Source organism: Acomys minous (assembly GCF_964271855.1).
Source record: "Acomys minous genome assembly, chromosome: 3".
Taxonomy (NCBI): domain Eukaryota; kingdom Metazoa; phylum Chordata; class Mammalia; order Rodentia; family Muridae; genus Acomys; species Acomys minous.
The window spans coordinates 102047160-102119248 of NC_140485.1; the positions used below are offsets into that span (position 1 = coordinate 102047160).

At 38.9% G+C, this 72089-nt stretch overlaps 3 protein-coding genes and 1 long non-coding RNA gene across 6 annotated transcripts in view; all 4 read left to right on the plus strand.

The window, feature by feature from the left end:
* The first annotated feature begins 5303 nt into the window (after positions 1-5303).
* Positions 5304-23940, plus strand: LOC311593970 (amine sulfotransferase-like). The gene is made up of 7 exons (XM_084775394.1): positions 5304-5483; positions 9926-10077; positions 11705-11913; positions 13537-13663; positions 15274-15368; positions 19100-19286; positions 23216-23940. The coding sequence occupies exons 2-7, from the start codon at positions 9936-9938 to the stop codon at positions 23335-23337; spliced, it is 882 nt and encodes a 293-aa protein (XP_084631520.1). The 5' UTR covers positions 5304-5483; positions 9926-9935; the 3' UTR covers positions 23338-23940.
* Positions 23941-31462: 7522 nt separating this feature from the next.
* Positions 31463-55579, plus strand: LOC311593974. The gene is made up of 2 exons (XR_014777887.1): positions 31463-31697; positions 55002-55579. It is a non-coding gene; the product is annotated as an uncharacterized lncRNA (long non-coding RNA).
* On the plus strand, positions 44397-55579 carry LOC311593967 (amine sulfotransferase-like). The gene is made up of 7 exons (XM_084775391.1): positions 44397-44551; positions 46633-46784; positions 48404-48612; positions 50225-50351; positions 51389-51483; positions 53034-53220; positions 54762-55579. The coding sequence occupies exons 2-7, from the start codon at positions 46643-46645 to the stop codon at positions 54881-54883; spliced, it is 882 nt and encodes a 293-aa protein (XP_084631517.1). The 5' UTR covers positions 44397-44551; positions 46633-46642; the 3' UTR covers positions 54884-55579.
* A 14212-nt stretch (positions 55580-69791) lies between these two features.
* The window catches only part of LOC311593966 (amine sulfotransferase-like), a 12772-nt gene continuing 10474 nt past the window's right edge, over positions 69792-72089 (plus strand). For all 3 annotated transcript variants that reach the window (XM_084775388.1, XM_084775387.1, XM_084775390.1), the window contains exon 1: positions 69792-69916. The gene's annotated coding sequence lies outside the window, so the exon portion shown is untranslated. The remainder of the gene's footprint in view (positions 69917-72089) is intronic.

The window sequence follows — 72089 nt, forward strand, 5'->3', positions numbered from 1 at the left end:
GGGAAGCTGAGCTAGGTCTTTCTCAAGCATTGGTATCCATGGTGCTGCATGGATATGGAGTAAGGGGAACACTCATCCACTGCTGGTAGGAGTGTAAACTTGTACAACCACCTGGAAATCAATCTAGTACTTTCTCAGAAAATAGGGAATAGCTCTTCCTCCACACTTAGCTCTACCACTCCTGGACATATACGCAATATGTGCTCCACTGTACAACAAGGAAATTTGCTCAACTATGTTCATGGTAAGTTTATTTGTAATAGCCAGAGTCTAGAAAAAATCTAGATGTCCATCAACCAAAGAATGGATAAAGTAGCCCAGCTACTAAAAGCAAGGAAATATTGAAATTTGCAAGTCAATGAATGGAACTAGAAAAAATCATCCTGAATGAGTTAACACAAGATCAGAAAGAGACATATGGTATGTACTCACTTATAAGTGGATTTGAACCATATAATAGAGGATAAATACACTACAATCATACACCCTAAGAAGATAAGTAACAAGGAGGACCCAAGGGAGAATGCCTAAATCTCACTCAGAAGAGGAAATGGAATAGACGGTGGGCGTGGCTAAGAGAGTGAAGAAAGTGGGAGAGGGAGCATAGAGAGAAATGAGGTAGAGATGAGACATGAGGAGAGTGTGTTTGGGAGGACAAAAGGCTTGCAAAGAAAATTGAAACTGCCAGTGGGGGCACCTCTGAAACAGGGTGGAGACCTAAGTCTGCAAGGCTTCTGGGAGGATATGAGGGGGACTCTATCTGAGACTCTTAGTAGTATGGGCCATGGAGACTGAATGGGGACACCTTTGAACTAGACAAGACTCTTATTTAGAGGGAGGGGACACCAACACACTCACAAAAATGTTGACCTAAAAATTACCCTACCTATAAGATGTGCAGGGATAAAGTTTACAGAGCAGAGATTGGGGAAAATCCAACCAATGCCTGGCCCAACCCAAGACCCATCCTATGAAAGAGCCAACCCCTGACACAATTAATGATATTTTTCTTCCCTTGCAGACATAAGCCTAGCAGGATTGTCCTCTGAGAGGCTCCACCAAGCAATAGTTCAAAACAGATGCTGAGACTCACAGCCAAACATTGGGTGAAAAATAGGGAGTGTTGTGGAAAAGTGAGGGAGCCAGGAACAGAAGGACCTGAAGGTAACAGGAGTTCTACAAAAAGACCAACAGACCCGGTGAACAAGGGCCAGGGGGCTTACGAAGACTATAGCAACAACAAAGGACCATGCCTGGACTAGACCTAGGCCTTACAGTTGTAGGTCATGAGCATCCCAGGCTTCATGTGGGTCCTCTAGTAAGGGGAGCAGGTGTTGTCCCAGACAGGGACTCTGGCAAACCACATGGCAAAGCACACGCCCAGTCCTGATGTGAGCTGGGGTGGTATTGGTGGGAGGGGCTCCCGTTTTTTGTGGAATACTAGAGGGAGGAAGTGGAGAGGGGAAAGGAAGGACAGTGGGACTGAGAGGTGAGGAGCGTGAGGTTCTACAACCAGGATGTAAAATGAATAAATGAATACATTAATAATTAAAAAGAAAAATTGTTGAAATGAAGTTATTTATTACAGGGACTTCCCCCCCTCCCCCTGGCAGGAGCAGATACTTTTTTGCGTCTACTTTTGTGAAGCAGCAAAACAAATTTGAACTTTCTTTCAGATCTGACACTTGGGAAGTCTCTGTTCAGTTCCCAATAGGCTGTGCCAACCTGTTTGCCTTTGGACTCTTTGGAGCAATAGGATATTTGGAACTATATGTGAGGTGACTAACTTTGCATTTCAGTGTTCCTCTGTTGAAGAATATTGAGGTATTACAATTTAATTGAGGAAAAACAGAATGTGCTAGTGAGCAGAGAGTTTGCAAGGCATTGGCAATCTTCCTGACCCTAACTCAAGGTTAAGGACCTCAGAAACTGGAAGACACTGCTCTGTCACTCGACATTCAGAGGATTGAGGAAGCCATGAGCATTTCTTCTCATATTGTTCTGAGTGGCCTGAACTGCCATCTGAGGCCATATTGACACCTGGGCCTATACTAAGTGCCAGAGGCCATGTCTGGTTCTGTGTTCATATCACAGCCAGAGTCTGTTTTGATGTCTGAGGCTTGAGTTACCATCAATAGCCTTGGTCATATTTTTGATCTAGGCTGCTATGAGGCCATGTGGATAACCAAGTGCTGTGCTGAGCTTTCCCTGCTGCTCTATGGCCAACACTCAGAGGAGAGTTGTCCATGCCCCTCAGAGAGGTGGCTCAGGTAGCATGGGCGTGGGAGAGCTCGTGGTCAAAGACCAGCTTCGACAGCAAGTTCAGTCATTTAATTAAGGGATGTGGGTTCATCTACAATATAAAGCAGGCACATACATACACTTAGTGGATCAAGCAATCTCCTATGAGCAAGCTTCAACAACTTCATACATACACACGCACACACATAGAGACACACATACATACATACACACATAGAGACACACATACATACATACACATGCACACACATAGAGACACACATACATACATTCATACACATTTGGTTGATGGTACAAAGCTGTAAATATTTTATACATGTACATGTATGTATAGATGTATATGTACACATATATTCATATGTATGTACATATGATGTATATAAGTACATACAAATTGATACATAGGACAGATAGAGCACAGCTTTAACACCTTTATTTTTTTACCTTAGCCTTTTTATACCAACTAAGAAAAATTTCCTATATTAGAAAAAGATGGAGCCAAGTGCGATGGGACACGCCTTAGATCCCAGCACTTGTAGAAGCAGAGGCAGGCAGATTTCTGTGAGTTCAAGACCACCCTGGTCTACAAAATCGAGTCCATGACAGCCAGGTATGCACACAGAAACCCTGTCTGAATAAACAAAAAGCAAAAAACAAATGCAAAACAAAAAAGGAAGGAAGAAAGAATGAAAACAAAAAAGATGAGTTCACAGCTTCAAGTTATCTATTCTTTCACAGCAAACACAACAGAAACATATCTTTAAAAACAGATGAAAATAAATATACAAAAGGAAATTACAATCATATTATTGATTATATTGTCTTATTTTGAAACTCACAGCTAAATAAACATGTCTCATCAATATTCCTCTTGACAAGTTTATTGTAATTCCAGAGCAATAGTTCTCTGGCCATTGATTAACAAACTTTAACCAAGATCAGTGTTTAGTAACAAGATTGTCCCTGCCCCTCACAGATGTGGCACTCTGGAGGCCTGACCCTGTACCTCACCAGCTGCAGCACATAGGGGAACAGGCCTTGCACCTCACCTGGGGAGCATAGTAGAGCTGACCTTGGTGGTGGAGATGCAGGTGAACAGGCCCCAAAGTTGTGAGATTAGGAGAGCAGGCACTGCCCCTTGTCTGCCTGTGGTGGTTAGGTTATGGGAGAGATGCCCCACTTGCCCATGTCACTGTAGCAAGTGGGTGAGCTGGCCACAAAGGCATGAAGGAATGAAACCTGGCACCACCCGTCACAGGCTGCAGCACACAGGAGAATGAACTGCACACCTTGTCTGCACAATATAGTAGTCCTGAACCTGGTGGCACGGATGCAGGAGAGCTGGCCTTACCATTGCTGGGGAAGGCAGGCGTTCTGGTCCTAGTGGCACAGTCATGAAAGATGACCTGGTTGGCTGAACAACTCAGCTTCCACCCAGGCCCAGATTCAAGGCTCTAAGGTGTCCTACCTCATGATCCATCCTTCTTTGAACTGCCGGATCACAAAAAAGGTCATTCATGCTAATCCAAAGCTTGAGATCTCTATGGCACAGGGCAACACCTGGGAGTCTGAGAGGAGTCCTGTGGAGGATCTAGTGTTGATAGTGTGGCAGAAGCCACAGTCCTCAAACCACACAAAAGACTCATTCCATTGAACATTTACAACTAAAGCAGTGTAGATAGAAGGGTTTGTATGTGGAATAGCACAACACACTGCAGCTTCCATGGCAAGATTTTTGTTTGTTTTCTTTTGAAGGAAAGTTGTACAGGTAATGGGGAGACTTAAGGGGGTGAAGGTATACATGAGATTGAGGTGAATAATGTGAAATTTTAAAAGGAACACAATGTTTTAATCTAAAAGTGGGGAACATTGGATATAGATGTTGGCTCTGTTTCCTAACAATTAAGCTTTATTATTCAACCCAACTAGCTTACACAAGAGGGAACAAAGTTTAAAGGGAAAAAAAAGAGTGAACCTTTCAGCATCCATTGCATGGGATGGGTCCCTAGGCGTCTCTGGTCTGCGCGCTGGTCCGGCCTGTTCGCTGATCCTTTTCCTGATCCACATGCTCTCAAGCCTGGTCTGAACCTGTTGCTCCTCTCTCCTTTCCACCTGCCTATCTCTCACATGCAAGGGGCAGTCTCTGCCTCCCATTGAGGGTCGATTAGAAACACAATAGTCCAGGTGGAGTCCCTTGGTCCCCTTCCTGAATTCCATGCCCAGGATGGCTCCACCCAGTCTATCTCAAGGTTAATCTCAGGGAGTATCTGTGGTGTGTCCAAGGGCAAAGCCCACCAAGACTGCTTTCACCTCTGACAAAGCTTATAATCCTTCCCACATATAGAAGATGCCATCTGCAGGTAAGTTCCTCTTGAGGGGGTTTTCAAGAGGTTGTTGGGCTGACAGGAATTTAGTACCCCAAATCTAATGTGTCAGCTCCTTTTTTCTGGCAAGCACTGGCAGCTAGGGCCTATAATCATGGTGGCCAGCTGGCTTTGACCAGGTCAAGTGTATTGGATAGATGTGACTTGAGTCTTTCCTAGGGTCCAAGAGTTTGCATAAGCCTTTTTTCAAGCTGGGCAGTGGCAACTATGGGCCACATTCATAGTGAGCAGCTGGCCTTGACCAAGACAAGTGTATTGGTTAGATATGCCATGAGTCTTTTCCACAGTCCCAATGTTTTTATAAGGACCCGAAACAAGTTAAATGGCCAAGTAATGTACAGCAGGGCCAGGGCCAGGGCCAAGGCCAGGGCCAGGGCCAGGTCAGATATCAGGGTCCATTTCTAGGATTTGAAGGCCCTCTGTTCAGTCTCAGTCCATCCCACAAGCTGTGTGTATACCCTGGGTGCTGGTATACAGGTTCTTGGCTGTATGAGCAACTCTCATTAACCATGGCCAGCCATAGTCAACTGCCCCCAGGTCAATGTGAAAGTGGGGATTTGTTGGATGATTGAAATACACTCATGGCAATCATTCACTCTCCTTCCTCTATGTTGTAGCCAAGAAATGTGACCTGAAGGACACATAGCTGAGGCTTCTTGGCTGAGACTTTGTACTCCAGGGCTTTGAGAGTAACTAAGGCCTTCTTTTTAGCTTCTACACTCCTTCTTGGTAGTTGGAGATACGAGCAGGCAATCTACACACTGAAGCCTAGTGCTCTCTGGATCTTTCTGTTTAAACGCCAACAGATCTGCACTCACGACCCATCAAACAATTCTGGTGAGTTCTTTATCCTTCTTCTCCTGCTCTGTTTCCCCCATTTAGTTCTACTGCACTGCGTCTCATGAGGAAAACTCCAAGTGCTTGCGAGCATACTCCTAGAAAACAAGAGTCTTGTGACCTCATTTCTTCAATACTCAGAATTGTTCTTGGAATGTTTTTTCATGATTCCCCTAGGCGTGGGAAAGGGGAATGAGTTTATGTCAGACTACTCACTATTGCTTGCTATTGGTATTCAATTAAATGTCTAAACTATCCTTTATCCTCCTCTTGCAAAAACATTATTTGCTATGTGTGCCTTGTTCTTATGCTTGTATACAACCTGAAATCATGAGAACTCTTCATATGAAAATTTTAACCTCCAGAGTATAAAGTGTTTGTCATTATGAATAAAGTTTGATGTTGCATTCATTTCCTTTAGTTTAGTTTAGTCAGCCTCATTTATTGGCTTCATGCCCCACCTCCTCCAGAGCAGGAAAACAGCCCAATTTGATAAACTGGATAGCTTTTCTCTAGTGTATGTTTTTGATATCTTAACACTTTTCCACTTATGAAGATGTGTCTTTGAGACCTGGGATTTAGTATCTTAAAAATGAGGCCGAATATAGTTTAATCCTGCAGACCTCCCCCACCTTTTTTTTTTTTTTTTAAAAAGCTAGAACATAGCAAATTCAGACAATGGGTCAAGACATGGTCAAGTTTAGGTTTTCCTTATTTTGGTCTAAGAAAAAGAAGTTGCCTTCTAATTGTAAGATGAAGTTAGGCTGGTCCATTGTTTGACTAACTGGAAGATTCCACTAACAATAGAGCTCACTCTTGACAGGCACACATGGTGAAGGAGTCACCACACACTCATGTTTCCTTCCATTCTATCTCTCTGATTGCCCTATGTCTGTTTCTCTGGTGGGCTCATAGGTCTTCAACAAAACAGCATGCCATGCTCCCACAGGAATTTGCTCTTGTTCTTGCTCTTTCCTACTATTTCCAGCCTTTTTCTTCCCTTCCTTTTTCTTTTACCCTTATTACAACCCTACTCTTACTATTGTCTTCCTCAGTTTACACACATTTATTGTTTCTTTTTGTTATATTCCGTGACACTATCCAAATTAATGCTAGTGACTTTATAGATAAAATCATTTTCCTGAGCTTTAGATTTATACTTTTCATTTATTATTCAATGTGTCCAAAGGAGTAATTCCGAATCAACCTTAGTTCTATCAATCAAACACAATCATAGTTGATAGTTTTGTAATTTGGCTCTGTTTCAGGATCCCCAAACACTCAACAATGAATTATCTACAGAGATTCTTGAACTACAGTATTGACAACAACCTTAACACCTCTGTATTTTTTTCTTATCTCCTACAGAGTGACTAAAACTCTATATTCTCTCACTAACCAGTGATCCCTCTTTAGTCCAAGATATTGTTACCATCCAGTGGCTTAATACACTGCATCTTAAGGTTATTATAAGGAGATACCATGACCAAAAGCAACTTGCAAAGGACAGGGTTTATTTGACTTGCTCTTCCATATCACTGTTTGTCATCAAGGGAAGTATCATGAGAGAAACTCGAGGAAGGAACCTGGATGTTGAAGATGAAGTGTAGGCTATTGAGGAACGCAGCTTTTTGGTTTTCTCTACATGGTTTGTTTACTGTGTAATTTTTTTATACAACCCAGTACTATCCACCATTAGGAGACACCATCCATAGTAGAATCAGCTCTTTACTTCTATCATTACTTGAGAAATTGCCCCATTGATTCCACAGAGGCCAAATTAACAAAGCTTCAATTCCTCAATTTCCACCTCTCATATTGCTTAGCTTCTATCAACTGGACAAATCTATGAGCCAACCAACCAACCAACCACCAACAAACAAACAATAACAATGAACAAAAACCCAACCCAAAACCCAAACAGACAATCAAAAAGAAAACCAAAAAAAATCTGACCAGCAAAAATTGAGATGAAAAATTAGTAATAAAGTCTTAAATCATTGGAATGAGCCACTCAATATTCTTAAAAGGACTTTATGACTATCATGTGATGGCAGTTCCAAATCAAGCCCTGAAACACCTTGCAGATTGCTTAATAAATCTCCTAGTCAAGTAAAAGTGAATTTTGCCCTCCAGTTCTCTATAATGTTTAACTGTAATCTCCTAATGTTTAACTTCTTTAATGCGCATAAGGAAAACATCATGTAGATTTTTCTACAACTAACAAAATCTTACCCAATGTATCTCCCATCTGAGTTCAATTTATTTTATGTAACACATGCCATTTTCCAGTAAATACATGGAAGGGATTATTGAGACTCCAGCATCCTATTGATTCCTGCTTTTCTTAATGCTTCATCAGAAATGAGTTTTCTTCTCTGTTGATCTGTAAACCATGGGTACAAAATGATGGATTCAAACATTACCAAGGCTCTCCCTTGCTTCCTAAGAACATGTGTACAATTATCTCTTCATAGTCAGTGAAAAAATATAAGCAGGCTACTTGCATTTGCTTTCTCTGCAAACAACCACATTCCATACTTAAAACATCTCATGTCCATTTGTAAAATGAATCTTCTTCATTGCCTGTTACTTCCCTTGTTTTAGAGAATGAATATCTCTTTCCTCTCTATCCTCTCTTACTCCCTTTTATTCTTTCTCTCCCTCAATCTTTTCTCTCTATGTTCTCTTTTTCTCAGTTCTGCCTTATTCCTGTGTCCTTCTCTCCTTCTCAATCTTATAAAATGCAGCCTAGCTGGGTAACCAAACACAATAAATAACAAGTGAAAATTTCCTTCAGTGTGCTTAAAAAGGTTTTTTGACACTCCTAACCAGGAAGGAGAAGTGGAATACATAATGGCTGTTTAGAGAGTGTGTTATCGTTATTGTGGGTGATATGTGAGATGGGACAGTGACTCACTTCTATTTCCTCTTTGCTTTCAGCAATATTCTCTCTGAATAGATTCACCCTTGATCAGTGTTATGACTTCAGCAATTTTTGGCACTCTTCAAAGGTTAAATTGAAATTTTCTTTTTCAATACCAATGACATCTACCTCCACTGAAATAAGTGTGTGTGTGTGTGTGTGTGTGTGTGTGTGTGTGTGCGCGCGCGCGGTGCGTGCACACACACGCATGCACCTGTGCTTGTGTTTCCTCAGCCCTGCCTTTCTATTTCCGTCACTTAATAGTCAGAGTGCTTTGACTTCACCTGCCTAGGAGGGAACCTGCAATGCATGAGGGCCTCATTAGACATCTTTTCTTGTGGTCTACACCCCACAGAGGGTCTCCCAGCAGAATCTAATGTAAATGTTTGTCTACCTGATGGATGTCTGTAAAGACAATAGTCAGACATGTTGTTATGACTGTAATCGCCATACAGGCAAGAGCATCAATGCACATTGAGGCTACCTGGGACTACATATTAAGTTGTAGGACGTACTACACTAAATGGAGAATGCTTGTCTCATGAAATTATCCACACACACCGAATTAAATGCTGTTTATTGACATACAATTTAGTCAACAATATATTTTCAGATTTTATCTAATTGAATTTCTTGGGTACATTTTTTTAAAATAAACAACTAAACAGAAGCACACTAGAGCTAAGGTAAAATTGGAGTGGTGAGTATTATCTCACCACATTAACTAACTGCTGGTAGAGAATTCTTTGGCAGATCCAGTAGAGATATTTGGCAAACTTTGACAAGATCAGGTATGTCTTGAGATTGTTTGCTTTACACTTTTAATTCATTTAATACTTAGATGTAAAATGCATTCTGATGTTAGAGTCTTTTGTTGAAATTTAAATTATGACAAATTTCATAATAGACCTTGTAACTGTAAATAGATAGCATTTCAGAAGCAAATATGCTAGTGCTACTAATTTCAAATAGCCACTCAGTAGTTGAGTGTCAGAAGCTTCATTCAATGAGAGCAGGTTATGCAAACTCTACACCAGATACAGAATGAACAGTTTAAAGAATCTCTTATTTTTGTAAAAATGGAGGCATGAAGGTAATACAAATACAAAATATTCTATATTATATTCATGGACCTTGTGCCCAAATTTTTGGCATGTAATCTTCTGAGGTGGCTAACTAGGCAACCTTGAAGAATTTAGTTGATATCTCTGTGGCCACATTTTCTCATCTATATGCTTAGAACTGTGGAAATCAATCCCACATGGAATTATAGGAAAATGTACTTAACATTTTACTCTCTGTTTCCTCCTATTTAACAGGGTGGTTTTCGGAATATATCACCATACTTTATTGTGAAATTTAGGTCACATATCCTATATGTTTTGTTTTTGAGAGTAGATATTTATACACTTAAGATAGTTAAATGGTCGTTGGCACATATAGCCCTCTCAGCTATTATTATTCACTATTATATGAAAATTGACACACAAAATAATGTCTATGCTTTTACTTCCAGGTGAATTATTATGGACAATACAAATAGATATTTGCTTAACTTTAAAGGATATAATTTTGTAAAACCCAATGTGGACATTGAGGAGTTAGAAAAGATGGAAGATTTTGAGATTAGAGATGACGATGTCTTCATTGTCACATATCCAAAATCTGGTAAGTACCAGGAGTGGTCACTAATGTCTCTTTTTCTTTAGTGTTATGTGTGTCCAACTTGCTCCTGTCCACTCACCAAGAGCAGCAAACCTTCTTTTGCATAACAATCAATGACCACACAAAATGTAACCGAAACCACAATCTGTAGGAGGGAAGGCCACCATCAGTACATATATTGTGCACGCTGATGGTGAGGAGAAGTGTTATGGGAATGAGATGTGCAATCTAGAGCCAGGAGCAGACACTAGGTCAGCACTGACCTGTCAATGTGGTAGACAAGAATGACAGTCTGAAATAGTTTCTTCCTAATCCAAATGCATCATCACTTAGGATGAATTTTCTATCACATATCATTTACTTAAAAGATTTCCACAGGAACTAAGGTCCACTTCACACACACACACACACACACACACACACACACACACACGAGAGAGAGAGAGAGAGAGAGAGAGAGAGAGAGAGAGAGAGAGAGAGAGAGAGATTGTACTGTGGTGCAAAGTCCATCGGTACAGACTAATGGTGGAGAGGTGGTGGTGTTGTGCAGGAAAATTCTTTTATAATGGTCACTTCTGATTAGGCAGGGGCCACATTTGGATGTCTTTGTTCTTGCTTTTAATGTAGTTGAAGGTAAATCTTTAAATTTATTAATTATGTAAAATTATTAATCTGTACTTTGTAATCTATAAGTTTATAAATATAAACTCTTAAAATTTTGCATACTTCTAAAAACTTACTTCCTTTATGACTGTTGCTGAATCCTACAGACTGTGGAATTGTACACTGTTTTGCCATAGAAGTCTTTTGAAAGCTCAGAGGATGGCCCAGTGAGCATAGTGAATGAATGTCTTGGCCTTGCAAGCATAAAGTCCTGAGTGGGAGTCATTTAAACACCTGTAGGCCAGATGTGGTTATGTGTTTCTCTAATTGTGTGCTTCCTGTGGTGAGATCCTAGGCAGAGACATGAGAATTCCCAGAATTTCATGAGCCATTTGGACTACATACTCAGAAAACAACCAAAACACCCTATCGCAAGCAAGGCTAAAAGCCACTGTACTCACACACATGCATGCACTCACATATGCACATGTGTAAGCAAAATTCTCTCTCACACACTATGCATAACCCCCTAACACACACGCACACACACACTCACACACACACACATACACACACACACAGTCAAGAAGAACTGAGCAATAAGATCACAAACAAACAAACACGAAATGTAGTAAAAAGTTTATGCTGCTAACCCTGATGTGATTTTAGCACAGTGTGTACATGTGGGCTGTAATATGACCATACTCATTAACAGCTACAAATAGTACCTGTCAATTAGAAATTTAAAATACTTTCCGTGGAACATAGAGTACAGAGAATCTATAGGAATAATTTAAATGATCATCACCAAGAAATCAGTATAAAACAACTATAAAACTGAAATGATGAAAGCAGATTTTTTCATTCTAATCTTACACCTAAGTACAGATAAATCAAATAAAAACTATGCTTGCTCATTGGCATACAGGAAATATTTTTTAAGAGCATCAATGGCTTTAAATAGAATGTATTACCACAGGTATTTCTTGCTTAATCTTACACTACGAATGTTATATATATTTTACAGGTACCATCTGGGCTCAGCAGATCTTCAGCTCCATTTACTTTGAGGGTCACCGGAACAGCACTGAAAACACCCTAACATATGATAGAATACTATTCTTTGAGTACAAGAATCCTAAATTAGACTATGTCAAAATGCCATCACCTCGCATCTTCTCTTCCCACCTTCCATATTACTTAGTACCAAAAGGTCTGAAGAACAAAAAAGCTAAAGTACGTCATAGAGATTTGGCTTCCTATAGAGACAAAATGTTTTGCTTTGTGAATAATATTATTACTTCAGTGTTTGTGCTATGATGGTGCATGCAAACATTCTTTAGTTTGTACCTGCATTCTTCCACCAGCTTTCTGAGAGTCTACACCTATGAATTGTACTACAGAACCCCAAGTGTGAGAGTATTCTACTTACAGAGGTGGCACTGCATTTCTGAAAAGTGGGGATAATCAGTTATTCTGAAGCCAGCAAAGGATGAATACTTATTTTTCCTCCAGTAACTTGACATGGCTGAATTAAGTGTTTGTCAATGTGGCAGTTATTGGATTGTGTCTCACAATGGTCTTCATTTGCATATCTGAACTCAATAACGATGTTGGTGGCTACTAGTAATTAATATTCAGTCTTATATTTATTCATTAATCAATAATTTCCACAAATAACCACACATTGAGACTATGATTCATTCAGAATTAAGCATAGAAGTGGACATAATAATTACTCTGTTATCACACTATCAGTTGAGTTTCTTCCCATCCAATGTTCCAGGTACTCACATGAGTGTCTTCTCTGGAATCCATCCATTCTCTTCTCCTTTACCTCCTTCTGCGCCCTCTTTGGGGACCTCCAGCCTCATAACGACAAAATTGCACCCTTCTTTTCTGCCAAAACCCATGCTTCAGCATATTTTATGAACCAATCCACTTTAAATTAGGTGGAGCAAGGTTTACACAACAAGGACAGTATACCTGAGAATGTGCTTATCTGAGCAGGGGCTTGATCTTGGGGTGCAGTAATTAGCATTAAAATACGTTGCACCTTTAATCCTACTGCTTGGGAGGCAGAGGTAGGCAAACCTCTGTGATTTGGAGGCCAGCCTGGTCTACAGAATGAGTCCAGGCCAGCCAAGGGTACACAGAGAAACTGTCTTGAAAACAAAACAAAAACAAACCAAAAAAAACAAAACAAAAACAAAAACAAACAAACAAACAAAAAACCCAAAGAACAATCCCCAACAAATGAGACTAAACAAGTTTCATATTTACCACCTATGATCAGTTACACTTCTGTGAAAGGGCTAAAACATTGGTCTAGCTTTTCATTATTATTACTTTAGATTAATTTTCCTACTGCTTTGAATCCTGTCATTCGTGTATACTAATGTACTTAAACTTGTGGCTGTTTTTCTGCTTTATACACTTGTGGTTTAATTGGATTAATAACATTCTCAACTTTAGTATCATCAAACATTGACCATTTATAACATAAATTCATTATTTTTCTTCTTAATTATATTTTCATTATTAAAACAATTTAATTAAATATGTTTTAGCAGTATTCTTTCCCTCCCCCAAGCCCTTCCAGATCCCCTCTCCTTCTCTACCTACCCAACATTACAAAAATATAATTTCTAGAAAGTTGACCTGTGCTTTTGTGCATGTGTGAGACACTATGTAAATGATGGTATTCATTCACTGTTGATAACTAACTACATTTTAATAAATATTACCTGGGTGAAAATAAATATTTCTATGTATAATGAACTATTATATAATTGTTCAGAACTTTTCAGGATAACAATGAATGACTAAAGCAACTTGGTGGTTTTCTTTTCCCTGCAGATTCTTTATCTTTACAGAAATCCCAAAGACGTTTTGATCTCATATTTTCATTTTTCAAAGTTGATAAATTTCATAGATGCTACGTATGCCATAGAACATTATCTGGACAGTTTTCTAGATGGAAAAGGTAACCACATTTATCACTCTTACTTGTTTACAAAGTACAGATGATATTTAAGCCATCTCAACGTAGGGAAGACATCCAAGAGATCGAGGGGACAGTGGGAAGTTAATAAAGAGCTATGATTTTGAACCAATGTACCTGAAAAAACCAAAACAACAGTTTTCTGCCATTGTTGGTACAAAAGGTTGTCAAATTGGCAACACTGTATTATTAATGTAATTTGGAAAGACCATATGATATTTAAAATATTTTATGTATTTTCCCCTAGATAATGACAAAGGAAGTATCATAAAGCTCAAGTTGAGATTGAAGTTGAGCTCCTCATGGCACACATTTATAAGGAAATTGATGAATTTTTCATTCCATTATTGATGAAAATTGATGAATGAAAAAGCCATATGCACTAAACTCGAGCCCCTACCCAGATCTAGCCAATGGACAAGACATTCTCCACAGTTGAGTGGAGAGTGGGGACCAACTTTCACACAAACTTTGGTGCCCAATATTTGACCACGCCCCCTGGATGGGGAGGCCTGGTGGCACTCCAAGGAAGGATAGCAGGCTACCAAGAAGAGATTGATCCCCTATTTGCATATACAGGTGGAGGAGGTCCCCCTCAGTCAAAGTCATAGGGAGAAGGAGTGAGGAAAAAGTGGGAGGGAAGGAGGAATGGGAGGATACAAGGGATGGGATAATAATTGAGATGTAATATGAATAAATTAATAAAATATATTATAAAAAAGAAAAAGCAATTTGGAGTGTGGAATCAGGATCTCACACATTAAAAAAAATTTTTTATTATTAATTTATTCTTGTTACATCTCAATGGTTATCCTGTCCCTTGTAACCTTCCATTCTTCCCTCCTTCCCATTTTCCCCTTACTCCCTCCCCTATGACTGTGCCTGAGGGGGACTTCCCCCCCCTTTTATATGCTCATAGGGTATCAAGTCTCTTCTTGGAAGCCTGCTATCCTTCCTCTGAGTGCCACCAGTTCTCCACACATTTCTATTGTTAGCATTCAGGTCTGTCTCACTCCGGCAAGGAAATACTGCTGCCTAGAGATCTTATAGAATAGGAGAAGTGGAGACATATGCCTTCAGGCAGAGGAGAAATAAGAAGTTCTCCTAAAGGTATCTTTAAAATCAGACCCTTGGACTTCTTTATTTAGAAGATTTTAGATTGATTTATTTTATGAATATTTTGCCTGCATGTATGTCTGTGCACACACGTGTGCAGGGAATTCAGTGGTCAGAAGAGGGCATCAGATTCCCTGGAATTGGAGTTATAGCTGGTTTGGGAGCCACCATGTGAGTGCAGAGAACAACACTCAGGTCCTGTGCAAGAGCAGCCAGTTCCTTAGTCACTGAGTGGTGTCTCCAGCTCCTGACCCTTGACTTTCTCAGTGTCTGCATTCTGTGTCCCTATGTAGGTAAGTTGCTCTGAGCCTAGTGTAATTGTTACACAAACACAACTCTTTTGAAGTAATCATATGACGATCCATGAGTAGGGGTTTCATTTTTGTTTCTGAATAGTGTGAACCAGAAAAGAAAGGGTCCAGTTTGATCTCAGTAGTATGATGCCTTGACTTGTTACTGAGTAAATTTCCTTTCAGTTTTTGGAAGCCGTTGGTTTGATCACATTAAAGGCTGGTATGAACACAGACATGACTTCAACATAATGTTCCTGAGCTATGAAGAAATGAAGAAGGTAAGACATGAGTGTTCCCATCTCTGAATTTAAACTACACACTCCCAGGTTCCCTCATTCCTCATTGCCCCTTGGGCATTTTGTGGGAGTGGGTTTCTGGCATCCAACTCCTCCTTTATTGACTTAAATGCCTTGGGGATCTTTCTCCCTGGAGATGTCTTTTGCAATTCCTTTTTGTGTATCCACCTGTGTCAATAAAGACAATTTCCGGTATCTAGTATCTAGAGGATACTTATCTTTTGAAGAGTTTATCAACCTTCAACTATTTGTATTAGTAGATTCACTGTGGTGTTACCACCTATGAACAAAGCATGCTTTGGTCTTATCCACTGTCTTACACTCTCAGCCTTTCTTTGCTCAGGACTCTTCCCAATTTTTAGTATTCATACTTTAACTTTCAGAATGACAGGCATTCAATCCCCCACTCCCTCCTTCATGGGAACCAGATGTGATTACCATTTCTGTGTATTGTCAAATCTCTCTTAATCTGTGTTGTAAAGTTCATCCATTTCCAACAAGTGGTGTTTACCTCTCATTGTGTCTAAATAATACTCTTTTATGTTTGTATTGCACTTTCATTTGTCTTTATAGTAATGAGCCTCTAAGGACATCGCATGACTTTACTGTAGGGAAGTGTGCATCAACATTGGATTGATTCCAATAAGAGTCTAGAATGGTGTCATTATTTTCATTGGCTATATAATGAGGAATGAGGTTATTGGATTATATGGTGGCCCTATTTTTTTGTGTGTAAGACCTACACTGTTTTCCATGGTGAATGCTCTTAATCCACTCAGTGTAATCTGATATGTCATCATGGCCATCTAATTTTGATTGTTTATTTGCCTTTTTTTATGCCACTGACTAAAACCAGTGTCTCATACATGCCATACAAATATTCTCCTGACCTACATTCTCGGCCAGAATCTAGATTTTTGGACATTTTTTTTTGTTTTGGTATTTTATTTCTTTGAAGATAATAAACTAACTTATGTTGAAAATGTTCAGGTAATTTCAGTATTTGTAACCTTAGTTATTCTATTTCTGTCACTGTGCTTTCATTTCTTCTTGGCCATATTGCCTTGCTTTCCATTTCCATTCATGATGTCCACACAACATAGTTATTTGTAACAGTAAGTTAATGACTATGAAATAGTTATTGTGTCAGCGACATAAATGTCTTTCACATGATCACTTAAAAAGAAATTAAGGCAGTAGCAAGCTTAGAAAGCCCTTCCTTCACTCCAACACTGCTCAGCTACATGCTCTTGTGATTCTCTTATGGATCAAGCTCTCTAAAACTTATTAGTTCTTCACATTTGGGAAGCATTTCCAGTTCACTGAACTGGAAATTAATGTATTCTCAAAAAAGAAATCCATGTATTTCCATTTTTTTAAATCTTTTCTCATCATCTTCTTTAAGGTAGGCTAGGTGTTGCTGGGAGTTAATCTGTCTTGTTTTCAAAGAATCTTTAAAATAATGAAACCATCTTTAAATTAAGATGGCTATTTTTACTATGCTAATCCTATGGATCCATGAGCACAGGAGACCTTTCCATCTTCTGATATCTTCAATCTCTGTCTTTAGAGATTGAAGTTCTTGTCATACAGGCCTTTGCCAAGTTAGAGTTACACCAAAATATTTTATTTTGTCTTCTTTGGATTCTCTGTTTCATTCCTTGTCCCATTTTTCAACTAGGTTGTTTGTTTTTCTTATTGATGTTGAGTTTAAGTTTGTCTTGATTTTTATTTAAATTCATTCTGTATCGAGATACTAACACTATGTCAAGTGTATAGGTGATAACTACTTCCTATGCATTAGACTACCTCTTCATTCAAATGATAGTTTCCTTTGCTGTACAGAGCTTATTCATGAGTTCCCTGTTGGCTTTAATTCCTTGTGTTGTTGGCCTCTTTGCCATAAATCAGATGAATACCAGACTGAGTGCTTATCTGTAGGTGTTCAACTCTATTCCATTGACTACTATGTCTGTTTTCATGCCAGCACCATGATGTTTCTATCTAGCTGTGTAGTATGATTTCACCTGTTCTGGGAATATTTGTGATATTTTGTTTTGTTATTTCAGCTTGATACACACTAGAGTTATATTGGTAGAGGAACTTCAATTGAGAAAATGCCTTAATCAGATTGGCTATACAAAAGTCTGAGTCAATTTCTTACTCAATGATTGAAGAAGGAGGGCCCAGCCCAGTAGTGTGGGCAGGTGGTCCTGGTTTGTCTAAGAAAGCAGGGTGAACAAGCCATGAGCAGCAAGTTAGTAAGCAGAATTCCTCCATTTGTCTCCTCATTTCCTGCCTTCAGTTCCTCATTTCACATGATGATGGAGTATCCTCTGTGACACAAAAAACAAACAAACAAACATACAAAAACAAAACAAAAGCAAAAAACAAAACACAAAACAAAACAAAACCAAAACATTCCTCCCAAATTGTTTTTGGTCAGTGTTTTATCACAAAGTAATGACACAAATACAGATACAAAAATTTTGTAGATGATTGTCGTAGCTTTCTAATCTATAATTATTCTATATAATCTGTATAATAACTCTGATTATTCTAGGTTGACTTTTAATTATGATTGCCTTTCTAAAGTCAAAAGTGAACTATTGGTATTGTCAACCAATATTTTCTCAGACTCTCTCTGAATTTTTATGTTTGTTGATATTTAGTTCACAAAAATGGAAGTCATAATTTCACAGTCACAATTTTACTATAGGAATTTGTATCCAATACTTGGTTACAAGTCACTGTAGTATAAAGCTGAGCCATTTATACAAGTTTTAATAGTACATTAAAATGATACATTAAGCTCCAGATAAGGAATTTCATTCACATGCTCTGTTTATGTAATTACTATATCATACTGAGTCCAATAATTTTTTATTAACTTTTGAAATGTGAAAGTATGAATACATAAAATTTAACCTCTCCTTGAAGGTTATTTACATATTTAATGTCTTTTCCAATAAATTTTGCAATATTTTGTTCTATTATTTTTCATTATATTTTAAGAAGAACTGTACTGAATGTAGATTATTTGTTTGGCTTTTTCTGTTTGTTTGTGTTCTTTCAATAATATTTGTATAATTTTTGACTGCCATTGTTAACTTTAATGCTAAGTTTATTGCTGTTATTATGTACTGTTGAAGAAGTTTTTATATCAATACCTACACATTCATGGAGTATTTGTATGGTTTAGATTTTGTTCTATATGTCATTGTTATATTGTGAACACTTTCTACAATGAAAACCACGTGACCTGCTTAGTAGTGACGGACTTAGCGTGCTTTACCTTCTGCTTATCTTGCTGTTGACCAACTTTTCTGTTCTTTCTTATCCCCAACACAGTAGCGGCAGAGCCTGAGAAGTCTGAGTTAATCCCAACATCACTTAGAAAGGTTTATATATTTATATATATATATGATTTCATGTGTAGGTATTTTATAGGTAGCATTCTGTGTTTGAAGGAAATTCTTTCTAATATTGTTTACAGTATTACTGGAAAAAATTTCCAGTTATCAATGACAGTAACCATATTAGTTTCTTTCCTGAACCTGCTATATTCCCCATTCACTAATTTGCTTATGTTGATCCATCTTTGCCATCCAGAAAGGAATTCTTCAATTACATATATGATCATGTCTCATGGTTGGCAGTAGTGCATACTTCTATTACAATGTCAGTAATTTCTCAACCCATGACTATTTCAGGACCTCAGAAGCTCAGTGCTTAAAATCTGCAGTTTTCTGGAGAAAGAACTGAGTGAAGAAGTTGTGGATACTGTTGTGAGACAAGCTACATTTCAGACCATGAAATCTGACCCACGAGCTAATTACGAACAGGTTATAAATTATAAACTTGGGGTGAACAAGAAGGAAGGCACTTTCATGCGCAAAGGTTAGACTCAACGGTCTTTTGTAATCAGATTACTGAGAGTCTCTAGACAGATTACCAAAAGTAGCACTGGGATTCCTATTTGTTTCCCTAGGACATAAAGACACGGGGATACCAGAAAACAAACAAACAAACAAAAATAATGCACAGATAACTAAGCATTTCACCATAATTTTAATAGTATTTTAGAAAATATTTAGAAATATTTATATGTTTAGTTATTTAATAAGTATGGATTTCCTTCTGTATAGCTCATATGACTCAACTATTTTATGGTATATCAACCTAGGCAATGGATACTTTAGAAGAGGCAATTGTAAATTTTGCTACTTTATTTTATTTTGAAAGAAAGTCATCCTTTTTGGTCCAAGCTGGCATCTCAGACACTATGAAGCTCAGACTGGCCTAGACCTTGATTTCCTCCTGCCTCTAGACTTGAGGCAATTTTCATAGTTTAATTGTTTTTCTTTAGGATATCATTTTTTAAAAATTCCCATACTATATAATGTGTATATTTGAAGTTCAGGAGGCTAAATTGCTCTTTCCTTATGTGTTATTTTTTCTTCATAATTACACAACATTTACATAACTTCACACAATAATTAGAGAGGTGTCTGACCCTATCACCTGAAACAAAATTATATATCAATATTTTATTTTATTTTTCCATTTTAAAGACATGGTCTTATTCAAGAGACTCAGGCTGGGTTTGAACTTGCTTAATGTAACTGAGGATGCCCTCCCACTTTGTCCTGCCTCTCTCTCCCAAGTCTTGAGAATGCAGTAAGATCAACCATATCCAGTCACTATGTCCTTACTATGTGTCAGAAGTTGTTAAGAAAGAATGATTCTTATATTTATGGTTGTGAGCCTAGCCTTTAACGGCTGAGCCATCTCAGGACAGCAGGTTACCAAGAGGAGACTTGATACCCTATGAACATATAGAGGGGGAGGTAATCCCCCTCAGGAACAGTCATAGGGGAGGGGAATAAGGGGAAAATGGGAGGGAGGGAAGAATGGGAGGATACAAGGGAGGGGATAACCATTGAGATGTAACAAGAATAAATTAATAATAAAAAAAAAAGAAAGAATGATTCTTCCCTAAGTCTTTATTCTCAGAACACAGAATTTTAATTCAGTAAATGATTTCATGCAGCATATTAAGGCACAACTAGACATGTATTTTGATTACTTTAAGTAATTCATTACTTACCTTTATGGGGATGGACACTGGCTTTGTACGTAATTTTTAAGTGTTTTATTGAAATATCTCTAGATTTTGGTAATGTACGAGAATGTGCTTTTTTTCTCTTCTCCCATTTAACTTCCCTTTAGTTCTTATTCTCTACCTAGACTACTGCTCATCAATTCTCATACCAATATGAGTTTTCTGTCCATTAAAAATGTAAGGAATGTTGTTTGTGCAATCACATGCGATAGCAGGAAATATCGTGCTATTGTTTCCATTTTAAAGGGCTAGTTACGGTGACTTCAAAAATGTATCCTATATTATCACAGTAGTGGCAGCTGTGGTGCCCTCTCTGACTTTGACAATATTCTCTGAAAGTCTGGGTCTCATTTACTCTGAAAATGGAGGAATTCACAATGTCAAATTATATATCATATATATCATTCATTAATATGGGGGTGAAAACAATTTAAATATTAAAAGTCCCCAATGATGGCATTCTGCAATCTAATTTTGTTTCTGGCACTTACATTGCTCTTTGATTTTTTTTATTACAAATTTTAGTTAAAATATTACATAATTTCCTTCATTTCTTGTGTTACAGTTAACCCCAGCTGTGCTCCCTTCAAGCCAGCCTTCTTCAGCCATGTGCTTTCCTCACAGCCTCTCAAACTGATGGCCTTCTTTTGATTCTTATTATGACATATTCAAATGCATAAATATTTATATACAACCTGTTGATTCCTTTTTACATAGGCTGTATTATTTTCAGGACTACCTACTTTGTATTTGTTAACCAATTCAGGAGCTTATTCCTAGGAGACATTAATTCTTCTTCTCTCAGCAGTCATTAGTTGCCAGGTGTTCTGTCTTTTTATTTTTTATTAATTTTTTTTTTCTGTTCTTTTTTTTTTTTTACTTTTTTTTCTCCTTTATTAATTTATTCTTGTTACATCTCAATGGATATCCCATCCCTTGTGTCCTCCCATTCTTCCCTCCCTCCCATATTTCTCCTTATTTTCTTCCCCTATGACTGTTCCTGAGAGGGATTACCTCCCCCTGTATATGCTCATAGGGTTTCAAGTCTCTTCTTGGTAACAAATTTCCCACCATCCAACCCAATCCCATTCATTAACCCATTTCATTACATCTGACCTCTGTCTTTTTCTATCAGTTTGGAGAAGTGGAAGCAAAAAAAAAACCCATAAACTAAAAAGAAAAATTAATTAACTAATACTTAAAAAGAAAATCATCTCTCGATGGAAGATATAGTGCATCATGGTATGCCACACATCATACACTTTTGTCCAAAAAGATTTACTTACACATGTTCATTGCAATGAGTCATCAGTCTGGTTAAAGGACTCTGTTATCAGCTCTACTATCAATATTAGATCCTTACTGGGACTCCTGTTGGATATCCTGTTTTTGCAGCAGGCTAGAAGCAGGGACAGCCCTCCTGCCCTCACACCCTAGGGCCAGCTCAATGAGACCATTGCCACCAGGGCCAGCTCTACTAGGCTGCCCAGACTATGCAAGCCTGATATGCTGAGTGCTGCAGGGGTGGGGTCAGCTCTCCAGTCCTCATGTTCTAGAGGTCATCTCACAAGACTGACACAGGTATTAGCTGACAGTGCACATATCTTGGAACATATCTCCCATTCCCACACTAGCAGGGCAGACTGGGATGACTCATCAGCATCCTCCCCCATAGAGACTTTTCTGCTGTCTTGCCTATGAGAGGTATGGGGCCTGTGCTCCTGAGGGCTGCACCTATCAAGAGATGGTACCAGCACTCTTACACTCAGGCCACCAGAGCCAGCTTTCCCATGCTGACCAGGCAAAGTATGGAGCCAGGTGTCCTGCAGCAGGTGAAGGGTCCTGTAGTTCTTGTCCAGGTGATTAGAACCTTGAAACTTCTTCCTTCCTTGCTATTATGGCAGTTGATATTTACCCTGATTGGATAGTGAGATGTAAAGTGAATGAATTAATAAAATAAAAATGATTTTAAAAAAAAGGAAAGTTTAAGCCTGTGGAGAGTTTAAGGAAGACATTAGAAATAAAAAGATCTCCCATGTTCATGGATTGGAATATAGAGAAAATGACAATCTTGCCAAAAGCAATTTATAGATTCAATGCAATGCCAATCAAAATGTCAACAATATTCTTAGACATACAAAAATGTCATTGTAAAATTAATACTAAAAAGCCACTAAGTCTAAGCAATCGTAACAAAAAAACCCACTGGTGGGATTCTCATTCCAGGTTGCAAAACATATTATAGAGATATAACAATAAAAACAATGTGGTCCAGTCACAGAATAGATATAAAGTCCAAGGGGGCAGGATAACTCAAACATGACAATGTATAATAGAGCCATGTGATATATGTTACATTTTATTGGTTAATATAGTTGATTACTATGATACATGACACAGACTAAAATACATTTCAAAGACTCTCATGTATTTGTCTTTGCTAAGGCTTTTCTTTCTTTGTAAAAATTGGTTATGATTGGTTGGCTGATCCATGGGCAGTGACATGTTAGTGTCTTAAATGTGTTATTGCATACATTTCTTTCAATGTTCATTATCCCATAAAGGAGGGTGAGGTACCAATCTCAGCACAAAACACAAAGTAGTTTGCATGAGTGACCGAACATACTGAAGTTAATCAGAGTGACCTTTGCTTTGGGAGGTCCACTAACTTGCCTTTCTGCTGTCCCTGTGCTTTTGCCATTAGGTACCATCGGAGACTGGAAGCATCATTTGACTGTGGAGCAAAATGAAAGATTTGACATGATATTCAAGAGGAACATGAACAATTTTCCCTTGAAGTTTACCTGGGATATAAATGAAGACTAGAATTCCATCTTATATTTGCATAACATAAACATACAAGTCCATTCATCAGAAGCCATATTGTAATAGCAATATTGATATGTTACCATATTTCAATCATTAAATATCAAGCCATATAAAGGTACAAAATGAGTAAACTATGCATTAATTAAGCATAATGAGACTAAAAAATTATTTCAAATCATAGCGTTAAATTAGTTTATTTCTGACTTAGCATGGTCACTATGCACTAATGACATAAATCATGATGTTTTGTGGCGTAGGAAATGCTGCAAATACTATTTTGCAGTACACCTTTTAACTTCATCCTCTGCAATTAAGTTTTGGATCAAGAAATATTAAACACCTTCCCATTCACACAATAAAAATTTAACTTTGGCTGAGTCAAGAATATGTAATTTTTAAATTTGGAAAAGTAGCCAAGCATTGAAGGCAACCAGAATTGACAATTTAAGAGGTATAAAGGAGGGAAGATGTACTCATTTACTTAAAAAGGCTAATATTTTTTGATGAATTTGGTTGTTTAATTATTTTTGTATTATTACACAATGGATTTCTATTACTATTTTCAACATTTGTGAATAATAAACTTAAGATTTTCTTTTACTCATATATATAATTTTATTGATACTGTGAACTAAATTTGAAGATAGTGACAGGAAAATATCTAGAAGTCAACTTAAATGTCTCAAAAGCCTTTCCTCATGATTTAAATGTGTGTGTGTGTGTGTGTGTGTGTGTGTGTGTGTGTGTGTGTGTGTGTGAATTTATTGTCAGTTTTAATATAGTAACATTAACAGAATCTGAGCCTAGAAAACCTGAGGATCCAGGAGTTAGGTCCTTGCTATGGGTACATGAGCACTGAGGGCAGTCAGACAATTGCTGTCTCAGCTGGCAAGGGAGTGTGGCTATAACCCAGAGTTGTCCAGTCCTCAAGGCTGGGCGGCTAAGCTGTACTGATGTGGTAGTAGAAGGCTGGAAGGTCCTAGAGCATTGTTGCTCCCTATTCCACATTGAAATCTTGGAAACCCTGCTTCTGATATCAGGGATAGATTCAGCACCATCAGCAAGTGGGCAAATTACCTGGGTGATGAGAGGGAAGGCCAAATGCACACATGGAGGAACTATCTTCCTTTGGCCATACCAATTTTTATCTAAATTACTACAGAAAGTTGACACAATTGGGGAGCGTCTTTCCAAATCAGCCAAGGCAGGATACTTATTCAGGGAGGCTCTCTGCTCAGATATTTTGATTTATGGCAAGTTGATGTTATAACCAACTACAATTATACTTACTCTTAATTCCAGGTAGTGTTGGGTTTCTTTTGTTTTTGTTTTTTGTTTTGTTTGTTTGTTTGTTTTGTTTTTGTTTTTTAGCCTCAGCATGTTGAATCTAGAGATAGCTGTGTTCCATGCACACTTGTGATGAAGGCCGGTGGGGGCGGGGGCAAAATTGAAGGGAATGAGATGTAGAGAGGTCTAGGGAAGAGGAGAGAGATGAGTTGGTTTGAGGGGACATTTGTAGATGTTAAAGACTGTTTGGTAGTGTCATTGAGTGAAGGAGCTCTATGACTGAATAACAAGAAAGAAAGAAAGAAAGAAAGAAAGAAAGAAAGAAAGAAAGAAAGAAAGAGAAAGAAGAAAAGAAATTTAAGAAGCTAGAGGAAACACCACAAATTAGAGACAGATGTCATAGGAGTGGAAATAACAGTTTTAATTCACAAAGTAAAAGAAGCAAGCTCAGGGCAAATTAAAGAAATGATAGCATCTGTTAAAAACCTTGATTAATTTATGAATATGAACTCAAATGCAGCTAATTGTAGGTGATGTTCTGCTGCCTTGGCTGTAAAGCTTTTCCTTCATATCCAAGATCAGGTTAAGTAGGAAATTTTTCATTTTTTTCCTACAAAACTTGTTTAACTACTCAACAAACAGCCCTGCTGTGCTGTTTTCAGTTGCTAATCATGTCACAACCAACTAATCAGTGTCAGTGTAAGCATCAAGTGTCACTGTGTTTTACAAGTTGTTTTTCTCAAATATTTTAATATAGAATATTCAAATATTTTATGTTGTTGGGAGCCTTCATTTCACCCCTTATCTGCCACTTGAAGAAATTAGGAGGCCTGTGTGGTGGTGCATGTTTGTCTTTAATCCTGGCAGAGGCAGAGGCAGATTCAGTGGCAGAGGCAGAGAAAGAGGACAGACAGGGATACATAGAAAGACTTGTCCAAAATCCCTTTGAGGTAGTCATTGGGTCAAGTTTGCAGTGTTTAGCATTCTCTCTCTATGCCTCTGTCTCTCTCTGTCTCTGTCTCTCTCTCTTTCTCTGCCATGTTTACTATGAGCTAATGTGAGTGATCATCAAAGTAGAGGATAGCAGCTGGTGTCTCCTCTATTAAGCTATATCAGATTGCACTTGTAAAATATGGTCATAACTTTATTCATCATTTCCAAAGCTGTGAAATTCCTTAACTTCTGGTATAGTGTTCTATAGCTTCTGCCAGTCTTTCAGCCTTGTTGAGTCCCACCATTAACTCTTCTCTGGGCTGTCATGGACCTTCTCGCAATCTGAAAAAGTAGTCCTGGAAGCCTCTACAGGCATTTTGGTGATGAGCAGGGGATGAGAATACTAGGATACTCACTATCAGAGCAGAAGCAATCTGGTTGGTCCCTTATGTGACTGATGCAGCCTGCCAGCACAAGGCAGCACATCACCATGACAGTGGTACCGATCCGAAGATGAAAGGTGATACAGATGATGGCCTCCTCACAAGTCTGTTTGCATTTCTCCTTTGCTATGAATGAGCTATCCTTACATATTTATGAGTTGTATTTATTTTTAACTTTTGTCTATTTTCTTTTATTGAAAATAGGCTGCCTCTCCCAAACTCCTCTGGTCTTCCCAACCTCCCCACTCGTTGTCATCCATAAACTCTCTCTCTCTACCTAGAAATTAAACAGCATCTACCAAAATAATAAAGTGAAAAAATAATAAAGTGAAAAGAATAAGACAAAAGAACTGCAATCAAATCAGAAGAGGACAAAACAAACATAAGAACAAGAGTAAAAAATAAACACCCACAGGAAACACATATTGATGAATAAAACACATCTTTATATTCACACAGCAATCCCATAAACACACAAGATTTGAAGCCATAATATGTAAAGAAAGAACTTGAAAAGTTAAAAATCAATAAGGAAAGTGAAAAAGAAAAAATCATGACAATACATTATGTTACAAAGAACCTCCAAAGATGCCCTGTGTTCATTTGGTTTGGTCATCTACCGCTAGGAACACCACCTTCCATTAAGAGTAGTTTGTATCCCCAGTGACACACCTATGGAGAAAACTAATTATTCACTTGTGAGTTATCCTTGTTTGGAGAAAGCATCTGAATAAGAGATGGGGGTTTGTATCCACTCTGCTCTCAGTGCACTCATGCAGGCTCTGTACATGCGGCAATCTCTGTGAGTTCATGTGTGTGCCAGTCCTACTGTGCACATAGACCTTGCTAACATGCTGTCCTTTATCTGCTCTGACTCTGACACTTTTATTCTCCCTTTTCCTCAGGATGCCCTGTTCCCTGAGAGGAGAGATTTAATAGAGAATCCCCCTTTAAGACGGAATGTTCTGGTCCTATGTACACTGATTTCTGAGTCCAGTACCCACGCCTGGGAAGACAGATGGCATCTCCAGGTGCCTGCCCCCTACCTTACCAGGCCACTGGGAAAAACTGCAGCAGTTACCTACACAGAGCTCCCTGCACTCTCAATCTCCTGGATCTCACAACGACCTGCGTTCCCAGTGTCTAGAGTGCCCAGGGGAGTACCAGCCAATACCAGAGGCATTGAGCTGGTTAAAGGCCAGAGAAAGGACACAAAAATAAGATGCTGGGCAACTTTTCAACATTAAATAGGTATCATTCTACAGCCAGGCAAGAATATCATAACACATCTGTGGAATAGGAAACTAACCTTAAATCTGCTCTCATAGGACAATAGAGGTCTTTAAATAAGAAATGAATAAATCCCTTAAAGAAATGCAGGAAAACACAATTGAATAGGTGGAGGAAATGAATAAAAGTGTCTATGACCTGAAAATCACGTAGAAGCAATAAAAGAGCACAATCTATAGGGACCCTGTAGATGAAGAACATAGGAAAGAGAACAGAAATCACAGATGTAAGCATCTCCAACAAAATCCAAGTGATGGAAGAGAGAATCACAGGGATAGAAGAGACAATAGAAGAAAATGGTACAACAGTCAAAAAAAAATGTTAAATCTAAAAAATTCCTGGCATAAATCATCCTGGAAATCCAGGATACTATGAAAAGTCCTAAGCTATGAATAATAGGAATAGAAGAAAGAGAAAATTCCCATCTGCGTGGCCCAAAATATATTTTCAACAAAATCATAGAAGAAAAATTTCCCAACCTAAAAGAAGATGCCTATAAACATGCAGGAAGCAGATGGAACACCAACCAATAAGACTGGACCATAAAAGAAAATCCTCCTGTCACTTAATAGTCAAAACACTAAATCTACAGAAGAAAGAAAGAAGACAAACCAACAGGCCAGAGGCTCAATCAGGAATGTATTAGAGCACCTCTAGACCTGCTGTAATGAGACTGAAATGTTTTAAAATCAGGTTCCTTTTGGATCTACCCCGAGAGGAACACAGGAATGCATACCTCAAAACCATCAAACTCTGACTCAAATGCTGCCACCACTGTAATAAAGCCCCGTCTTGAAAAACCAAAATTAAACAACCAACCAACCAAATAAATAGATAAGCTTACTTAGAAAACTCATGGAACTTAGTGCTTTTGGAAGATGTTTTGGTTGTCCTTGATGCCTGGTGGCAGCACTAGCTTTCAGCACGTCTATGCATAAATAGCCAAAAGTTCCTGTTCTGTGAGCTTTTCCTTTCCTTAGAGGAGACTTGTAGAACCACATCAGAGGATACATAAGAACCTTGAGAAATTGTTCAATTAGGGTTAACAGAGCAATGAGGAACGGCATGCTAAGGCTAGGTTCCTGCCCTGGATGTGCCAAGGAGTCGTTCTGTCTTCACGTGACTCACAAGATTTGGCACTGAAATGGGTTTCCACCTTGGTCGTTCCAGACTGCTGGGAAGAGCAAGTGATAAAAGGAAGACCTGGCTCGTTCTGACGACACCTCAAGAGTTTTCATAAGAATATACATCCCAGCTGGATTCCCAGTCTGGGAAGGAGCCCACAGCTCCACTTGTGGAGCAAGCATTTGTCAGTGGACTTGGAAGCAGTGTGTGATCACTTGGATGTGAGAATATGAATGGTTTTTTCTTTTTTTCCTTTTTTTTCTAGTTGTGGTAAAGTGATGAAAAAATATTAGTAGAATAAAAAGGCAACTACATGTCATCATGCTGGACTCTTGTGGCAAGATGAGCCCTAGGTAGGGAGTGGGTGAATTACGGGAAGAGTGAGAATGCTCTTAAGAGTTCAAATCTGTGAGAATGACTGGGTTGTCACCCAGTTCTCATCCTTGAGCCAACCTGATGTGCAGTGTAAAAGCACACAGACTTACTTTCCAGTTGTTTACTGGGGACCATCACTTAAACGTTCCATTTAGTAAACCAATAGCACTGCACAGCTGCGATGTGTCATGTGCCCTTGGTGGCAGTGTTAGTGTTCTCCCTCCTCTTCACGATCAGAAACCATGTAGCTCAGTCAGGAATTTTACTATTGTGACTAGAACAGTAGAATTTATCCACTTTCAGCCATCACAACAAATGTAGTTAATAATGTAACAAATTTTCAGTTGTCCCAGTTCAGGCCAACACAGTGGCACTATCCACAGTCCTGAATCATAATGTTAAAGTGTGCTCTTTCCTTTAAGTGTGTGATCCGGGTAAATATTTCGGGAATACCGAACCAAAGGAGAAGAAAGTACACAGAGGGTGGACAAGAAAGCAGACTACTCAGATAGACAGCCGGAAAAGCATGGCCTTGCCAAGACAGCGTGAGCAGAAGGAGGTAGTGCTTCCTAGGGAAGGCAGCCAGAGCCGGGTAGGGAGGGTCTTCGTGCTACTGTTCTTGACTGTTGTCTCGTTACAGATGGGAGCGTTTGCCTTGGAAAGCCTCTGTGTTAGCACCTGGGTCAGACACTTACACAGCAAGCAGTGCACAGTAGGATTCTCTGCAGCCAGAACATAGTTCACATTTTACAGGTTTTTTTTCTCTTAAGAAGTTTAAGGGTTAATCTGGGAGCGGTGATGCATGCCCTTATTCCCAGTCCTAGGAGTCTGAGGTTGGTGGATCTCTGTGAGTTTGAGGTCAGCATGGTCTACTAGGGCTTCCAGGATAGTCAAGGCTACAGAGAGAAACTCTGTCTAAGGGCGGGGGTGGGGGGTGGGGGGTGGGGGGCAGAGGGTGGGGAGGAGGAGCGTGGTTATGGTGAAGTTAAGAATCAATACTGAACAACCACAACAAAAAAAGAGCTTCAAAACCACTTCATGATACACCATGATACACTGACACTCTAGACTTAGCAGCAACAACAGAATCAGCGACTGCAAAATGGGACATGATCAGTGATCGCTGCATGGTTTTTGCATTTCAGTCAAAGTCACTTGCTTTTATCAACTGATCTTTATTGAATACAAGCCTCTGAACATTTGTTTTTTATGGGAAGATTGGGGCTTTAATCTTCTTGACATTGATCCTCAATTGATAATGCACATGGACTTTGCACATGGACTTGAAGCTAAGCACAAAGGGAAAACAAGGTAGTGAAGATTTGATTCTTAATATTTTAATTTTCCAGTCATGTCTTGACACATTTCCTCTCACAAATATACACGATGAGGTTGTCAAGACTGGGGAGATATCAACAGTGAGTAAAAGACCTTGCCTTGCAAGCATGAAGACTGAGTTGGATCTTCAGATCCCTGGTAAAGCCAGATGTGGTAGTCCGTGTATTTAACCCCAGTGTTCCTAGAGAGAGAGCGGGAGGTAGAGAAAGGAGACTCCCTGAAGCCCCAGGGGCAGCTAGCCTGGTGTATGCAGTGTCAGACAAGAGACTGTCTGTGTAGATGGTGATGGCGAACATCTGCAGCTGTCCTCTGAGTGCCACACATGTGCTGTGCCATGCAGATGCCCAATGAACACACACACACACACACACACACACACACACACACACACACATTATACACATGTGAAGATTTTTGTAGTTTGTTTGTTTTGAGATAGGATGTCTCCATGTAGCTCTGGCTGTACAGGAACTTGCTCTGAAGACCTGTCTGGCCTTGAATTCAGCGATCTGCCCTACCTCTGCCTCCCAAGTCCTGGGATTAAAGGTGTGTGTCACCACCGCCCAGCTATGCACACATTTTTGAAAGGGAAGTATATGATTGTCTCAAATGTTGGAAGTGGTGAGACCAAGAGCCATGGGAGCATGGTGAAGTTTCTGAGTGTGTGACCCTTAGTTCCCTCCTCTGTAGGGGAGGTAATACAGAATTTATTTCAAAAAATGAAGCTGAAGGCTATAAGAATGCTCATCAATCAATACCCCTTGTTTGAACTTCTAGGGGACCTGAGTTCAGTTCCCAGAACCCACTTGCATCAACTAGCCTGTAACTCCAGCTCCAGGGAGTCTGACACCTCCTCTGCCCTCTCTAGGCCCTGCACACAACCCTGCCCCCTACACCCGACATAGTTACAGAATTCAAAGGAAATAGAAAGTGGCCAACTGCTCTAAGATGGGTGCTTATCAGTGAAAGTTTTCACAGGTCTTTGCCTATAAATCCTTCCCGTCCACCATATTAGATTACAGCAAAGGGGGAAGTGTAGCCATCTCCTTTTTCCATTACTACATCAAACCAAGCAAAACTGAGAGGCTGCTGAGCATAGCGTCTGCTCTGTTCCATGGGCCAGTGACATGTTAGTGTATTAATTGTGTTATTGCATACATTTCTTTCAGTGCTTATCCTTCTTTAAAGAAGGGTGAGGTACCAAACTCAGCAGAAAACTCAGTTATTTTGCATGGGTGGCAGAAGATACTGAACATGATTAGAGTGACCTTTGCTTTAGTAGTTCCACTAACTTGCCTTTATGCTGTCCCTGTGCTTATCCCATTAGGTACCATCGGAGTCTGGAAGCATTATTTGACTGTGCAGCAGAACGAAAGATTTGACATGATATTCAAGAGGAACATAAAAAATTTCCCTTGAACTTTATCTGGGATACAAATGAAGACTAGAATTCTATCTAATATTTGCATAAAATAAACATAAAAATCCATTCATCAGAAGTCATACTGTAATCACAATATTGATATGTTACCATATTTTAATCATTAAATATCAAGCTATATAAAGGTACAAAAATGCATTAATTAAGCACAATGAGACTAATAAGCTATTTCAAATCATAATATCAAATTAATTTGATTCTGGCTTAGTGTGGGCGCTATGCACTACTGACATAAATCATGATTCTTTGTGGTGTAGAAAATGCTGCAAATAGTATTTTGCAGTACACATCTTATCCTCATCATTTAAATTAAGCATCTTCCCATTCATACAAAAAAACTTTAACTTTTGCTCAGTCAAGAATGTGTGAGGAATATTAAATTTTCTAAATTTAGAAAACTGAAGCCAAGCATTGAAGACAACTAGAATTGACAACTAAGATAAGAGGTATAAAAGAGGGAAGATGGACTCATCTGCTTAAAAAGGATAAATTTTGTTGATGAGTTTTATTGTTTAATTATTTTTTATTAATGCACAATGGATTGCTATTATTATTTTCAAAGTTTGGTAATAATGGTCTTAAGATTTTCTTTTACTCATATTATATTTAATGTTATTGATACTGTGAGCTAAATTTTAAGATAGTGACTAGGGAAATATCTAGAACTCATTTAAATGTCTCCAAAGCTTTTCCACATAAATTAAATGTGTGTGTGTGTGTGTGTGTGTGTGTGTGTGTGTGTGTGTGTGTGTGTGAATTTATTGTCAGTTTTAATATAGTAACATTAACAGAATCTCCTCTGATAAAACCTGAGAGCCCAGGAGTTAGGTCCTTGCTATGGGTACATGAGCACTGAGGGAAGTCAGACAATTGCTGTCTCAGCTGGCAAGGGAGAGTGGCTATAACCCTGAGTTGTCCAATCCATCAGCCTGGGTGGCTAAGCTGTACTGATCTGGAAGTAGAAGCCCGCAAGGTCCTAGAGAGTTGTTGCTCCCTATTCCACAATGAAGTCTTAGAAACCCTGCTTCTGACAGCAGGGACAGAGTCAGCAGCAGCACCAGCAAGTGGCCAAATTACCTGGGTTACAAGAAAGAAGGCCAAAGGTACAAATGGAGGAACTATCTTCCCTAGCCATACCATTTTTTATCTATATTACTACAGAAAGTTGACACAATTGGAGTGGGTCTTTCCAAGTCAGCCAAGACAGGATACTTATTCAGGGAAGGTCTCTACTCAGATATTTTGATTTCTGGAAAGTTGATGTTATAACCAACCATAGTAATATTTATTCTTAATTGCTGGTACTGTTGGTTTTTTCTTTCTTTCTTAGCTTTAGCTTGTTGAATCTAGAGATAGCTGTGTTCCATGCACACCTGTGATGGAGGTAAGGGCGCGGGGGGGGGGGGCAAAATTCAAGGGACTGAGGTACTAGAGAGGCCTAGGGAAGGGAGAAAGGGAGATGAATAAGTTTGAAGAGGACATGTGTAGGTGTTGAACACTGCCTGGGAGTGTCATTGAGTGAAGGAGTTCTTTGACTCAATAACAAGAAAGAAAGAAAGAAAGAAAGAAAGAAAGAAAGAAAGAAAGGAGAAAAAAGAGAAAGAAAGAAAATAAAAGAAATTTAAGAAGCTAAAAGAAACAGAGCTAATTAAAGGCAGATATAGTAGGAATGGAAATAACAGATTTAATTCACAAAATAAAAGATGCAAGCTCAGGGAAAATTAAAGAAATGATAGCACAATTAAAAACCTTGATTAATTTATGTATGTGAATTCCAATGCCGGTAATCTGTTTGAATTTTGCCTTTGCTATGTATGAGGTACCCCTACATATTTATGCATTGTTTTTATTTTTGACTTTTGTCTATTTTCTTTTATTGAAAATAGGCTGCCTCTCTAAATCTCCTCAGAAGTCTTCCCTATCTCGTCTCTCGTTGTCATGCATACACTTACTATCTCTTATAGAAAATGAACAGCATCTACCAAAATAATAATATACTGAAAAGAAATAAGACAAAACAAAACCAACCAAATCAGAAAAGGACAAAACAAACATAAGAAAAAGATTAAAAAATAAAAACCTACAGGAAACACATATACATGAATAAAACACATGTTCATACTCACACAGCAATCCCATAAACACACAAGATTTGAAGCCATAAAGCATAAAGAAAGAACTTGAAAAGTTAAAAATCAATAAAGAAAATGAAAAAGAAGAAACATGACAATACATTATGTTTCAAAGCACCTCCAAAGATGCCCTGTGTTCATTTGGTTTGGTCATCTATTGCTAGGAACAGCACCTTCAATTAAGAGTAGTTTGTGTCCCCAGTGACACACCATTGGAGAAAACTAATTTTTCACTTGTGAGTTATCATTGATTGGAGAAAGCATCTGAATAAGAGATGGGGGTTTGTATCCACTCTGCTCTCAGTGCACTCATGCAGGCTCTGTACATGTTGCAATCTCTGTGAGATCATGTGTGTGCCAGTCCTACTGTGCACATAGACCTTGTTAACATGCTTTCATCTATCTGCTCTGACTCTTACACTTTTACTCTCCCTTTTCTTCAGGATGCCCTGATCCCTAAGATGAGAGATTTAATGGAGAAATCCCCTTTAAGACTGAATGTTCTGGTCCAATGTACACTGAATCTTGAGCCCAGTACCCACACCTGGGGAAGACAGATGACATCTCCAGGTGCGAGCCCCCTACTTTCACCTGGCAACTAGGAAAAAACTGCAGTAGTGAGCTACACTGGGTCCCTGCACCCTCCATCTCCTGAACCTCACCACTATCTGCATTCCCAGTGGCTGGAGCGCCACAGGGACGACTAGCCAACACCAGAGGCAATAACATGGTTGAAGGCCAGAGGAACAACACAAAAATAAGATCCTGGACAGTATGTCAACAGTAAAAATGTATCATTCTACAGCAAGCCAAGAATATAATAGCACAGATGTGGAATAAGAAAATAACCTTAAATCCAATCTTGTAAGATAATAGAGGTCTTTAAAGAGGAAAGGAAGAATGCCTTAAATAAATACAGGAGAATCCATATAAACAGGTATAAGAAATGAATAAAATTGTATAAGACCTGAAAATAGACATAGAAGCAATAAAAAAAGCACAATCTATAGGGACCCTGGAGATGAAGACATAGGACAGAGAACAGAAATCATAGATGCAAGCATCTCCAGCAAAATCCAAGAGATGGAAGAGAGAATCTCAGGAATAGAAGATATAACGGAATAAATTGATACATCAGGCAAAGAAAATGTTAAATCTAAAAAAATTTCTGGCATAAATCATCCAGGAAATCTGGGATACTATGAAAAGACCTAACCTATGAATAATAGGAATAGAAGAAAGAGATGATTCCCAGCTGAAAGACCCAAAATATATTTTCAACAAAAGCATAGAAGAAAAATTTCCCAATCTAAAGAAAGATGTGTATAAAAATACAAGAAGCATGTGTTACACCAATTAGACAGAACCTGAAAAGGAAATCCTCCTGCCACATAACAATCAACAAACTAAATCTACAGAACAAAGAAAGAGGAGTAAAAGCTGCAAGGAAGAAAGTCAAGTAAATATATAAAGGCAGACCTATCAGAATTATAATTGTTTTCTCATCAGAGACTCTAAAATGAAGAGCCTTGGTGTATTGCAAACCCAAGATACATTTTTCAGCCTGCTGCTGGCTCCTGTCATTCAACCTCTGTTGACTTTGAACAGGGTTTCAACAGACAACTGGCTTGGACCAGACTGCTACAAGTGTTCAAGAATTTGCCCACCACATTTTATGAAAATTTCCATGAAGACTTGGGTGAGTATAAGCGTGTCTCTTATAGTATGTGGATGATCTCTTAGTGTCCACTTCAGATTTGAATGCCTGTTCTCAAGCTACCAAAGGCCTGCTATGAGAACTGGCCAGACTGGGTTATCAAGTGTCAGCCAAGAAAGCCAAACTCTGCAGTGGGGAGATAACCTATCTCGGGTACATTCTTAAAGGAGGAAGGCAAATGTTGTCTGAAGCTTAGAGAGAGACCATGCTGAACATACTTACACCTCCACGACAAGACAGGTGCATGAGTTCTTGGGGTTAGCAGACTTCTGTAGACTCCGGGTCATCAGAACAGAAATTCCACCCATAGCTCAAAATTCACTCATAGCTCAAGGAAATCAGCAGGCTGATCAGGCATTCAGGGAGGCCGAGCTAGGCCTTTCACAAGCCTTGGTAACCATGGTGCTGCCTGGATACAGAGTAAGGGAAACACTCCTCCTTTGCTGGTGGGAGTGCAAACTTGTACAACCACTTGGAGATCAATCTGGCACTTTCTCAGAAAATTGGGAATAGCTCTTCCCCAACACCCAGATATACCACTCCTGGACATATACCCAAAGGATGCTCCACTATTCAACAAGTATATTTGCTCCACTCTGTTCATAGAGCTTTATTAATAATAGCCAGAATCTGGAAACAACCCATAGGTCCATCAACCAAAGAATAGATAAGATAACTTAGCTACTAAAAGCAAGGAAATAATGAAATTTGCAGGCAACTTGATGGAACTAGAAAAAAAATCACCCTGAGTGAAGTAACCGAAGCCCAGAAAGATCCAGATGGGATGTGTACTCACTTATAAGTGGATTTGAGCCATATAGTATAGGATAAACGTACTGCAATGCACACATCCTAAGTAGATAAGTAACAAGGAAGGCCCAAGGGAATGCCTAAATCTCACTCAGAAGGGGAAATGGAATAGACAGTGGGAGTGGATAAGAGAGTGAGCAAAGTAGGAGAGGGAGCATAGAGAGAAATGAGGTAGAAGTCAGACCTGGGGAGAGAGGGGTTGGGAGGACAAAAGGCTTGCAAAGAAAATTGAAACTGCCGGTGGGGGCACCTTGTAACAAGGTGGAGACCTAAGTCTGCATAGGCTTCTGGAAGGATATTAGGGGGACTCTATCTGAGACTCTCAGTAGCATGGGCCATGGAGACTGAAGAGGACACCTTCTAACTAGACAAGATTCCTATTAGAGGGAGGGGACACCAACCCACTCACAAAAACTTGAACCCAGAAATTACCCTACCTATAAGATGTGCAGGCATAAAGATTGCCTACATAGAGCAGAGATTGAGGAAAAGGCCATCCAATGCCTGGCCCAACCCAAGACTCATCCTATGAAAGAGAGCAAACCCCTGACACCATTAATGATACTTTTCTGTTCTTGCAGACAGAAGCCTAGAAGGATTGTCCTCTGAGAGGCTCCACTAAGCCTCTCAAAACACATGCTGAGACTCACAATCAAACATTGGGCCAAGCATAGGGAGTATTGTAAAAATGTGGGCTGGGGGTGGGGATGGGGTGGGAAAAGGACCCGAAGGAGACAAGAGCTGTACAAGAAGACCAACAGACCCAGCTAACCAGGGCCCAGGGGCCTTGTGGAGACCAAAGCACCAACAAAGGACCAGGGCTGGATAGGAACTAGGCCCCTGACACAGATATAGCTAATGAGCACCTCAGGCTACATGTGGTTCCTATACTAAAGGGAGCACCTGTCATCCCAGACAGGGACTCTCTTATCTTCTTGATCACTTCCCCTCTGGGGAGATGGCCTTGCCAGGACACAAGGGAAAAGGACATTCTCAGTCCTGCTGTGTGTTCTGGCGGGGTTGATGGGAGGGGCTCCCTTTTTTTGAGGAATATGGGGGCAGGGAGAAAAGGAAGGGACAGTTGGACTGAGAGGAGAGGAAGGAGAGGGTCTACAACCAGGATATAAAGTGAATAAATGCATATGTTAATAATTAAAGAGAAAAAATGTTGAAACATTTAAAAATGTTAAATAAGTAACATTCACTGAAGTTATTTATTGCAGGGACATTTCCCTTTGGACCTCTCGCAGCAGCATATACTTTTCATTTCTACTTTTGTGCAGCAGCAAAACAAATTTGAACTTTGTTTGTGATCTGACACTTGGGAAGTCTCTGTCCAGTTCCCAATAGGCTGTGCCAACCTGTTTGCCTTTGGACTCTTTTGAGCAATAGGATATTTTCAACTATTTGTGCAGTGACTAGCTTTGTTTTTCAGTGTTCCTCTGTTGATGAGTATTGAGATACTACTTTCAAATAGAGAAACACAGAGAATGTGCCAGTAAGCAGAGAGTTTGCAAGGCATTGGCAATCTTCCTGACCCTAACTCAAGGTCAAGGGCTTCAGAAATTGGAAGACACTCCTCTGTCACCCCCACATTCAGAGGATTCAGGAAAGACATTAGCATAAATTCTTCATATTGTTCTGAGTGGCCTGAAATGTCACCTGAGTCTATAGTGACATCTGGGCCCCTGATGCTATCCGCAGCCATGTCTGGTTCAGTGTTCATATTATAGCCAGGGTCTGTGTTGATGTCTGAGGCTTGTGTTACCATCAAAGGCCTTGATGATATTTTTGATCTAGGCTGCCATCTGAGGCCATGTTGATAGCCAAGTGCTGTGCTGAGCTGGCCCTGGTCCTATATGGCCAACACTCAGAGGAGAGTTATACCTACCCCTCAGAGAGGTGGCTCTGGTAAAATGTGTGTAGGGGAGCTCGCTGTCAAAGACCAGCTACAGCAGTGAGTTCAGTCATTCAATTAAGGGATGTGGGGTCATCTACAATATAAAGGGCACACACTTACATACACTTGGTGGATGAAGTAAGCTCCTATGAGCAAGCTCCAACAATTTCATACATACACACATACGCATACAGAGACACACATACGTACATTCAAATTTGGTTAATGGTGCAAAGCTCCAAATATTTTACACACACATATATATGTGTATGTATATATGCATACATTCATGTGTATGTATAGATGATGTACATAAGTATATATACATTAATAAAAAGGGGGATGGAGCAAAGTGCTAACACTTTCATTTTTTTAATCTTAGCCTTTTTATACCAACTAAGAACATTTCCTACATTAGTAAAAGATGGAGCCAAGTGTGGTGGGACAGGCCTTTAATCTTAGCACTTAAGGAAGCAGAGGTCAGAATATCTCTGTGAGTTGGAGGCTATCCTCTTCTACAAATTTGAGTGCAGGATAGGCATGGATGCACACAGAAACCCTGTCTAATAAACCAAAAACAAAAGAAGAAAGAAAAAAAGAAAATGATGACTTCACAGCTTCAAGTTATATATTCTTCAAAAACGGTTTAAAATATTTATACAAAAGGAAATTACAATCATATTATTGATTATATAGTCTTCTTTGAAACTCACACCTAAATAAACATGTCCCATCAATATTTCTTCTACAAGTTTATTGTAATTCCAAAGCAATAATTCTTTGGCCATTGATGAACAAACTTTGACCAAGCTAAGTCTTTAGTAACAAGATTATCCCTATGCTTAGCTGACAACAATTTGTATTTACTAAAAACCAGATAACCTATCTTACATCTTATTTTTGAAGTCTTGTTCAGCTAAACTGGCTAATCATCTAGTCTCTGTTTTTACACTCCCTATAGAATTACTTACTTTTTGTTCATAACCATGCCTTTTCATGCCACACGCTGAAATCTGTGATGACGTCCCTAGATCACAAGATCAAGGCACGCTGACCCAAACCAGGTTGAAATGCTTTCTTTGACCATTAACTTATCCAAGCCCATTATCTTCCTAGTACAATTAAGAGCTTATAATACACAGACATTCATTGTACTATGCAACCTTCACTATTCTCTAAATTAGGGGCATATTCTCTTAATTCTAACTTCATTATAACTTTCTGGCAAAACAACATAAACCATCCCCTTGAAAATTCTGTCAATCATCGTAACTTCCATAGACTAAATTAAGTCAGTAATCCTGTAAAGTCATTATTTTATCTAGGAAATATTATTTTACAAAAATTCATATTCACATTGGTCTGCAGGAAAATTGTGGAATAAAGATGGGCTGTCTCCCAAGAGGCAATCATCCCGGACTGTAGGCAGTAAAGGTCGCATCATGCCCAACCATGTCATTCTAGATATATGAGAACTAAAGCAATGACAAACATGAGAAGGCACAGCTGCCAAAAGGACCAACCCAGAGATGAAGCATCCAGGGCTGTACTTATCTAAGGTACATCCTTCAAAGCTGTGCACAATGGCAGTCCATTCCTAAGAAGCTCACTTTCAGAATGCAGTCCAAACTGCATGGCATTCACCACCTGGCCCTGAGAGCTGTCCCTGCCCCTCACTAGATGTGGCACTCTGGAAGTCTGACCTCACAACTCATCAGCTGCAGCACCCGAGAGATCAGGCCCTACACTTCACCTGGGTACCGTAGTAGAGTTGGCCTTGGTGGTAGAGACTTAGGTGAACAGGCCCCAAAGTTGTGAGATTAGAAGAGCAGGTATTGCCTCTTGTCTGTCCTGTGGACGTGAGGGCATGGGAGAGATGCCCCACTTGCCCCTTTCACCTGTAGCAAGTGGTCACAAGGACATGAAAGAATGAAAGCGAGCACCACCCATCACCGTTTGCAGGATACAGGAGAATGGACCGCACACCTTGTCTGCACAACATAGTAGAGCTTGACCTACTGGCGTGGGGGCAGGAGATGTGGCCTTACCATTGCTGGGGGGAAAGCAGGAGGGCTGGTCCTGGTGGCATAGTCATGAAAGACCTGGTTGGCTGAACAGCTCAACTTCCACCCCGACCCACATTCAAGGCTCTAAATTGACCTACCCCATGATCCATCCATTCTATAAAACTGCCAGATCACATGAAGAGGTCATTCATGTTGATCCAAAGTTTGAGATCTGCAGGGCACAGGGCAACACTTGGGTGTCTGAGAGGAGTCCTGTGGAGGATCTAGTGTTGATAATGTGGCAGAAGTCAGAGTCCTCAAACCAGACAAAAGACTCATTCCATTCAACATTTACAACTAAAGCAGTGTAGACAGAAGGGTTTGCATGTGGAACGTCATCACCCTGCAGCATCCATGGCAAGATATTTGTTTGTTTTCTTTGAGGGAAAGTTATACAGGTGAAGGGGAGATATCAGGAGGTGAGGAGATAAGTGGGATTGAGACATATGATATGAAATTCAAAAAGAATAAATTCTTTAATCTAAAAAAATTGGAGACATCGGAGATGGAAGATGCCATCCGGAGGTAAGTTCCTCTCTAGGGAGTCCTCAAGAGAGTGTGGGGTTGTCAGGAATTTTGTACCCCAAAGCTAATGTCAGCTTATTTTTTCAAGGAAGCACTGGCAGCTAGGCCCCATAATCATGGTGACCAGCTAGTTATGACAAGATCAAGTGTATGGGACACACATGACCTGAGTCTTTCCTAGAGTCCAAGAGTTTGCACAAGCCTTTTTGTAAGCTTGGCAGTGGCAACCATGGGCCATATATATGCTGAGATGCTGTCCTTGACCTGGGCAAGTGTATTGGTTAGATATGCCATGAGTCTTTTCAGAGTCCCAGCATTCTCATAAGGATTCCAAGGCTGTGCTTCTGGATTTCTCCTGAAACAAGTTAAACGGCCAAGAATGTACAGCAGAGCCGGGGCCAGGTCAGACATCAGGCCGCATTCCAAGGATGTGAAGACCCTCTGTTCAGTCTCAGTCCATCCCAAAGGCTGGGTGCTGGTGTACAGGTTCTTGGCTATATGAGTAAATATCCTTAACCATGGCCATCCATAGTCAACTGCCCCCAGGTCAATGTGAAGGTAGGGATTTGTAGGATGGTTGAAATACACTCATGGCAATCATTCACTCTCCTTCCTCTAGGTTGTAGCCAAGGAATGTGACCTGAAGGACACCTAGCTGAGGCTTCTTGGCTGAGACTTTCTACCACAGAGCTTTGAGGGTAACTAAGGGCTTCTTTTTAGCTTCTACATTCCTTCTCAGCAGTTGGAGATATGAGCAGGCAATCTTCACACTGAAGCCTAGTGCTCTCTGGACGTTTCTGTTTAAACGCCAACAGATCTGCACTCAGGTCCCATCAAACAATTCTGGGGAGTTCTTTATCCTCCTTCTCCTGCTCTCTTCCCACATTTAGTTCTACAGCACTGTTCCATGAGGAGAATTCCAAGTGCTTGTGGGAATACTCCAAGAAAACAAGAGACTTGTGAACTAATTTTTTCAATACTCAGAATTGTTCTTAGAACATGTTTTTATGCTTCCCCGAGGCTGGGAAAAGAGAAGTAAATTTACATCAGACTACTCACTACTGCTTGCTGTTGATATTCAATTAAATATCTAAACTATCTTTTATACTGCTCTGTTGAAAAAAATGATTTTGCTACATGTGGCTTGTATTTGTGTTTGTGTACAGCCTGAAATCATGAGAATTTTACATGTGGAACTTTTACCCCAGAGTATAAAGTGTTTGAGGTTCTGAATAAAGTTTGATGTTGCATCATTTGCTTTAGTTTATTTTAGTTAGCTTCGTTTATAGGCTTCATGCCTCACCTCCTCTAGAGCAGGAACACAGCCCAATTTGATAAACTGGATAGGTTTTCTCTGGTGTATGTTTTTGATATCTTAGTGTTTACATTTCTCCACTTATGCAGATGTGTCTTTGAGACCTGGGATTTGGAGACCATAAAAAATGAGGCCGACTACAGTTTAATCCTCCAGACCACTTTTAAAAAAAAGCCAGAACATATCACATTTAAACAATGGGTCAAGACATAGTCAAGTTTAAGTTTTACTTATTTTTGACTAGTAACAAGAAGTTGGCTCTAATTGTAATATCAGGTTAGTCTGTTCCATCATTTGGCCATCTTAGAGATCCCACTAACAATAGAGCTCATTCTTGAAAGGCACACTTGGTAGAGGAGTCACCACACACTCATGTTTCCTTCCATTCTATCTGTCTGATTGCCCTATGTCTGTTTCTCTGGTGGGCTCATAGGTCTTTGACAAAATAGCATGCCATGCTCCCAAAGGAATTTTCTCCAGTTCTTGATCTTTCCTACTATTTCCATGTTTTTTCTTCCCTTCCTTCTTCTTTCCCCTAATTAAAACAATATTTCTTCTATAGTCTTCCTCATGGTACACATAATTCTTGTTTATATTATGTTATACTCAGTTACAATATCCAAATTAATACCTATAATATTTATAGATCAAATCATTTTCCTGAGCTTTAGATTTATACTTTTCTGTTATTACTCAGTTGGTCCATATGAATAATTCTAAGTCAAACATAGTATTATCCATCAAACACAATAATAGTTGATAGTTTTTTTTTTCACTTGGCTCTGTTTCAGGATTCCCAAACACTTAAGAATGAATAATTTAGAGATCTTCTTGAACTACAGTATTGGCAACAACCTTAACATCTCTGTTTGTTTTATTTTTTTACATCTCCTACAGAGTGACTTAAACTCCATATTCTTTCATTAGCCAGTGATCCGTCTGCCGGAGATTAAGACGGCCCGTAGCCAACTCCCCACCCACTCCGCACCTGCTACAGACATCCTGTTGGCTGCCCACTAGGCCCACAAGGCATCCGGTTTGGCCTTGAGAAAGAACAAGCTGACCCTGAAGATAAAACTCAACAGACATCCTGTTTACCCAGGACTGAGAGAAACCCTCCCCTTACAGATGTCCCAGGCTCGAGCCCAAAAGATTCTGTACTTTTCCACTGCCCTCCTAGTCTGCCCCCCGCCCTCCCTGAAGGAGGCTTTATAAGGCTTACATCCTCTTTCAATAAATGGCTCTTGACAAGCTACAGTTTCCCTGAGCCCTGTCTGTTCTCTCGCCCATTCTTTATTCACAGGTTGCGGCCCTCCTCGACCCCTAAGTGTTGACCAGCCGGCCTGGTCACCCTCTTTAGTCCAAGATACTGTTAGTATCCAGTGGCTTAATACACTGCATCTTAGTTAGGGTTATTGTGAAGAGACACCATGACCAAAACTAACTTGAAGAGGACAGGGTTTATTTGACTTGCTCTTCCATATCACTGCTCATCATCAAAGGAAGTGTCATGACTGAAACTCGAGGAAAGACTGGGATGTTGAATATATTAAGTGGAGGCTATCGAGGAAGGCAGCTTTTTGGCTTTTACTACATGACTTGCTAATGTGTATTATTTTTTTGTACAACCTGTACTATCCACCCTAAGGTGACACTATCCACAGTGGAATCAGCTACTTACTTCTATCATTACTTGAGAAACTGCCCCACTGACACCCACAGATGCCAGACTGACAAACCCTCCCTTCTTCAATTTCCACCTCTCAGATTGCTTAACTTCTGTCATCTGTACAAAAATATAAACCAATCATCCAACTAACCAACAACAAACAAACAATAACAATTAACAGAAAACCAAACAAAAAAACCAAAAACCAAACAACAACAAAACCAAAAACTCTGACCAGCATGAATTGAGATGAAGAAAAGAGTCAAAAAGCCCTAAATCATTGGAACTAGCCACTCATATTCTTAAAAGTATTTTATGACCATCATGTGCTGGAAGTTACTTAAGCAAGCTCTAGCTATAGTTGTAAAACAAAAACAAACAACAAATCCCCCAAAACACCTTTCAGATTGCCTAATAATTCTCATAGTTAAGTAAAAGTGAAATTTGTCCTCCGGTTCTCTATAATGATTAACTGTAATCGCCTAATGTTTAACTTCTTTCAGTCACTTAAGGAAAACATGTGATAATATTTTTCTAGAACTAACAAAATCTTGCTTTATCTTGCTGAGTTCAGGTTATTTTATGTAACACCAGCCGTTTTCCAGTAAATACATGGAAGGGATTATTGAGTGACTAGCAACCTCTTGATTCCTGCTTTTTTAAATGCTTCATCAGCAATGATTTTTCTTTATCTGCTGATCTTTAAACAATGGGTTGAAAAGGGTGTATTCAAGCATTACCAAGTTTCTCCATTGGTTCTTCAGAATATGTGTACAATTTTCTCTTCACAGTCTGTGCATGGTGGTGCATGACTCTCTGAATTTGGGATGAGCCTTGTCTATTTGGTGAGTTCATGGCCAACCAAGGCTTCATAAGGAGTCCTTGTCTTAATACCTATTTCCTCTCAGTAATGTTGTTCTTTTAATGTTTTTCTTGAGCTTCAGAGAAAACATAAGAAGGGTACTTACATTTACTTTCTCTATAAACAACCATGTTTCCTTCCATCACTAAAATCCTCTGATGTCCATTTGTAAAATGAATCTTCTTCATTGCTTCTCATTACCCTTGTTTTAGAGAATGAATTTCTCTCTCCTCTCTGTCCTTATCCTACTCCCTTTTATTCTTCCTCTTCCTCAATCTTTTCTCTCTGTGTCTTTTCCTTTTTTTCCCTGTTCTGCTTTATTTCTGTCTCCTCTTCTCCTACTCAATCTTATAAAATGCAGCCTACTTGTGTAACCGAACAGAATAAATAACAAGAGAAATTTTCCTTCAGTGTGCTTACAAACGTGTTGTGATACTCCTAACCAGAGAGTCAAGATGGAATACATAATGGCTGGGCTGTTTAGAGAGTGTGTGGTAGTTATTGTGGATGATAGGTGAGAGGTGAGAAGAAACAGTGACTCACTTCTATTTCCTCTTTGCTTTCAGCAATATTCTCTATGAACAGATTCTCCCTTGATCAGTTTTATGACCTCAGCAATTTTTAGCACACTTCAAAGGATAAATTCAGAATTTCTTTTTCGATACCAATGACACCTACTTCTACTGAAATAAGTGTGTGTGTGTGTGTGTGTGTGTGTGTGTGTGTGTGTGTGTGTGCATGCATGTGTGGGAGTGCGTGTATGTATGTGTTTCCTCAGCCCAGCCTTTCTATCTCCAGCACTAAACAGTCAGGGTGCTTTAACTTGACCTGCCTGGCAGGGAACCAGCAACGTATGTGGGCCTTGTAAGGCATCTTTGATTGTGGTCTACACCCCACAGAGTGTCTACCAGCAGAATCTAATGTAAGTGGTTGTGTACCTGATAGATATCTGTAAAGACATAGGTCAGACATGTTGTACATGATTGTAATCCCAGTACAGGCTAGAGCATCAATGTACATTGAGGCTTCCCAGGACTGCATACGAAGTTGTAGGACATCCTAGACTACATGGAGAGTGCTTGTCTCACTCACGTCATCCACACACCAAATTAAACCTTGTCTGTTGACAGGGAAATTAGTCAACACTGTATTTTCAGATTTTATCTAAGTGAATTCCTTGGGAACTATTTTTCTTTAAATAAACAACAGAATGGAAGCACACTAGTGCTAATGTAAGATTGGAATTGTGAGTATTCTCTCACCACTCTAACTCCAGGGAGAGAATTCTCTGGCAGATCCAGTAGAGAGATTTGGCTTGATCAGACTTTGACGAGATCAGGTATGTCTTGAGATTGTTTGCTTTACAATTTTAGTTCATTTATTACTTAGACTTAAAATCCATTCTGATGTTAGAGTCTTTGGTTGGAAATTTAAATTTTGACAAATTTCATAGAAGACCTTGTAACTCCAAGCGAATATCATTTCACATGCAATCATGCTTGAGCTAGTAATTTCAAGTAGCCACTCAGTAGTTGAGTGTAAGAAGCTTTATTCAATGAGAGCAGGTTAGGCAAACTCTATACCATATACAAAGTGCACACCTTAAAGTGTTTCTTATTTTTGTAAAAATGAAATAATGAAGGTTAAAAAAGTACAAAATATTCTATATTATATGCATGGACTCTGTGCCCAAATTTTTGGTATGAAATCTGGGGTGGCTAGCTAGGTAACACTGAAAATTTTGGTTGACATATTGTAGCCCTATTTTCTCATCTATTTGTTTAGAACTGTGGAAATCCATCCCACATGCAATTACAGGAAAATATAGTTAACGTTTTACTCTCTATTACTTCATATTTAACAAGGTGATTTCAAGAATACAGCATCATAATATTTTGTGAAATTTAGCTTAAACAACCTACGTATTTTGTTTTTTTATGGAGTAGATATTTATACACTGATGGTAGTTAAATGGTTCTTGGCACATATTGACCTCTCAGTTATTCTTATTCACTATTGTATGATAATTGATACACAGAATAATTTCGATGCATTTACTTCCAGGTGTATAATTATGGATAAAACGAATGGAAGTTTGCTTAACTTTAAAGGATATAATTTTTTGATGTCCTATGTGGACATTGAGGAGTTAGAAAAGATGGAAGATTTTGAGATTAGAGATGACGATGTCTTCATTGTCACATATCCAAAATCTGGTAAGCACCAGGAGTGGTCACTAATGTCTCCTTTGCTTTAGTGTTATGTGTCCAACTTGCTCCTCTCCACTCACCAAGAGCAACAAATCTTCGTTTGCATATCAATCAATGACCAGACAAAATGTATCTGTAGGAGAGAAGGCCACCATCTGTGCATGTACTATGCAGGCTGATGGTGAGGAGAAGTGTTATGGGAATGAGATGTGCAATCTAGAGCCAGGAGCAGACACTAGGTCAGCACTGACCTGTCAATGTGGTAGACAAGAATGGCAGTCTGAAATAGTTTCTTCCTAATCCAAATGCATCATATTTTTGGGTGAAATTTCTACATATATCACTTACTTTAAAAGATTTCCACAGGAACTAAGGTCCACTTCTCACACACACACACACACACACACACACACACACACACACACACACACACACACACACATTTTCTTGTGGATTGAACTCCATAGGTACAGACTAATGGTGGAGAGGTGGTGACATGCTGCAGAGAGGGAAAATCTAATATGAAGGTTACTTCTGAGTTAGCAGGGGCCACACTTGGATGTCTTTGTTCTTCTTTTTAATGTAGTTGAAGGTGATTCCTTAAATTTATTAATTTTATTAAACTATTAATCTGTACATTGTAATTTGTAAGATTTTTAAATATAAATAAAATCTCAAAATTTTGCATAATTTCAAAACATTAGTTCATTTTTGGAGGTGCCTGAATCCTACAGACTGTGGAATTGTCATTGTTTTGCCATAGAAGTCTTGAAAGCTCAGAGGATGGCCCAGTGAGCATAGTGAATGAATGTCTTGGCCTTGCAAGCATAAAGTCCTGAGTGGGAGTCACTTAAACACCTGTAGGCCAGATGTGGTTATGTGTTTCTCTAATTGTGTGCTTCCTGTGGTGAGATCCTAGGCAGAGACATGATTCCTAGAATGTCACTAGCCATTTGGAATGCAGACTCAAAAACAACCAAAACACCTTATTCCAAACAAGGTAGAAAGGCATTGTACTCACACACATGCATGCACTAACATATGGGCATGTATAAATTCTCTGACACACTATGCAAAACATACACACATACACAGACAACACACACACGTACACACACACATACACACACACACACACACACACACACACACACACACACACACACCTGCATACCAGGTGAAGAAAAACTGAGCAATGATACTCCAAACAAATAAACAAAAAAGGTAGTAAAAATGTAATGCTGTTAACTCTGGTGTGATTTTAGCACAATGTCTGCATGTGGGTTATAATATAGCCGTACCCATTAACATCTACAAATAGTGTCTGTCAATTAGAATTTTAAAAATTTCCCATGGAACTTAGAGTACAGAGAATCTATATGAATAATTTAAATGACCATTACAGTAAAATCAGAATAAAAGAACTATAAAATCAAAAAAGGAACTCAGAGAACTTCATTTCTATTCATACACCCAAGTAGAGATAAAATCAAATAAAAACAACACTTGCTCATTAGCACACAGGGAATATTTTTTAAAAGCACCATTTGCTTTAAGATAGAATGTATTACCACAGATACTAATTGCTCAAACCTACATCAGAATTGTTGTATATATTTTTACAGGTACTATCTGGGCTCAGCAGATCCTCAGCTCCATTTACTTTGAGGGTCACCGCAACAGCACTGAAAACACGCTAACAGTCGAAAGAGCACCATTCTTTGAGTACAAGAATTTTACAATCGATTATGTGAAAATGCCATCACCTCGCATCTTCTCTTCCCACCTTCCATATTACTTAGTACCAAAAGGTCTGAAGAACAAAAAAGCTAAAGTAGGTCATAGAGTTTTGGCTTCCTATAGAGACAAAATGCTTTGCTTTGTGAATAATATTATTACTTCAGTGTTCGTGCTATGATGGTACATGCAAACATTCTTTAGTTTGTACCTGCATTCTTCCACCAGCTTTCTGAGAGTCTACACCTAACAATTTTATTTCAGAACCACAAGTATGAGAGTATTCTATTTATAGAGGTGGCACTGCATTCTAAAAAAAACGGGGATAATCAGTTATTCTGAAACCAGAAAAAGTATGAATACTTATTTTTCCTCCAGTAACTTGACATGGCAGACTTAAGTGTTTGTCAATGTGACAGTTATTGAATTGTGTCTCACAATGGTCTTCATTTGCACATCTGAACTCAATAACAATGTTGGTGGCCACTAGTAATTAATATTCAGTCTTATATTTATTCATTAATCAATAATTTCCACAAATGACCACACACTGAGACTATGATTCATTCAGAATTAAGCATAGAAATGAACATAATAATTACTCTGTTATCACACTATCAGTTGAGTTTCTTCCCATCCAATGTTCCAGGTGCTCACATGAGTGTCTTCTCTGGAATCCATCCATTCTCTTCTCCTTTACCTCCTTCTGCGCCCTCTTTGGGGACCTCCAGCCTCATAATGACAAAACTCCACCCCTTCTTTTCTGCCAAAACCCATGCTTCAGCATATTTTATGAACCAATCCACTTTAAATTAGGTGGAGCAAGGTTTAACACAACAAAGGCAGGTATAGCCAAGAATGTCCTTATCTGAGCAGGGACCAGATCTTGTGGTTCAGTAATTAGCATTTAAAATGCATAGCACTTTTCATCCCAATACTTGGATGGCAGAGGCAGGCCGACCTCTGTGAGTTGCAGGCCAGCCTGGTCTACAAAATGAGTCCAGGACAGCCAAGGCGACATAGAGAAACGCTGTCTTGAAAACAAAGCAAAACAAAACAAGAAAAAAACAAAAAACAAAAAATAATGACCAACCCCCAACAAACAAGACTAAACATGTTTGTCATTTACTAACCATGATCAGCCATGATTCTGTGAAAGGTCTAGAAAATTAGTCTTGTTTTTCATTATTATAACTTTGGGTTAATTTTCCCATTAATTTGAATCCTGTCACTTCTGTATTCTAACATACTTATACTTGTGGCCTTTTCTATGGGTTAAAACATCGTGGTTTAATTTTATTAATAACGTTCTCAAATTTAGTATCATAAAACATGGGCCTTTTATAGCAAAAATGTATTTTTTCTATTTTTATTATATCTTCATTATTAAAACAATTTTAATTAAATATATTTTAACAGTATGCTTTCCTTACCCCAAGTCCTTCCAGATCCCCTCTCCATCACTACCCACTCAACATTACAAATAATATAATTTCTAGAAAGTTGACCTGTGCTTTTGTGCATGTGTGAAACTCCATGTAAATGAAAATCTTCATTGACTGTTTATAGCATAAAAATAAGTTGATAACTCACTACATTTTCATAAATACTACCGTGGAGAAATATGTATAATGAACTATTGTATAACAGTTCAGGACTTTTCAGCATAACTATGAATTTCTAATAAAACGTGGTGGTTTTTCCTACAGATTGTTTATCTTTACAGAAATCCCAAAGATGTTTTGATCTCTTTTTTTCATTTTTCAAAGTTGATAAGTATCATAGAAACTACATATACCATAGAACATTATCTGGACAATTTTCTGGATGGAAAAGGTAACAACATTTATCCCTCTCACTTGTTTACAAAGTACACATAATATTTAAACCATCTAAATTTAGGGGAGACATAACCAAGAGATGGAGGGGACAGTGGGAAGGTTATAAAGAGCTATGATTTTGAGACAATGTAACCTGAAAAACAAAACCAACAGTTTTCCTGCCAGTGTTGGGACCATTTGAAGGTTGTCAAATTTGCAACACTGTATTATTAAGGCATTTTGGCAAGACCATAAGATATTTTAAAATACTTTATCCATTTTTCCCTAGATAATGGCATAGGAAATGTCATAAAGCTAAAGTTGAGAGTGAAGTTGAGCTCGCATGGCACACATTTGTAAGGAAATTGATGAATTTTTCATGCCATTATTGAGGAGAATTGATGAATGAAAAAGCCATATGGAGTGTGGAATCAGAATCTCACACATTTCTATTGTTATATTCAAGTTTTGTCTCACTGTGGCAAGGAAATACTGCTGTCCAGAGATCTTATAGACTAGAAGAAATGGAGACATATGCCTTCAGGTAGAGAAGAAATAAGAAGTTCCCTTAAAGGTATCTTTAAAGTCAGACCTTTGGACATCTTTATTGAAAGGATTTGAGATTGATTTATCTTATGAGTATTTTGCCTGCATGTGTGTCTGTGTACACACGTGTGCAATGACTTCAGTGGTCAGAGAGGGCATCAAATTCCCTGGAATTGGAGTTATAGCTGGTTTGTGAGCCAGCCTGTGAGTGCAGAGAACAACACTCAGGTCCTGTGCAAGAGCAGCCAGTTTCTTTTTCACTGAGTGGTGTCTCCAGCTCCTGATCCTTTACTTTCTCAGTGTCTGCATTCTGTGTCCCTAAACAGGTAAGTTGGTCTGAGCCTTGTGTAGTTGGTTAAAAACAACTCTTTTGAAATAATCATATGATGATTCAATAGTAGAGGCTTCAGTTTCATTTCTGAATACTGTGAACCAGAAAAGAAAGATTTGACTTTGCTGCTCAGTAGTATGATGCCTTGACTTGTTACCGAGTAAATTTCCTTTCAGTTTATGGAAGCTGTTGGTTTGATCACATTAGAGGCTGGTATGAACACAGACATGACTTCAACATAATGTTCCTGAGCTATGAAGAAATGAAGAAGGTAAGACATGAATGTTCCCATCTCTGAATTTAAACTATACACTCCCAGGTCCCCTCATTCCTCACTGCCCCTTGGGCATTTTGTGGGAGCGGGTTTCTGGCTTTCAACCCCTCCCTTACTGACGTGAATGCCTTGGGGATCTTTCTCCCTGAAGATGTCTCTTCTGATTTTTTCAGAGTACCCACCTATGTCAATCAGGACAATTATAGGTATCTAGAGGAGACGTACCTTTTCAAGTGTTTATCAATATTCACTTATTTGTATTAGTAAATTCACTAGATGTTGCCATCTGTGAGCACATATACAGATACAGAATTCTGTAGTTGTTTGTCATAGATTTTTAATTTGTGATGTGTTTTAACTTAGAGTATTCCAGGTTGACTTTTAATTTGGATGGCCTACCTAAAGTCAAAAATGGAGTATTAAAAGTGGCAACCAATATTTTCTCAGACTCTATTTGAATTTTTATGCTTCTTGATATTTGCTTCACAAAATTGGAAGTCATAATTTCCCAATTACAAATTTACTATAGGAATTTGTATCCAATACTTGGTTACAAGTCACTGTAATATAATGCTGAGCCATTTATCTAAATTTTAACAGTACATTAAAATGATACATTAAGTTCCAGGTAAGGAATTTTGTTCACATGCTCTATTATGTAATTACTATATCATATTGAGCCCAGTAGTTTTTACTAACCTTTGCAATCAGAAAGTATGAATACATAAAATTTAACCACTCTTTGGAGGTCATTTACATATTTAATGTCTTTTCCAATAAATGTTGCAATATTTTGTTCTATTATTTTTAATGAGATATTAAGAACTGTACTGAATAGATTATCTGTTTGTTTTTTCTGTTTGTTTGTTTTCTTCCATAAACATTTGGGTAATTTCTGGCTGCGCTTGTTAACTTTAATGCTAAGTTTATTGCTGTTACTGACGCACTGTGGATGCAGTTTTCATACTAATGCATACACAATCACAGAACATTTGTATGGTTTAGATTTTGTTCTATATGTCATTGTAAAATGTCATTGTTATTTGTGAACACTTTCTTTTTTGTGTGAACGCTTTCTAAATTGAAAGCCATGTGACCTGATTGGTAGTGAGCTACATCTTATGCCTCCAGTTCCCCTTCTGCTTTTCTTATTGTTCACCAATGTTTATCTCCTTTATAATCCCCCAACTTTGTAGGAGTAGAGGCAGAGAAGCTTGAGTTATTCCCATGGTCACTTGAAGATATTTATATATTTCTATATTGATTATCATATCATCTGTAAGTGTTTTATATGTAGCCTTTTGTGTTTGAAGGAAATTCTTTCTAATACTGTTCTGTTTTACTAAAAAATTTTTTCCAGTAGCCATTGGCAGTAACCATATTAGTTACTTTCCAGTCCTGATATAATCCCATTTCCTCATTTGCTTGTATTGAGCCATCTTTGCCATCCAGAAAGGAGATCTTCAATTACATACATGTCTCATGTTTGGCAGTAGTGCATACTTCTATTACAATGTCAGTAATTTCTCAACCCATGACTATTTCAGGACCTCAGAAGCTCAGTGCTTAAAATCTGCAGTTTTCTGGAGAAAGAACTGAGTGAGGAAGTTGTGGATACTGTTGTGAGACAAGCTACATTTCAGACCATGAAATCTGACCCACGAGCAAATTACGAACAGGTTGTAGATCAATCCTTTCAGAGGAACGAAAACGAAGGCACTTTCATGCGCAAAGGTTAGACTCACTTGTGTTTTGTAATCAGAGTACCGAGAGTCTCTAGACAGATTACTGAGAGTCTCTAGAATCTGTGTCCTGGGAGCAATAACACTGGGAATCCAATTTGTTTCTCCAGTAGCTAAAGACTCTGGGGACCCAGAAAACATAAAAAAAAAAAAAGTGGATAAAAAACTAAGAGTTTCACCTAAAATTTACTACTATTTTAGTAAATAAATATAACTTTAGTTATTTAATAAGTGTGGATTTCCTTCTGTATAACTCATATGACTCAATTATTTTATAGTATATTGGTAGTATCAAACTAGGCAATGGATATTTTAGAAGAGGCAATTGTAAATTATGCTATTTTATTTTATTTTGAAAGAAAGTCATCCTGCTTGGTCCAGGCTGGCATCACAGACACTGTGAAGCTCAGGCTAGCCTAGACCTTGGTTTCCTCCTGCCTCTTGCTTGGAAATGTTGGGATTAGACTTGAGGCAATTTTCACAGTTTTATTGTTTTTCTTTTGGTTATGTTTTTTTAAACCCATACTGTATAAACTGTATATTTGAAATTCAGGAGGCTAAATTGCTCTTTCCTTAAGTGTTATCTTTTTCTTCATAACTACTTAAAATTCACATAACTTCACACAATAATTATAGAGGTTTTTTTTTAATCCTATCAACTGAAATAAAATTATATATCACCATTTTATATTTGATTTCCATTTTTAAGACACTGTCTTATTCAAGAGACTCAGGCTGGGTTTGAACTTGCTTTATGTAACTGAGGATGCTCTCCCACTTAGTCCTGCCTCTACCTCCCAAGTCTTGAGAATACAAATAAGATCAACCATATCCAGTCACTATGTCCTTACTATGTGTCAGAAGTTGTAAGAAAGAATGACTCCCCCTAAGTCTTTATTTTCCAAACTCAGAATTTTAATTCAGGAAATAATTTAGCAGCATTTTATAGCATAACTAGACATGTATTTTGATTACTTTAAGTAATTCATTACTTAACTTTATGGGGATGGACACTGGTTTTGTACATAATTTTTAAGTGTTTTATTGAAATATCTCTAGATTTTAGTAATGTCCGAGAATGTGCTTTTTTTCTCTTCTCCAACTTAACTTCCACTTACTTCTTATTCTCCATCTACACCATTGCTCATTAATTCTCATACCAATATGAGTTTTCTGTCCATTACAAATGTAAGAAATGTTGTTTGTACAATCACATGTGATAGCATAAAATATCATGCCATTGTTTCCATTTTAAAGGGCTGGTGGTGTTGACTGCAAAAATTTATTTCATAAAATCACAGTAGTGACAAATGTGGTGCCCTCTCTGACCTTATGTGTTAGTGTGTTAATTGCAGAATTGCATACATTTCTTTCAGTGCTCATCCTTTTTTAAAGAAGAGTGAGGTACCAAACTCAGCAGAAAACTTAGTTATTTTGCATGAGTGGCAGAAGATACTGAACTCGATTAGAGTGACCGTTGCTTTGGTAGGTCCACTAACTTACACTGTGCTGTCCCTGTGCTTATCACATTAGGTACCGTCGGAGACTGGAAGCATTATTTGACTGTGGAGCAGAATGAAAGATTTGACATGATATTCAAGAGGAACATGAAAAATTTTCCCTTGAAGTTTATCTGGGATATAAATGAAGACTAGAATTCTATCTAATATTTGCATAAAATAAACATAAAAATCCATTCATCAGAAGCCATACTGTAATCAAAATAGTGATATGCTACCATATTTCAATCATTAAATATCAAGCTATATAAAGGTACAAAATGAGTAAACTATGCATTAATTAAGCACAATGAGACTAATAAACTATTTCAGATCATAATATTAAATTAGCTTGATTCTGATTTAGCATGGGCACTATGCACTAATGACATGAATCATGATTCTTTGTAGTGTAGAAAATGGTACAAATAGTACTTAGCAGTACACACTTTATCTTCATCATCTACAATTAAGTTTTGAATAAAAAACATTAACCATCTTCCCATTCATACAATAAAACATTAACTTTTGCTCAGTCAAGAATGTGTGAGGAATATTAGAATTTTTAATTTCAAAAACTGTAGTCAAGCATTGAAGACAACTAGAATTGACAATTAAGATAACAGGTATAGAAGAGGGAAGATAGGCTCACCTACTTAAAAGGATAAATTTTTATTGATGAGTTTTTGTTGAATTATTTTTGTATTATTACAAAAATGCACAATGGATTGCTATTACTATTTTCAACATTTGTCAATAATGGACTTAAGATTTTATTTTCTCATAATTAAAATGTTATTGATACTATGAACTAAATTTTAAAATAGTGATCTGGAAAGTATCTGGAACTCACTTAAATGCCTCCGAAGACTTTCCTCATGGATTAAGTGTGTGTGTGTGTGTGTGTGTGTGTGTGTGTGTGTGTGTGTGAATTTATTGTCAGTTTTAATATAGTAACATTAACAGAGTCTCAGCTGAGAAAACCTGAGAACCCAGGAGCTAGGTCCTCGCTATGGGTACATGAGCATTGAGGGTAGTCCCACAATTGCTGTCTCAGCATGCAAGCATGTGTGGCTATAACGCTGAGTTTCCCAGTCCACCAGCCTGGGTGGCTAAGCTGCACTGATCTGGTAGTAGAAAGCTGGAAGGTCATGGAGAGTTGTGGCTCCCTATTCATCAATAAAATCTTGGGACCCTGATTCTGATATCAGCAGCAGCAGCAGCAAGTCGGCAAATTACCTGGGTGACAAGAAGGAAGGCCGAATGTACAAGTGGAGGAACTACCTTCCTTTAGCCATACCATTCCTTACCTAAATTACCACAGAAAGTTGACACAATTGGGGAGCGTCTTTCCAAACAGCCAAGGCAGGATACTTATTCAGGGAGGCTCTCTACTCAGATACTTTGATTTATGGGAAGTTGTTGTTATAACAAACCATAGTAGTACTTATTCTTAACTCTAGATAGTGTTGGGGTTTTTTTCCCTTAGCTTCACCTTGTTGAATCTAGACATTGCTGTGCTCCATGCACACATGTGATGAAGGTTTGGGGGGAGGGCGAAATCCAAGGGAATGTGATGCTGGAGAGGACTAGAAAAGAGGAGAAAGAAGGAGATGAGTAGGTTTGATGGGGACATAGGTAGGTGTTCAAGACTGTCTGGGAGTGTCATTGAGTGAAGGAGTTCTTTGACTCAATAGAAGAAAGAAAGAAAGAAACAAGCAAACAAACAAACAAACAAAGTACAAAGAAACTAAGAAACTAATAAAGAGGAAAGAAATTTAAGAAACTAAAAGGAACAGCACAAGCTAGAGGCCGATATAATAGGAGTGGAAATAATAGGTTTAACTCACAAAATAAAAGAAGCAGGCTCAGGGCATATTAAAGAAATAATAGCGCCTTTAAAAACCATTATTAATTTATGTATGTGATGACAAATACCTATATTTGTAAGTGACGTTCTGCCTTGGATGTAAAGCTTTTCTTTTATAGACTACATCATGTTAAGAAGAAATTTTTCATTTTTCCTACAAATCTTTTTAAGTACTCAACATAGAGCCTGCTTTGCTGCGTTTAGTTCCTAATCATGACACAGCCAACTGATCATTGTCAGTGTAAACATCAAGAGTCATTGTCTTTTACTAGTTGATTTTCTCAAATACTCTAATATAGAACATTCAAATATTTTATGTTGTTGGGAGACTTCATTTCCCCCCTTATCTGCCACTTGAAGAACGTAGGAGGCCTGTGTGATGGTGCAGCCTTCAGTCCTAGCAGAGGCAGAGGCAGAGGCAGATTCAGTGGCAGAGGCAGAAAAAGAGTGCAGCCAGGGATACAGCGAAAGATCCTGTCAAAAAAACCTTCTGAGGTAGTTCTGTTGTGAAGTTTGCAGTGTTTAGCATTCTCTCTTGCCATGGACCATCTCAGTTGGGTAAAAGTCGTTGGGAATGGGAGTTCTTGAAGCATTGGCAGGAAAGGGTTTGACCGTGATAAACAGAGCCAAACCCAGATGTAGATTGAATCTGAGTGTGTTTTGCAGGCAAGCAGTCTAGATATTTATACACATTTTTGAAACACGGAGTGTTTTGTGACCATGTTTCTCATGGAGTAGACTCAAGAGAGTCAATAAAGCACTCAGGCATACACAGTGCAAAATACAAAGAAATATTATTGTCTGTTTGAGTTACTGATTTGAATGAAACAATACAGGGAACAGAATGCTAAGTAAAGGCATCATCATTCTTAAGTTATTGGCTTGGTATCAGTACGCATAAGTTCTCTTTGTCAAGGGTCAGTGTTCTCTCATTTTTTGCTCAGCACCTGTGTGCTGAGATTTGGGAACCAAGACAGTTTTTTCCTTACTTCTCCTCTCTAATATATGAGTGCCACTATTTGGGGCTTTCTGAAACACTTACTTTCTTTGTAAACCATAATATAAACTATTAACTAATGAAAAATTCATAGCCATGTTTCTTTTAATAAGTGGAGAAGAGAAGTAGACCTTGGCAGTGATCTCTAGGTTTGAACAGTCACTGACAGCAGTCCCATGTTAGAGCATTTCATTGAAACGTCATCATGTCTGAAGGGTCCAGGTATGGGGTAAGGTTAGGAGAAAGAATAAAGACAGAATATGCTATCAGAATGAGAAAAAAATAAGGCTGCCATCAATTCTTCCTGGCAGGAACATCAGGCCCATTCCAGGAGGCTCTCCCTGGGCAGGGGTTGTGCAGCAGCATTTGTCATACAGACTCCACTGGAGGAGTCACGACAAACTCTCATTCTCTCCCCCCCCCCGCCCTCTCTCTCTCTCTCTCTCTCCCTCTCTCTCTCTCTCTCTCTCTCTCTCTCTCTCTCTCTGCCATGTGCGCTATGAGCTTAATTCACTGATCATTAAAGTAGAAGATAACAGTACGTGTCTCCTCTATCAAGCTACAATTCCAAATTCACTTATAAAACATGGTCATAATTTTAATCATCATTTCCAAATTGGCAAAATTCCCTAAGTTCTGCTATAGTGTTCTATAGCTTCTGCCAGTCTTTCGTCTTTCATCTTTATTCAGTCCCACTATTAACTCTTCCCTGGGCTGTCATGGGCCTTCTCGCAATCTGAAAGAGTAGTCCTGGAAGCCTCTACAGGCTTTGTGGTGATGAACAGGGGATGAGAATACTAGGATGGTCTCTATCAGAACAGCAACATCTGGTTGGTCCCTCATGTGCCTGATGCAGCCTGCCAGCACAAGGCAGCACATCACCATGACAGTGGTACCAATCCAAAGAAGAAAGGTGATACAGATGATGGCCTCCTCACAAGTCTGTTTGCATTTCTACTTTGCTTTGTATGAGCTACCCTGACATATTTATGCATGGTATTTATTTTTAACTTTTCTTTCCTTTCTCTTATTGAAAATAGGCTTCCTCTCCCAAGCTCCACTGAAGTCTTCCCCATCACCACTCTCATTGTCATCCATACATTTTCTATCTCTACATAGAAATTAAACAGCATCTACCAAATAAAAATAAAGTGAAAAGAATAAGACAAAACAAAACCAACCAAGTCAGAAGAGGACAAAACAAAAGTAAGGAAAAGAATAAAAAATAAAAGCCTACAGAAAACACATATAGATGAATAAAACACATGTTCATACTCACACAGCAATCCCATAAACACACAAGATTTGAAGCCATAAAACATAAAGAACTTGAAAAGTTAAAAATCAATAAAGAAAGTGAAAAGGAAAAACATGAGAATACATTGTGTTACAAAGAACCTCCAAAGATGCCCTTGTGTTCATTTGGTTTGGTCATCTAGCGCTACGAACAACTCCTTCCATTAAGAGTAGTTTGTATCCCCAGTGACACACCATTGGAGAAAACTAATTATTCACTTGTGAGTTATCCTTGATTGGAGAAAGCATCTGAATAAGAGATGGGGGTTTGTATCCACTCTGCTCTCAGTGCACTCATGCAAGCTCTGTACATGCGGCAATCTCTGTGAGTTCATGTGTGTGCCAGTCCTACTGTGCACATAGACCTTGTTATCATGCTGTCCTTTATCTGCTCTGACTCGGACACTTTTACTCCCTCTTTTCCTCAGGATGCCCTGATCCCTGAGAGGGGAGATTTAATAGAGAAAGCCCGTTTTGGACTAAATGTTCTGATTCTATGTACACCGAATCCTGAGTCCAGTACCCACACCTGGGGAAGACAGATGGCATCTCCAGGTGCCAGACCCCTACTTTCACCAGGCCACCAACAAAATGACATTAATAAGCTACACTGGGCTCCTTCTGCCCTGCATCTCCTAGACCTAGCCACTACCTGCATTCCCAGAGGCTGGAGGAATCCATGGACTATCAGCCAATACTAGAGGCAATAACATGGTTGAAGGCCAGAGGAACAACACAAAAATAAGATCCTAAGCAATATGACAGCATTAAAAAAAGTTTCATTCTCCAGCAAGCCTAAAAGAGCATAACACAATTATGGAATAAGAAAATAACCTTAAGTCTGCTCTCACATGATAATAGAGTTCTGTAAAGAAGAAATGAATAAATTCATTAGAGAAATACAGGAAATCACAATTGAACAGGTGTTGGAAATGAATGAAATTGTCTACGACCTGAAAATCATGTAGAAGCAATAGCAAAGCACAATCGATAGGGACCCTGGAGATGAAGAACATAGGAAACAGAGCAGAAATCACAGATGCAAGCATCGCCAACAAAATCCAAGAGATGGAAGAGAGAATCTCGGGGATTGAAGATACAATAGAAGAAATTGGTACATTAGTCAAAGAAAATGTTAAATATAAAAAATTCCTGGAACAAAACATCCAGGAAATCTGAAATACTATGAAGAAATTGGTACATTAGTCAAAGAAAATGTTAAATCTAAAAAATTCCTGGAAGAAAACGTGCAGGAAATCTGGGATACTATGAAAAGACCTAACCTATGAATAATAGGAATAGAAGAAAGAGAAGATTCCCAGCTGCAAGGCCCAATATATAGTTTCAAGCAAATCATAGAAGAAATATTTCCAAACCAAAAGAAAGAGATGCCTATAAACATACAAGAAGCATATGGGGCACCAATTAGACTGGACCTGAAATGAAAATCCTCTTGCCATATAATAATCAAAACACTAAATCTATAGAGCAAAGAAAGCACAGTAAAAGCTGCAGGGATAAAAGTCAAGTAACACATAAAAACAGATGCATGAGAATTATACTTGTTTTCCTATGAGAGACTCTAAAATGAAGAAGAGCTTGGGTATATTGCAAACCCAAGATACCACAGATACCAGCCTAAACTACTATACCCAACAAAAGTCTCAATCACCATAGATGGAGAAAATAAGATATTCCAAAACAAAACCATATTCAAATAATATCGATCCACAAATCCAACCCTGCAGAAAACACTGCATCCCAACAAGAGTTACTATACCCAAGAAAACACAGGAAATAAATAATTACAGACCAGCAAATGAAAATTAAAGCGTGCACGTCCACACACACACACACATACACTACCACCACCAGCATCATCAAAATACCAGGAATAAATGTTCTTGGGTCTCTGAACAACAATGACCTCACTTCACCAATAAAGAGACACAGGCTAAGAGAATGGTTCCAAAAAACAGGATCTGTCGAACTTCTGCATACAAGAAACACACCTCAATAATGGCGATAAACATTGCCTCAGAATAAAGTGCTGGAAAAACATTTTCCAAGCAAACAGACACAAGAAGCAAGCTGGAGTAGCTATTCTAGTATCTGATAAAATAGACTTTCAAACATAATTAGTCAAAAGAGATGAGGAAGGGCACTTCACACTCATGAAGGTAAAAATCCAGAAGATGATGTCTCAGTTGTGAACATATATGCCCCCAGTGCAAGGACAACCACATTCATATCACCAATGTTCAAACCACATATTAATAGTAGGAGACTTTAACACACCTCCCTCACCAGTGAACAGATCATTGAGACAGAAACTAAACAGAGAAATAACTAGAAAAACTGACATTATGAATGAATTAGACCTATCAGATGTCTACAGAACAGTCTCTCAAAAAACAAATGAATACACCTTCTTTTCACACTTCACGGAACCTTTTCCAAAACTGACCACATACTAGGCTATAAATCAAGAATCAACAGATACAAGAAAACTGAAATAACATCTTGTACTCTGTCAAACCACCAGACAAAATAACTAAAGGACACAGAGAGAGTATCCAAATTAATAAAATTAGAAATGAAAAGGAGGACATGACAACAGACACTGAGGAAAAAGTGGGAGGGAGAAGGAACCATAGGACCTCAAGGTGAAAAGAGCTCTACAAGAAGGCAAAACGACCCAGCTAACCAAGACCCAGAGAGCTTGTGCAGACTAAAGCACCAACTAAGGACCGTGACTGGACTGGACCTAGGCCCTGACTCAGATGTAGCTAATGAGCACCTCAGGCTTCTTGTTGGTGGTCTAGAAAGGAGAACAGGTGTTATTCTGACCGGGAGTTTGTTATCTTCTTTTTCATCACTTCCCTTCTGATGAGACCACATTGCCAGGCTACTGGACAAAAAGATATGCTCAGACCTGATGTGAGCTGGGGTGGGTTTAGTCAGAGGGACTCCCTTTTGTGGATTAGGGGAGGTAGGAGGAGAAAAAAGGCAAAAGGACAGTGGGACTGAGACGAGAGGAGGGAGGGGAGTACAACCAGGACCTACAGTGAATACATGACTATATTAATAATTCAAAAGAAGAAATGTTGAAACCTAAAAAACATGGTAAAATAAGTACAAAGCACCCACTAAAGTTATTTAATAGAGGGACATTTTTTGTCCTCTGGCAGCAGATAAATATTTTGCTTCTTATTTTGAGTTTCAGCAAAACATTATTTGAACTTTGTTTCAGATCTGACACTTGGGAGGTCTCTGGCCAATTCACAATAGGCTATGCCAACCTGTTTGCCTTTGGACTCTTTTGACCAATAGGTTATTTTTAACTATTTGTACGGTGGCTATCTTTGTTTTTCAGTGTTGCTCTGTTAAAGAGTATTGTGATATTACTCTCAAATAGAGAAACACAGAGAATGTGCCAGAGAGCAGAGAATTCACAAGGCATTGGCAACCTTCCTCACCCTCACTTGAAGTTAAGGGCTTCAGGTACTGGAAGATGTGGCTCTGTCACCTCCACATTCAGAGGATTCAGGAAGATATAACATCATCTTCACATTGTTCTGAGTGGCCTGAACTGCCACCTTGAGGCCATAGTGACAACTGGGCCCATGCTACTGCCAGAGGCCATGACTGGTTCTGTGTTCATATCACACACAGGGTCGGTGTTGATGTCTGAGGCTTGAGTTACCATCAAAGGCCTTGGTGATAATTTTTATCTAGGATGCCGTCTGAGGTCGTGTTGATGGCCAAGTGCTGTGCTTTGCTGAGTGGGCCCTGTCCCTTTATGGCCAAACACAGAGGAGAGTTGTCCCTGCCTCTCAGAGAGGTGTCTCTGGTATCATGGATATGGGAGAGCTAGCTGTCAAAGACCAGCTTTGACACTGAGTTCAGTCATTCAATTATGACAAAATTATTTACAAATATATATGACACAAATGTAGTCATGCTTACGGACCTGGTGGCACTCAGACGAAGGATAGCAGGCTACCAAGAAGAGACTTGATACCCTATGAGTATATACAGGGGGAGGAAATCCCCCTCAGGAACAGTCATAGGGGAGGGGAATAAGGGGAAAAAGGGAGGGAGGGAAGAATGGGAGGATACTAGGGATGGGATAACCATTGAGATGTAACAAGAATAAATTAATTAAAAAAAACAGAAAAAAGAGGAATGTTGGGTCATCTACAATATAAAAAGCAGGCACATACTCACATACAATTGGTGGATGAAACAAGCTCCAATGAGCATGCGCCAACAACTTCATACATACACACAGAGACACACATACATATATACACATTTGGTTGATGGTATAGAGCTCCAAATATTTTACATATACATACATATGTACATATATTCATAGGTATGTATAAATGCATACATGTGTATATATGATGTCTATGAGTATATACACATTAAAACATAGGTTGGCTGGAGAAAAGCTCTAAGGCCTTTATTCTTTTACCTTAGCCTTTTTATACCAACTAAGAAAAAATTCCACATTAGAAAAAGATGGAGCCAAGTGTCCTGGGACACGCCTTTAATCCCAACACTTGGAGAAGCAGAGCCAGGCATATCTCTGTGAGTTCGAGGCCACTGTGATTCGAGAAAATTTATTCCAGGATAGCCAGGGATGCACACAGGAACTCCATCCTAAAAAATGAAAATCAAAAACAAAACAAAAAAAGAAGGAAGAAAGAATGAAAAAGAAAAAGATGACTTCACAGTTTCAAGTTATCTATTCTTTCAAAACAAATACTACACAAACATATTCTTCAAAAACAGATGGAAATAAATATACAAAAGGAAATTAAACTCATCTTATTCATTGTATAGTCTTCTTTTGAAACTCACACCTAAATAAACATGTCCCATCAACATTTCTCTTGACAAGTTTATTGTAATTTCAAAGCAATACTTCTCTGGCCATTGATTAACTAACTTTTTTTTTGTTGTTGTTGTTGTTGTTAACAAATATCGAATTTATATTTTATTTATATTTTTCACATGCCCAAAATCCTTATTACTCATATATATGACTTCAGAAAATGCACCTTCCACAAACAATCCTACAGTTAAAACCAACAATGTTATTTATTTATTTTTACTATATTAATTTATTCTTGTTACATCTCAATGGTTATCCCATCCCTTGTATCCTCTCATTCTTCCCTTCCTCCCATTTTCCCCTTATTCCCCTCCCCTATGGCCAAGATCAAAAATTCAAGCGACACCACATGCTGGCGAGGATGTGGGGAGAGAGGAACACTCCTTCATTGCTGGTGGGAATGCAAACTAGTACAACCACTTTGGAAATCTATCTGGTGCTATCTCAGAAAAATGGGAATAGGGCTTCCTCAAGACCCAGCTATTCTACTCCTTGGAATATACCCAGAAGATGTTCCAGCACACAACAAGAACATTTGCTCAACCATGTTCATAGCAGCCTTATTCATAATAGCCAGAACATGGAAACAGCCTAAGTGTCCATCAGTAGAAGAATGGATAAAGAAACTGTGGTACATATACACTATGGAATACTATTCAGCTATTAAAAACAAGGAATTCCAGAAATTTGTGGATAAATGGATTGAGCTAGAAATGATCATAATGAGTGAGTTAACCCAGAAGCAGAAAGACTCAAATGGTATATACTCACTTAATCTGCATATTAGCCCAAGGGGCATGTCCAACGAAAGCCTTCACTTACCAGGAAACTGAGACAGAGGGAAGGACATTCTAGTGGGACTCTAGATGAAAGAAGCATGGGAGAATGGCAAAGTAGAAGGATCCAGAGGGTCCTAGAAGCCTACAAGTAGAACATTATGATAGGCAGATTTGGGCACAGGGCTCCCGCTCAAACTAAGGCACCAGCCAAGGACAATACAGGTGGTAAACCTTAAACCCCTACCCAGATCTACACAATGGACAGAACACTCTCCACGGTACAGTGGAGAGTGGGATATTACTTTCTCACATACTCTGGTGCCTCAACTTTGACCATGTTCCCTGGATGGGGAGACCTGGTGGCACTCAGAGGAAGGACAGCAGGTTACCAAGAAGAGACTTGATACCTTATGAGCATATACAGGGGAAGGTAATCCCCCTCAGATTAACTAAATTTAACCAAGCTCAGTCTTTAATAACAAGATTGTTCCTGCACCTCACAGATGTGTCACTCTGGAGGACTGACCCTGTACCTCTCCCGCTGCAGGACTTAGCGGAGGAGGCCCTGCACCTCACCTGGGGAGCATAGTAGAGCTGACCTTGGTGGTGGAGATGCAGGTGAACAGGCCCCAAGGTTGTGATTTAGAAGAGCAAGTACTGCCCCTTTGTCTGACTTTGGTGGTGAGGGCATGGGAGAGATGCCCCACTTGCACCTGTCACCTGTAGCAAGTGGGTGAGCTGGCCACAAGGACATTAAAGAATGAAATCGGGCACCACCCATCACCAGCTGCCCCACACAGGAGAATGGACTGCACACCTTGTCTGGCAAACATAGTAGAGCTTGACATGGTGGATGGGTGCAGGAGAGCTGGCCTTACCATTGCTGGGGAAGGCAGGAGGGCTGGTCCTGATGGCACAAGCATGAAAGACCTGGTTGGCTGAGCAGCTCAGCTTCCACCCAGGCCAAGATTCAAAGCTTTAAGTAGGCATACATCATGGTCCAGCCATTCTATGAACTGCTGGATCATGTAAAAGGACATTCATGCTGATCCAAGCATGAGTTCTGTATGGCAGAGGGCAGCACCTGGGTGTCTGAGAGGAGTCCTGTGGAGGATCTAGTGTTGATAGTGTGGCAGAAGCCGCAGTGCTCAAACCAGACAAAAGACTCATTCCATTCAACATTTACAACTAAAGCAGTGTAGACAGGAGGGTTTGCATGTGGAACGTCATCACACTGCAGCTTCCATGGCAAGATTTCTGTTTTCTTTGAGGAAAAGTTGTAGATGGGAAGGGGAGAAATGAGGGGATGAGCAGATAAGTGGGACCAGTGTGTATGATGTGCAATTTACAATATATATATATATACCAAATCCATACAATGGGAAAATGATAGCATCTTCAACAAATGGTGCTCCTCTAACTGGATGGCTACATGTAGAAAAATAAAAATAGATCCATATCTACCACCCTGCACAAAACTGAAGTGCAAATGAATTAAAGATCTAGACATGAAACCAGACACACTAAATTTGTTAGGACAAATAGTGGGGAAGAGCCCTGAGCTTATATGCACAGGGGACAACTTCCTGAGTAGAACCACAACAGCTCAGGCCCTAAGATCAACCATCAATAAATGGGACCGTATGAAACTGAAAAGCTTCTGTAAGGTGAAGGACACTGTCATAGAACAAAATGACAGCCTACAGACTGGGAAAAGATATTCACCAAACCTACATCAGACAAAGGGCTAATGTCCAAAATATATAAAGAACTGAAGAAAGTAAACACCACCAAACCAAATAATCCAATTAAAAAATAGGGTAAGAGCTAAACAGAGAATTCTCTATAGAAGAATATCGAATGTCCAAGAAATACTTAAAGAAATGCGCAACATCCTTAGTCATCAGGGAAATGCAAAGCAAAACAAGTCTGAGATTCCATCTTACACCTATCCAAATGGCTAGGACCAAAAACTCAGGTGACAGCACATGCTGGCAAGGATATGGAGAAAGAGGAACCTTTCTCCATTGCTAGTGGGAGTGCAAACTTGTACAGCCACTTTGGAAATTAATCTGGTGCTTTATCAGGAAAATAGCTATAACTCTACCTCAAGACCCAGCCATACCTCTCTTGGGAATATACCCAAATGATGTTCCACCATACAACAAGAACATTTGCTCAACAATGGTCATAGCAGCTCTATTTGTAATAGCCAGAATCTGGAAACAACCTAGATGCCCCTCAACTGAAGAATGGATAAAGAAACTGTTGTACATCTACACAATGGAATTCTATTCAGCTATTAAAAAAACAAGGAGAACTTGAAATTTGCAGGTAAATGGATGGAACTGGAGAAGAGCATCCTGATTGAGGTAACCCAGACACAGAAAGACATTCATGGTATATACTCACTCATAAGTGGATATTAGCCACATCATACAGGATAACTACACCACAAAACAGAGTCAGAAACATCAACCAGCTTCCATGTGTGATATGGACCTAGACCACTGCTTGGAAGTAGCAGCACAGTCTCCTTATGGGTCACATGTCTGAAGAGTATGGACTACTTCAGGCATGCACTCTGGCCACCAAACTTAGATCACTTCCCCCTGACAAGACAGCCATGCCAGGCTACAGAGGAAGAAGTTGCAGCTAATACAAATGAGACTTGATAGGCTGAGGTGAGATACTAGGGGAAGAGGGCTCTACTGTCTGAGTACTAAGAGGAGGAGGGGGATGGGGAGGGAATGACGGAGGGGGCCATAGTCAGGATGTGAAGAACTTGAACTGCAGAACAAGCAGGTGACTTATATTGCTAATCTCACCGTGTGGGACTGGCTCTGAGACTGGCTGAAAAGTGAATGTCTAGGCATAGACAATGCTTTTTGTTGACTAAAGAGCCTCTATGAATTCCTATTAGATGCTATTCTTCATATGGCTTGAATGAACATTTACAGATGTCTTCTTTTTTTGCTCATACAAAGAGAAGAATTCCAGCCTTAATTGTTCCAATGCACCATGCACACCTTTCATACACTTATAATTTTAGGGCTGTATAACGCTTGTGAGAAATTATATGCTTTCAGGACAAAAGAATGAGACACTGACATTGGATCAGACCTAACAGGATGCATTCCTCGCAGCATACTGGACATTGACATCCTGCTTGGAGAAAGTGGTTGAAAAGAAAGAAAGGGGGAAAATAGATATGTACAGGAAAGATAGAACAAAGGTAGATTAGTGAATCTACTCCTCAGCTTAATGCCTCAATTGCCACTCACAAGAGAGTTTTAATTCACTGAGATAGGATTTTGTATATAGATGCAAAATAAGTTCTAGATACAGTGGTCTAGAATTCAAATGTAAGATTATTCTTCACACACAATATATATTGTATATATATTGTATATGTATATTATATATACACGCATATATGAGTTATTGCACCCATATAATTCAATTGTAATACAAGGTTTACTTTCAATGCTTTGAAAGTGCCATCAAGCTCTTTAGGAGAAGTAAGTTATACAAATTAAATGTTAGTAGATTAAATCATGGTCATGTCAGTTGCTAGTCTACTTTTATCACAAAAATATACATCTTAAGCGTAGCAGATAGATATGACTCTATAGAAAGACAAAGTCTTCAAAAAACCTCAGAAACATGCAGAACATGACATTTAAAACTGTTTTTATTACTTTAAAGATTCACTGACAATGAGACAAATTAACTCCTGAAAACAGTCAAGCTACCTCAATGAAGATGATGAGCATCAAAGAACCTTCTTGTGGAGATGGCTTCAAATGTGGCAAACAAGCCACTGGGGAAAAGGCCCTCATTTCTCCCACAGACAGAATTCAGCCTAAAAGTAGGGCAAGCTTGGATGCAGGCAGAGTCGATGGCTAAACTCTGCCAAGACAGGTTAAGCAAGTCCTCAATAGTTCCTGCCTCACAAATATGTCTGTCAGCTATATTGGCCAAGAAGGCTGAAGAAGATGCTCCAACTTTAGAGAGTTTGGGGTGACTATTCAGGTAGAAAACTGTCTCTGTCTTCTGCTCATTTGGAAAGCTACTAACCTGCACTCGCAGCACACTCATGTAATCAAGTTTACTCCTCAAGTCTGTGAGGGAGTTGAAGTCCAGGTAGCTTAGTTTTACAATGAAGCTTAGTTGTTCAGGGGTTAAGATGTTTTTAGTCTTGATAGGTGTTCTAAGTTGATAATGACAATATGTGATGGAGATTGATTTACATTCAGAATTTTAGACACACCAAGATAGGAAACATGTGTTCTTCAAGGCTGTCAAATACAAATAGTCAAAACACTTAGAATGTAACATTTATATAATTCCTTCTTGTTTCACGGTTCTTCTTGTCATAGGTAATCTCTTATATATAGTGTAATAATATAAATGTATAGGTAAAAAATATAATAATTTAAAAACTAGGAGACATTGGAGATAAAAGATGCCATCTGAAGGTAAATTCCTCTCTAGGGGGTTCTCAACAGAGTGTGGGGCTGTCAGGAATTTTGTACCACAAAACTAATGTCTCAGCTTATGTTTTTCTGGCAAGCACTGGTACCTACGACCCATAATCATGGTAACCAGCTGGCTTTAACCAGGTCAAGTGTATTGGACAGACATGACCTGATTCTTTCCTAGGGTCCAAGAGATTGCACAAGTCTTTTGGCAAGCTGGGCAGTGGCAACCATGGGCCATATTCATGGTAAGCATCTGGCCTTGACCAGGGCAAATGTATTGGTTAGATATGCCATGAGTCTTTTCCAGAGTCCCAGCATTCTCATAAGGACTCCAAGGCTGTGCTTCTGGATTTGTTCTGAAAAAAGTTGAATGGCCAAGTAATGTACAGCAGGGCCAGGGCCAGGTCAGACATCAGGCCACATTTCAAGGATGTGAAGGCCCTCTGTTCAGTTTCAGTCCATCCCAAAGGCTGTGTACCCTGGGTGCTGGTGTAGAGGTTCTTGACTATATGAGTAAATGTCCTTAACCATGGCCATCCATAGTCAACTGCCTCCAGGTCAATGTGAAAGTGGGGATTTGTAGGATGGTTGAAATACACTTATGGCAATCATTCACTCTCCTTCCTCTAGGTTGTAGCCAAGGAATGTGACCCTAAGGACACATAACTGAGGCATCTTGGCTGAGACTTTGTACTCCAGGGCTTTAAGGGTAACTAAGAGCTTCTTTTGAACTTTTACATTCCTTCTCAGCAGTTCGAGATATGAGCAGGCAATCTTCACACTGAAGCCTAGTGCTCTCTGAATCTTTCTGTTTAAACGCCAGCAGATCTGCACTCAGGTCCCATCAAACAATTCTGGTGAGTTCTTTATCCTCCTTCTCCTGCTCTCTTCCCACATTTAGTTCTAGAGCACTGTTGGAACACAGTCCATAGGAATGGACTCCCATGAGGAAAATTCCTAGTCCTTGTGAGAATACTCTAAGAAAACAAGAGACTCTTGAACTAATTTTTCAATACTCAGAAATGTTCTTGGAACATGTTTTTATGCTTCTCCAAGGCAAGGGAAGAGAAGTAAATTTACATCAGACTACTCACTATTGCTTGCTATTAATATTCAATTAAACATCTAAACTATCCTTTATACTGCTCTATGAAAAAACATGATTTTGCTACATGTGGCTTGTACTTGTGTTTGTGTTCAGTCTGAAATCATGAGAATTTTACATGTGGAACTTTTACCCCAGAGTATAAAGTGTTTGAGGTTCTGAATAAAGTTTGATGTTGCATCATTTGCTTTAGTTTATTTTAGTTAGCTTCGTTTATAGGCTTCATGCCCCACCTCCTCTAGAGCAGGAACACAGCCCAATTTGATAAACTAGATAGGTTTTCTCTGGTGTATGCTTTTGATATCTTAGTGTTTACATTTCTCCACTTATGCAGATGTGTCTTTGAGACCTGGGATTTGGAGACCATAAAAAATGAGGCCGACTACAGTTTAATCCTCCAGACCACTTTTAAAAAAGAAAGTCAGAACATATCACATTTAAACAATGGGTCAAGACATAGTCAAGTTTAAGTTTTACTTATTTTTGACTAATAAAAAGAAGTTGGCTCTAATTGTAATATCAGGTTAGTCTGTTCCATCATTTGGCCATCTTAGAGATCCCACTAACAATAGAGCTCATTCTTGAAAGGCACATTTGGTAGAGGAGTCACCACACACTCATGTTTCCTTCCATTCTATCTGTCTGATTGCCCTATGTCTGTTTCTCTGGTGGGCTCATAGGCTTTGACAAAATAGCATGCCATGCTCCCAAAGGAATTTTCTCCAGTTCTTGCTCTTTCCTACTATTTCCATCTTTTTTCTTCCCTTCCTTCTTCTTTCCCCTAATTTAAACAATATTTCTTGTATAGTCTTCCTCATGTTACACACATTTCTTGTTTATATTATGTTATATTCAGTGACAATATCCAAATTTATACCTATGATATTTATAGATTATTTTCCTGAGCTTTAGATTTATACTTTTCTGTTATTACTCAATTGGTCCATATGAATAATTCTAAGTCAAACATAGTATTATCCATCTAACACAATAATAGTTGATAGTTTTTCAAAAATTGGTTTTGTGTCAGGATTCCCAAACATTTAAGAATGAATAATCTAGAGATATTCTTGAACTACAGTGTTGGCAACAACCTTAACATCTCTGTTTGTTTGTTTTTTTCACATCTCCTACTACAGATTGACTTATACTCTATATTCTTTCATTAACCAGTTATCCCTCTTTTGTCCAAAATATTGTTAGTATCCAGTGGCTTAATACACTGCATCTTAGTTAGGGTTATTGTGAAGAGACACCATGACCAAAACTAACTTGAAGAGGACAGGGTTTATTTGACTTGCTCTTCCATATCACTGCTCATCATCAAAGGAAGTGTCATGACTGAAACTCGAGGAAAGACAAGGATGTTGAAGATTAAGTGGAGGCCATCGAGGAAGGCAGCTTTTTGGCTTTCACTACATGACTTGTTAATGTGTATTTTTTTTATACAACCTGTACTATCCACCCTAAGGTGACACTCTCCACAGTGGAATCAGCTACTTACTTCTATCATTACTTGAGAAACTGCCCCACTGACACCAACAGATGCCAGACTGACAAACCCTCCCTTCTTCAATTTCCACTTCTCAGATTGTTTAACTTCTATCAACTGGACAAAAATATAAACCAACCAGCCAACCAACCAACAACAAACAAACAGTAACAATTAAACAAAAACCAAACAACCCCCCCCCATAAAAAAACCAACAGCAAAACTAAAAACTCTGACCAGACCAGCATGAATTGAGATGAAGAAAAGAGTCAAAAAGCCCTAAAGCATTGGAACTAGCCTCTCAAATATTCTTAAAAGTATTTTATGACCATCATGTGCTGGAAGTTACCTAAGCAAGCTCTAGCTATAGTTGTAAAACACAAACAAACAACAAATCCCACCCAAAACACCTTTCAGATTGCCTAATAATTTT

Excerpts from the sequence above, each read along its gene's own strand:
- LOC311593970 (XM_084775394.1), top strand. The coding sequence starts at position 9,936 with ATGGACAATACAAATAGATATTTGCTTAACTTTAAAGGATATAATTTT. Across the intron at positions 13,664-15,273 it reads CAGTTTTCTAGATGGAAAAG|TTTTTGGAAGCCGTTGGTTT; the intron begins GTAACCACATTT and ends ATTTCCTTTCAG. Across the intron at positions 15,369-19,099 it reads GCTATGAAGAAATGAAGAAG|GACCTCAGAAGCTCAGTGCT; the intron begins GTAAGACATGAG and ends TGACTATTTCAG.
- LOC311593967 (XM_084775391.1), top strand. The coding sequence starts at position 46,643 with ATGGATAAAACGAATGGAAGTTTGCTTAACTTTAAAGGATATAATTTT. Across the intron at positions 51,484-53,033 it reads GCTATGAAGAAATGAAGAAG|GACCTCAGAAGCTCAGTGCT; the intron begins GTAAGACATGAA and ends TGACTATTTCAG. Across the intron at positions 53,221-54,761 it reads AGGCACTTTCATGCGCAAAG|GTACCGTCGGAGACTGGAAG; the intron begins GTTAGACTCACT and ends TTATCACATTAG.